The sequence below is a fragment of the Littorina saxatilis genome, linkage group LG3, assembly GCF_037325665.1.
Source record: "Littorina saxatilis isolate snail1 linkage group LG3, US_GU_Lsax_2.0, whole genome shotgun sequence".
NCBI lineage: Eukaryota > Metazoa > Mollusca > Gastropoda > Littorinimorpha > Littorinidae > Littorina > Littorina saxatilis.
The window spans coordinates 8,870,654-8,942,742 of NC_090247.1; the positions used below are offsets into that span (position 1 = coordinate 8,870,654).

The 72,089-nt window shown below is 42.8% G+C and overlaps 3 protein-coding genes across 3 annotated transcripts in view; 2 read left to right on the forward strand and 1 right to left on the reverse strand.

Annotated features, from left to right (window-relative positions):
- The window catches only part of LOC138961088 (uncharacterized), a 94,923-nt gene extending 85,422 nt beyond the window's left edge, over positions 1–9,501 (reverse strand). Inside the window, exons 1-5 of the mRNA XM_070332684.1 lie at positions 9,441–9,501; positions 8,588–9,114; positions 8,060–8,201; positions 6,722–6,846; positions 1,393–1,564 (exon numbers count right to left, since the gene is read on the reverse strand). Coding sequence (XP_070188785.1) covers positions 1,393–1,564; positions 6,722–6,846; positions 8,060–8,201; positions 8,588–9,114; positions 9,441–9,501 — 1,027 coding nt within the window. The remainder of the gene's footprint in view (positions 1–1,392; positions 1,565–6,721; positions 6,847–8,059; positions 8,202–8,587; positions 9,115–9,440) is intronic.
- A 3,207-nt stretch (positions 9,502–12,708) lies between these two features.
- On the forward strand, positions 12,709–38,822 carry LOC138961547 (myosin heavy chain, clone 203-like). The gene is made up of 4 exons (XM_070333206.1): positions 12,709–12,922; positions 13,503–13,622; positions 14,524–15,850; positions 36,873–38,822. Exons 1-4 carry the CDS (start codon positions 12,758–12,760, stop codon positions 37,277–37,279), a joined length of 2,019 nt encoding a protein of 672 aa, XP_070189307.1. The 5' UTR covers positions 12,709–12,757; the 3' UTR covers positions 37,280–38,822.
- Positions 38,823–39,689: 867 nt separating this feature from the next.
- Positions 39,690–48,788, forward strand: LOC138961548 (uncharacterized). The gene is made up of 4 exons (XM_070333207.1): positions 39,690–39,866; positions 40,502–40,621; positions 41,783–43,103; positions 47,727–48,788. Exons 1-4 carry the CDS (start codon positions 39,702–39,704, stop codon positions 48,137–48,139), a joined length of 2,019 nt encoding a protein of 672 aa, XP_070189308.1. The 5' UTR covers positions 39,690–39,701; the 3' UTR covers positions 48,140–48,788.
- Positions 48,789–72,089: the final 23,301 nt, after the last annotated feature.

The following is a 72,089-nucleotide window of genomic DNA, read 5'->3' on the forward strand; positions in this document are numbered from 1 at the left end:
GTCCCATCCAATTGGCTGGAAACAAGCGGCTGTTTAAATCAAACTAACACAGATGATCTGTTTTCTTCACTCTCTGCTGAATTATGTGCTTTTTCCGTTTATAAGTATGCACAACAGAGCATAGATATGAACATGTGACATGTGGACACGCCGCTCACTAGAGTTTGGCTTACAAGATATCATGTTGGTTTATTTGCCTCAGTATTTTCAACTCTTCCACAACCAATGAAAACCAGACAGAACTATTTCCAGAACTTGTCTATTCCCACTGAACCATATAATTAGCTTGCATCATCACAAAAATATACGACTCTTTCTTGGGAAAAATAAACCCCAAAATAGTTATTTTCAAAATTCGTCTATTTTTGTACAAAATAGCATAAAGAAAAGGCTAGCTAGCTCAAATAATAAAGCGCTACTTTAAAAAAAAAGTTAAAACATTTACCGGCACAGCTTGGTACGTCCATTCTTGTCTTACAGTTTGGAAGGCCATTCTGAAAAACGACACCTATATTATGATGGCATGGAAAAACCAACATTCCAGAATACACGCATCCTCCAAACAGAAAAGTGCAATTGATCACCAGAATGAAGTTTAAAAAAGATCTGCACATATTCAGATGAAAAACAAGTGCACCTAAAAGTAAATTACCTGGTATGGCAAACATTTTTAAATTTCATGACAAACCTATACACGCAATAGCAATAAAACTTACAGTTTTGTTTATTTGAGACTTCTGCAAGTTTTTGCAGTATAATCATGCTTCGATTGTTCAACCTTTAATTATTGCTATTGCGTGTATAAGTTTGTCATGAAATTTACATTTTTCCTCATACCAGGTCATTTATTTTTAGGTGAACTTTTTTCATCTGAATATATGCAGAAGTCTCAAACAAACAAAACTGTAAGTTTATGGAACATGTAAGGCCAAAAAAAAAAAGTTGTATGTTTCTGGTACCCGACCCTACCTAGTTTTTTCCTGCCGACCCTAGACTTTTTTTTTTATTGCATTTGTAAAAAAAAAAAAAAGAAGAAAAACGAAAGTAACAGACGGCAGACGACACAAGGGGGATAACCCCGCATCCCTTTTGTCTCATTTGTTTTGTAATGTGCTGTCTTTCTCTTTGTATAGTAAGTCCAGTCTCTTTGCGTCACTGTATAGTTATTTTCTACCCCGACAAAAGAAAAAAAAAGAAAAAAAATCCCTACCTATACCTACCCTATTTTTTAGTAGCCATGTTACCAGAAACATACAATTTTTTTGGGGCCTAATTACAGACAAAGCGAAGGAGTCTATAATCAAACGTTCCATAAACTTACCTCCCTTGTTTTGTGATTCTTGATTTTGAAACGTCATGTCAGCAATTAATGTGGTTTGGATTTTCATGAAAGTCTTGTTTTCTTCACACAAATTATAGTGCCCATACTGACCATACACTGGCAGACAGTACAAATGTCAGGTGACCACATCATTCCTTCGCCAAACGTCGTTCCGTTGAAGGAACAGCTGGGACGACATTCACATGTCTCCAGGAAAGCCACTCTTGATGTCAGCTCCAAGTTCTGAAACAGCACCAAGAGATTTGTTTACATTTCTTTCTTTCAGTATAAGTAATATGGTATCTGCAATCAAAGGACAACCCTGTGACCAGTCAAAAGTGTCCTTATAATTATGGCAGGTGGCCTTTTTTGACAGGTATGTTTTGGTAAAGTACTAAAGATGATAGACGACCAAGAGACAACAGAAAGTGTCCTTTATTCAATCAATCAATCAATCAATATGAAGCTTATATAGCGCGTATTCCGTGGGTACAGTTCTAAGCGCTTGTCGAAGAGTTGTCAACACAGGACTAACAAAGAAACTAACATCTACAGACGGACACGAACCCTATCACACACTAGCAAACCCTGATAAACATACAACAAACAACGGTTTAACAACAATGTACACATCAATAGCTAGGTCCAAACAAAATAATATTAAGCACAAAGAAAACACCTCTCACAGAGCACAGCACAAGAATGTCTTTTGGGGCACAACACATCACGTCGAGCATGAAAGTCGCAGCCAGCTACGGGAAGAACTGAGTCTTCAACCTACTCTTGAACTCTTGAGGGGCTCTGGCGAAGCTCAAGCGGCAGGGAGTTCCAGACGGAGGGGCCCGCGGAGGGAAATGCACGCTGACCAGCAGATGCGAGTTTCGAGCGAGGGATGTGGAGGCGGAGAGGGTCAGCAGCAGAACGAAGGGGACGGTCGGAGGGCTGGGTGTACAGGTCCAGGGAGGATTGAAGGTACTCGGGAGCAGAGTCGTTGAGACACTTGTAGACCAGAGTGGACAGTTTGTAGGAGATTCGGGTGTTGACAGGGAGCCAGTGCAAGGAGCGAAGTAGGGGGGTGATGTGGTCTCGCTTCGTCTTCCTCAAACGTCAGCCTGGCAGCAGCGTTCTGGACTCGTTGTAGGCCATGAATAGATGAGGCGGGGAGGCCAGCCAGAAGGGATATGCAGTAGTCCAGACGACTGAAGATGAGGGAGACAACCAGCTTGACACAGGCGTCGTGGGTGAGGTAGCGACGGATGGAGGCGATGCGTCGCAGGTGGAAAAAGCAGGTCTTGATGATGAAGGAGATGTGTGTCTGCATGGAGAGAGTGGAGTCGAGAAAGACGCCAAGGCTCTTGACAGCAGGGGAGAATGGAACAGTCGCGTCATCCAGCTGGAGGTCGGTCACAGTGAGGGAAGCAATCTTCTGTCGTGTTCCAACGAGAAGGGCCTCCGTCTTCTCACTGTTCAGCTTCAGCTTGTTCTCAGTCATCCAGTTCTTGATGTCAGTGAAACAACTGGAGATGGATCCAAGGAGATCGTCAACGTCCTCCGGCTTGGCGCTGTTCTGGAGCTGCGTGTCATCGGCAAAGGAGTTGTAGTTCAGGCCGTGGCGTTCGATGACCAGGGAGAGGGGTTGGGTGTACAGGGTGAAAAGGACAGGGCCGAGGACAGATCCTTGTGGGACGCCGAAGCGGACAGGGACAGGCTGAGAAGAGAACGAATCAGTGGTGACAGTCTGAGAGCGGTTCTGGAGGTAGTTCCTAAACCAAGAGAGGGCGGTGTCGTGAATGCCGAACGTGGAACTGAGGCGATCGACGAGTAGCTGGTGGTCGATCGTGTCGAAGGCCGCGGAAAGGTCCAGCAGCACAAGGGCAGAGACGAGACCGCTATCTGTTGCGTTCAGGAGGTCCGTGGTGATTCGCAGGAGCGCCGTCTCGGTGCTGTGGTGAGGGCGGTACGCTGACTGGTACACTGGCATCAGCGAGTTCCGAGACAGGTGGGCGCTCAACTGCTCCAGGATGATACGCTCCAGAAGCTTGGAGAGGAAGGGCAGGTTGGACACAGGACGGTAGTTCTTCAACTCGTTGACGTCAAGGCCGGGCTTCTTGATGAGTGGGCGGACAATGGCAGACTTGAAGCAGTCGGGAACGACGCCTGTGGCCAGGGATATGTTGATGATATCTGTGATAGACGGCAGGAGCTTGTCCAGACACTTGGTGAAGAGGAAGCCTGGCAGGGGATCTAGCTCGCAGGTCTTGATGGCCGTCTTGGTGATGAGTCGCTTGACGTGGTTTTGAGTGACAGGCTGAAAGCACGTGAGGGGGGAGCCGGAGAAGGAAGGGGAGGGTGGGGATGGGACGAAGGGCTGCTGATCGAGTGTTTTCCGAAGCTTGTCAATCTTGTCCTTGAAGAACTCCGAGAATAACTCCGGGATATCCTGTTGTGGGTGAGCAGTGGGTAAGGGGGCAGCGGGGGAGGAGCCCAGGAGAGAGGACATGATGGAGGTGGCCTGACCTCAGAGAGGCCTCACATCACATGCATTACTCTATTACAAAAGAAAAGAGTTTATGACCATCTTCATAAATTTGACTCAACTGTCAGTACTACACATGTCAACTGTTACAGACACTTGGCAAGAAGATGCAATTTAGACAGTTGTGTCAACAAAACTGAGAAGATAAGAAAATGGACAAGACGCCTGATTTTTGGCTCACGAAGTGTAGCCTATGCGATCGTAACTTTGTCTGTCTGTGCGTGCGTATGTGCGTGCGTGTGTATGTCTGTGGTAGAAACTTTAACATTTCGTCATTTGAAGACGTCACATTATGGCGTAAGAGGGTTAGACGTCACGCGAAGGAATGTCTCGGTCATTGTTATTTTGAGCGGGCCGAGACTAGTGGGCAGTCGTGTCTGTAAGTAGGCTACATGCAGACAGACAGATCTAGATCTAGTGTCTCGCTTTCTTGCACAGTGTCACCTATGCTTACTGTGTGTGTGTGTGTGTGTGTGTGTGTGTGTGTGTGTGTGTGTGTGTGTGTGTGTGTGTGTGTGTGTGTGTGTGTGTGTGTGTGTGTGTGTGTGTGTGTGTGTGTACCGTAAAAGTCGACCTATAAGCCGCGACTTTTTTTCCCTAAATGGACCCCTGCGGCTTATAAGGCGGTGCGGCTTATGAATGACTTTTTCTGAATCAGTGGCGTGTATCCGACTTCGCTCAGTGACCTAGTTTCCGGAAGTTGGATCGCCGCTGTGTAATGGCCTTGAATCAGCTGTGTTTACCTCAATTCACTCACTCACCTTCTTTTCGGAAGTTTGAAGCATGACAATAACTCACACAGTAATGGGTTGGCATACACCGGTTTTGATCGATCACTTCGCATTGCTACTACAGAGAACAGCAACACGCACATCTCCTAAAACAAAGCAACGTACAACTGACCACGATGCCGAAAACACGGAGGCAGGCCTATGATGCAGCCTACAAACTTGCAGCCATAGACTTGGCTGTTGAAAAAGGCAATCGCGCTGCTGCTCAACAAATCGGCGTCAATGAAAGCATGATTAGGCGTTGGCGAAAGCAACGAGGCGAACTTGTGAAATGCAAGAAATCCACAAAAGCATTCCGTGGTTGCAAGGCACGCTGGCCACAATTAGAAAACGAAATGGAGGACTGGGTCAACACACAACGTGCGGATGGTCGCGGTGTTTCAACTGTTCAGCTTCGTCTGAAAGCACGCACCATTGCAACACGTCTGAAGATAGACGACTTCAAAGGCGGTCAATCTTGGTGTTGCCGATTTTTGAGGCGCAAAGGTCTGTCACTGCGTGCACGTACAACTTTGTGCCAACAGCTGCCGCCAGACTTCCAGGAGAAAATGATGTCATTTCGAAACTACGCACAAGAGCAGGTAGCTGAGAATCTGATTGGCCCACAGAACATCATAAATATGGATGAGGTTCCGTTGACCTTTGACCTTCCATTGACACGCACAGTAAACAAAAAGGGCGAGTCTTCTGTGGCACTGAAAACAACGGGACATGAAAAAACACACTTCACCTGTGTTTTGTCGTGCACGGCTTCGGGTGAAAAGCTTCCGCCGATGGTGATTTTCAAGCGAATCACAATGCCGAAAGAAAAGTTTCCGAGGGGGATCGTCGTGCAGGTTAACAAGAAGGGGTGGATGGATGAGAAGATGATGGACACCTGGCTGACAGAATGCTATGGGAAAAGGCCAGGGGGTTTCTTCCGTCGCACTAAAGCTCTGTTAGTCATGGACAGCATGCGTGCACACATCACTGAGAAGGTCAAAAAGTCAGTCACTGCCACCAACTCCATCATCGCTATCATCCCGGGTGGCACAACAAAGTACCTGCAACCCCTCGATATCAGTGTGAACCGGCCCTTCAAAGTGGTGATGAGGGATGAGTGGGAGAGGTGGATGGTGGATGGCGAGAAATCATTCACAAAGACTGGCCGCATGCGTAGAGCAACCTTTGCAGATGTGTGCCAGTGGGTCCTGAAAGCTTGGGATGCTGTCAAAAAGTCAACGATCATCAACGGCTTCAGAAAGGCTGAGATCATCACTGGAGCAGACGACGCGACAGACAACACGACAGCCACTGACAGTGAGGCCGAGAGTGACACTTCCGGTGACTCTGTGCCAGAAGCCATTCTGAACTTGTTCATCTCCGACACTGAGGAGTCCGACTTCAGCGGATTTTCAGCATCAGATGTTGAGTGATTTACAGAACTAACTACAGGTGCTGTGTGCAGGACGAGAGGACAGTTTGATAGTCCAGAGTTCTGTGAATCACTCAACATCTGATGCTGAAAGTAAAGTGCAAAACTGACAAGTTAGCCGGTTCGTTTTTGTGTGTGTGTGGTTTTTTTTCGTTGACTTTCGATGTTTCTTGACTTGAACTTTGCTTCTAGGCGCGGCTTGTATGCCGGAGCGGCTTGTGTATGGATTTTTCTGAATTTTTTTTAAAAATCGGGGGGTGCGGCTTATACCCAGGTGCGTCTTATAGGTCGACTTTTACGGTATGTGTGACGGAGTGATTGAGTTTGTGTTACTGTTTGTCGATTTCTTACGTGAGCCTTGAAGGCTTCGCCTCTTGTCTTACATAGTTTGCTGTTAGGCTTACACAGTTAAGAATATTCTTCACTGGCACTGTAGCTGTAAGTACTAGAGAAAGACCAAGCTATGAAACGACACCCTTGGCACCAGCCAAAAATGTCCCTACATGGTAGGTGGCCTCGCCCAACGGGTATATTTTGCTCAAGATAATAGACACAGGGACAGCAGAACATGTCCTTTATTGGGGTGTGTGCTCTCATCAGAGGGGCCTCACATGGTAGGTACTACTGTGTATAGGTGTATACATTTTCATGGTACACACCTCAACTTTGATCATATCCACCATAGTGACAAGCTCGGCCAGTTGTTGTTCCAGAAAGGCAACTCTGTCGTCAATGGAAACGTCCTTGGCAAGGTCTGCCCCTCCAAGAACCGGCTGATCAGCAGCTGTATAATAACATACATCATTAACAAATACAGTGAAAGCCCTTTTTAAGGGGGTGACCCTGATTTGGCCTATTATGGTCCGCTGGACCCGAAAAGCAACAGCTAAACTAACTAACCCTTTTCAAGACACCCCAACACACACACACACACTTAAGACTGCATACCCCTCTTTAGACTTTGCTTTATCAGCTTTGTGTTTATAGCCTCCGTTCAGTACCTCCATTTTAAGACTCTCTTCCTCCTAAGACTCCATTTTCCAGGGGGGTTTTACTGTGACTTCCCTGTTAGGCCAAAAAGAAAAATATGTCTGTTTCCGTTAAAGGCATACTAACGCGCTCCCGTGTTTACAAAGTGTAGTTTGCCCACAATCGATGTCAAACGCACCATAAGACCATATAATGACGATACGTCACCATGCGCGGACCATAATACATGCATTACAGCTTGTTCTAGCCTCTGAAAAAGTGAGGATGTCAACAAAGCCGCGGTGTTCTCTCCCTTGCATCAACGTTACATGTGTTGCCAAATCTATAAATAGGACGATCCAGATCAAAATGAAAATTCAAATATCTCAACATTTAAGGGGTCCTTAATAGACCACAATATTTTGCAGGGAACTTAATTTAGTCTGTCTGGTAAAGCAATTAGCGTGTATAGTCATCGAGTACATATGGCTTTAACATCGCCGAAAAAAATAGGGTCGGTCGGTGTTTTTAAATTTAAATTTTTTTTTTTTTTTAACCTTTTTCTTACGTTTTGTTAACGTCTTTTTACGGTTTTTTTTATTATTTTTTTTAAACGCTTCCTTAGTTTACTTACAATTATTTAGCACATGTTTTTGACCTAGATATATTGAAACTAAATAAAGTATACTTGACTTCATATTTTGTTGTTGTTGTTGTTGTGTGTTTGGTGCGAAAAGCGATTTTTTTTTTAGGGTCGGCGCTTAAAAATAGGGTCGGTCGGGTTACCGGAAACAGACATATTTTTCTTTTTGGCCTTACATAAAGAATTCAGTTCGTGTTGTTGTTGTTGTTATTTGATATTATTGTTTGGAGGGGGAGGAGGGAAAGGAATGTAGGGCATGAACTCTATTAAATATCATTATACTGTAGCAACAAACAAAATGAAAATGAAATAAAGGATTGACATTCTTAACTATTCAAGTTTAGGCACCTATAGCAGGTAGCAAAAAGAACCAAAAGAAACTCACGCAACTGCTCCGTCTCTGATGCTGGACAGCCTGCCATTGCTGATCCACTTTCAGCATGGACACTCAGAATGGCTTTTAACACAAAGCCCTGCAAAAGAGTTGTGCAAGTCCTAATTACAAGCATGAATGAGTTAATGATACATCATAAACTTTTCTTAACTGTTACCAAAAGGCTTCAATTAACTGCTACATTTGCCGGCAGAACACACACAACTGAAAGCCAGGGAGTACGTGGTCCTCACGCATCTATAACTTTATGGACAGATTCTTCTTGTTGCTGCATGCTTCAGCACAGCATACAAGGAACACAAGCCCTTCCCACTAATTTTATTCATTATTTCTTTCCAGTTTTAAGCGTAACATGTTTCAATGCACGCACAAACAGAGCACACACACAAACACACATGTGTGTACAATTTCACAATCACATACTACAGTCTACTACACTGGCCACAACGCACCTTACACAAGTTACAATTCAGCATACAAAGGTAAAACAAAAGGCAATAAATCTTGTCAAACACTTGCCTCTAAACCTGGCTGCTTCCTTTTTGTCATTAAGCCTGACACCTTGTTTCTGCTGTTTCCAAAGAACACTCGTGACTCTGGCGGAATCCCTGCCAGTGCTTGCCGCAAGCTGATCCTTGCCCTCTCCTTGCAGTCCACATGCACCAGTAACGTTCTCCCGAGCAGGTTCACCTGCACCCGTGACCACGGTGACCTGGGAAACACGCCAGGGACTTCCACTCGCTGAAACGACCTTGACCCCAAATACCTGAACGTCAAAATGTTTTGCACCAGATTGAACTGAAGGTCCAAGGCAGGCAGTCGGTGACGAGGCTGTCTCACCGTTAAAACAGAACCTTCGGAGGATTCTAAAAAGTGGCCTTTTAAACTGAGGGAGAAGTCTCCGTAGAACTTGTTGAGGAGATGTTCTGACTTGGACCTGGGTATCCTGAAGCCTGTGAAGTTGTTGTGAAGCTGCCATCCTCGTGGCTGGAGTCTGGACACACCTCTGATCTTGTGTAGCGACTTCTTGCTCAGCAGGTCCAGACCTGACAACAACACAAAAACAAAAAAAACAAATTATATACAGTTGAGCAAGATTTTTCATCTAAGCATTTAAACTGAACATCAGACTATAGTACATCAGTTGAAGCAGGGATCTTATACATGTACCTCATATATAGTTGAAGAAAGACACACACTTGACCGACAGTGAAACTGTTGATATATCATTCACAAGTTGTAGCAGCCCAGGTATCCTGTATGATATGCATTTCATACAAAGAAAAACAACAACTATTGCCTTCTACCCTTGACAGCAAAAAAGAGGAGGCCGGGACACCAGCACACCACTATAAAACTCAGTGTAAAATACCTCCTGTTTGAAGCAGATCTGAAAATTCCAAGCCATGCTGAAGTCGACATTCCGGGTACATTGTAAAAGTACATTGTACAATCAAAATGCCTTAGACATCAACTGGAAGAAAGAAACTCTAGGGTTACTAATGCTGATGGGGTCTATGTCGACCAAAAGAGTGGGATTCCCTGTAGGTGGAGTTCCTGGAGGGGGATTCCCTGTATACAGGGAATACCACAGGATTTAGTTCCTGTAGCTTGTCGCTGATATCGCTGAAAGTCACGTGATGCTTGGCGACATCGGTAAAATGTGATGTTTTTCAATCTTTTTTTTATATTTCTTAGAAATTCGAGTATGGTTTGCAAGTTTTATTGAAAAACTCCACCCTGTGGGATTCCCTGTATACAGGGAATCCCCCTCCAGGAACTCCACCTACAGGGAATCCCACTCTTTTAATAATAATAATAAATAATAAAGTGTATTTATATTGCGCCTATCCCTTACAAAAAACAAAAATATTTGGCTCTAAGCGCATTAGCCATTACAACATGTGAAGGACTTGGTACAATCAAGTCTGACAAATACAATAACACAATATACAGTCGGTCTCTTAGGTAAAAGCAGCTTCGACATTTAAACACTGCTACTAAAAGATCCTCTAACAATGCATACTGCTTTCCAATATATGCATTTATGTATAAACATAGTTAAAGAACATCGAGTTAATAGGAATTAAAAAAGGTTCTTATAATAAAACTATCTAGCGAACGACGAAGAAGAAGAAGAATAAAGCTATCAATGTCAATGTATAACAAGTCATTCAACGTAAATGGCCAAAGAACAACAATAACACAATGGTGATAAAACAGTTATACTCAATGGCTAATAACGAGGCAGAGTTAAATAGTATCGACACAAGATTAAAACAAAACATATTCCCGGAGACCCATTAACAATAATAAAGCAGTGGTGATAAAACAGTTTTACTCAATGGCTAATAACGAGGCAGAATTAAATAGTATCAACACAAGATTAAAACAAAACATATTCCTGGAGACGCATTTATACATGTATCAAATAATCAATGTACGAAATACAGCCCTCGCAAGCAACCCGCCCCCAGCCGGCCCACAGCGCGCTACGATGGCAAGTGACCCCTCTCCTCAATGTGGCAAATACTGAACAGTGCACACAACCAATTACTCGCATATACTCGTGTCGCTCACTCGCACACACACACAAACACACGGACAACATCGAATCACTCGCACAGGCTAGGGGTTGAAGTATTGCCGGAAGAGGTGTGTTTTTAGAGAGGACTTGAAGGAAGGGAGAGAGGTAGAAAGGCGGACAGACATGGGCAGAGAGTTCCAAATAGAGGGAGCTGTGTAGGTAAAGGCGCGCTTGCCGAAAGCGTTCTGTTTGACGCGTGGGACAACAAGGTGCCCTGCGTCAGCGGATCTGAGGTTGCGTGTGGGGACGTGTGGCTTTAAGAGCGAAGACAGGTAAGAAGGGGCAGAGTCTTGAAGGCTACGGTAACACAGGGTAGCTATTTTATATGTTATGCGTGCTTTGATTGGTAGCCAGTGAAGGGTCATGAGGAGAGGGGTGACATGGTCGCGCTTGCGCTTTTGGTTGACATAGACCCTATCAGCGTTACTAATATTCTATTCTCTTCCATATTTGATAGGAATTAATGTAACGAATTCTTAGTGTGGCAGTCAGCACGGTAATTCAGCCGAGTCTGTAATTCTTCAGATAGTCAACCGAAACGGTAAATCGTCATATGACGTTGCTCTGTAAATACTGTGTGCGATGACGTAATTCTTGTGAGCCAGACAGACTCTTGTCTGGGAAACAAGATGATTTTGTAAAGGAACTGTATTATAGTAAACATTTGATTCTCGCTTTCAAAACATAGTCAAAGGTGGTTCTCTTGCGTGATCTGAAGCAAGTCAAAACACTACACTTCTGTGGGTGGAATTCCATACCCCAAGTCCTTTCCCACTGTGACAAGGTGTTTAAGTCACTTTGAAGGAGTCTACAATCCTGTATGTCTCTAATTTCCCTGTAGACAATGCAATCATCTGCGAACAACCTGGTTTTAGAAATGAGTTTATCTGGGAGGTCGTTGATGAAGAGGAGAAACAAAAGGGGCCCCATTACTGTTCCTTGTGGCACTCCGCTCACTACTGGGACTTGGTCTGATGTTTCACCATCTACAACTACCTGTTGGGTTCTGCCTGATAAGAATGCTTCAATCCATCTGTGGGTGGTCCCCCTAATGCCGTAATGGTCTAATTTTGCCAGGAGTCGACGGTGTGGGACACGGTCGAACGCTTTAGAAAAGTCTAATATTACCATGTCTGTCTGTTTACCTAAATCTAAGCTAGCGGCCAGTTCATGTGTGAGAGTCAGAAGTTGAGTTTCGCAGCTGCGGCGTGCTCTGAACCCGTGTTGTGCGTCTGTCGTGTATTCTTGAAAGAGAGAGAACAGTGTCAGCAAGAACAGAGATTATGTGCAACTCTTTTAGCTTCTTTGTAAAACCGTCACAAGGAATGAGACTTATTTCACCTTCTTGGAGTTGGACCAGTAAATGATTTAACGCAATACGTATAGGTAATCAGTACACCCCTCCCCACCCCCCCTCCCCCCGCCCCTGATCCTCCCCACCTCCCTCTTCTATTTCTACCCCCCACTAGCTATCACTGAACCCCCGGGCAGTTCTGATAACACCAGCTGCAAATCATCTTCGCAACTCTCTCCAAGTCCAAGTCTGCAGAATCTTCACTTTGATGAAGGCGGCAGTCTGAAGAAAGAAGAAGAGAAGAATCTTGAACTTTAGCGTGTTAAATTTAGCATGAATATCGACTGAATTTACAATGCTGAAGTTCAAAATTACCCAGTAAATACTTTACATTTTAAAAGTAGTTTCTTGTCTGAAAACCACAACCCATAATTATTTCCAACCAAAACAAATTTGCCGCCATCTTGAACTAAAGCCCAACCGCAGACAAAACCGTTCCAGATGAGAACAGAAACTGAATTAGAATACATTATCAGGTTTTCTTTTCATACATATATGTCTGCATTATTATAGCTTACTAAAACTAGTTACATCGCCAAAACTCTGAAACATTCTAGTAAGATACAATTCACAACATCTTTTGGCAGAAATCGGATGTTGAATCTGAGTTCCAAGAAACGAATGCGTACATGTACATTGTATGCTAAACCGAAAGTAGAACCAAAAGTAGGAAGCCCACTGTTCGACCAACCACAGCGTGAGGAGGTGGTCATATGATTTGTACATTCCTTTCTAGTGCGGTGCCACAATGGCGACTGGTGGGGTGGACCCCGACTTAGATCATCGCAAAACATGCAGTATTTGTCTAGAATCTTTCCGAGGACGGCATCCTAAGCTGTTACCTTGCTTTCATACCTTTTGCCTGCCGTGTCTACGCCAGCTTACCTGTGATGGCACACAACAGTTATCACTGGTGTGTATTTAAAAATTAAAATCGACAAACTTCAAACTTGTTGAACTTGACACTTGTTCAACATTACTAGCCAGACATCTGGATGACTTGTTTTACAAGTGCAGCGTAACAGACAGATACAGATACAGATACAGATACTAGCATTGTAATTTGTGTATTGTAGTGTGCAGACGTGTGTGTGTGTGTCATTTTCTTTCCTTCCAAATCATGCACTGATGCAGATCCAGCCAGTGGGGTAGGGTATCAGATGTGTCATTGCATACATGTATTGAGCTGTTGGTGGAACTGGCAGCAAATTTCCCAAAAGAGTTGAGGAGCCGAAGACAGAGAGACCAAAAATTAACAAGAATTTGTTTTAATTGAAGAACTATTCTGACATATTGATTCGATCATTTTGTCATGACGAATTCATGTCAGTGTCCAGATTTAGCCCTGTGTATGCTTCATTGTCGCACTGACTGTATCTCACAATTCACTCTTCTTTCAGGCTTTTAGGTCAATTCCACAGGACTGTATCTAGAGTATGCCAAATTCATAGTGTGCACTTGTGTTTATATTATGTATTTATTTATATATTTAGGAGGGCCCACAGAATGAAGGAGAGAGGACTGAGGGTGAAACCACAAAAAGACGCACACTGATTTGTCCTACCTGTAGAGCAGTGACACCTGTTCCACCTGGGGGAGTTGGTTACATGCAGGTGAGATTGTTAGATTGAAATATATACACATTGTCTTGGGCACTTGGGGCTGAGCTAAAGTATATCGGGCGCCTGCTCTTCCGCCTCAGCAGTTTTTAGAACTACTCTTGACTTGACTTTCTTGACTTATTCCTGTAGACTCCCTGTGGAGCATAGGGCCGCAACAACTCCTCGCCAACGCACCCGGTTCTGGGCAGCTCCTTTTTAGAACTACTCTTGTAACTTTAATCATAACTTCCACCCTTTCAAAAAGAAATATCTTTCGATAGAAGGCATTTTTTATAGCTCAAGTTGTGAAGCATTAGTTTCTATCTTACAGCGCCGAAGAATAGTTCACACCCAAAATGTATCTTTTTCATCTGAGAAAACCACTATTGGCCCAAACAGTTTTGAATTGGGAGAAGCCCTCAGAGCGCACGCGACCCATCAGTTAATGTTTGTTTGCATGGCTATGAGCCTGGAAGTGTACATTTTTAACATTATATTTATATATATGTTCTGATTAATGTCTCTTGAACTAGATATAATAAACTTGTGCTTGAGTATGATGCCATTATTTTTTGTTAGATACCAAGATATTTTAACAAAATAAAGGTTGCTGGACACTTTCAGAAGAAGAAAAAAACCATATTATACATAGAGAGAAGTTTCAGCCTCTCTCGCAGATTGGTCCAGGTAACCTATGACTGTGTAATGATTGGGTTTTTTTATCTTTTTTTAATTTTTTTATAGATCTCATCTGCATAAAAAACATATTTTGTCAAAACCAGCAGAAAATTTAGAAGAAGGAAATATATATATATATATACAATACACACAAAGGGATAGAATTGGAAACATTTTGTTCGTTATTCAAACGCTGCAGCCAGTCTTCTTGATGTTTAAACACTGTTATTTTCAGAACAACTTTTACCTTGAAGAGGAAAGTCTGTCAGCCCCAGCCTGTGACCTGTGTGACGGAGAGCAGACGGCAAAATACAGCTGCACAAAATGCCCCAACAAAGTGTGCTCCCAGTGCCGACGTTACCATGATAAATGCTGCCAGGCAACAGGCCTCATAGAGATCAACCAAAAGCAAACCAGAGATAGCAGCTCGGTGAAGAAAGACCAGCAGATCCAGCTAGTTGAGAAGGTTGTGAAGACCCTCAGAGGCAAGAAGGACAAGCTTACTCTGGAGAGCGAGAGAGAGAAGCAAAAAATTGATGGTGATTATGCAAAATTGTTGCAGCATGCAGGCACAGTTCACAGTGCAAGCCAAAAGAGCCTGGAGAATGCAACGGAATGTATGGCAGAGAGGATTCAAAGAAAGATGGATGAGGCAGATAGCAAGCTGAGAAAACTGCAGAGACAATGCTCCGGGCAGTCTGCAAGTTCCCAAGATGTTCAGCTGGATGTCCTCAGTGAAGCTGATGTCCAGCGTTATTTTGATGTCCTAAAAGAGGCTGATGAAGAAACCATGCTAGAGTACAAGCTTGATGACACGACCATGAGTCCTCTGATGAACTCCCTGAGTGACTTTGTGAATACAGTTGCACAGACATCACATGGCCCTGGCATGACTTCAGCTACTGAGTCTCCTGAAGCTGCAAGCTCACACCTCTCTGGCAATCAGAAGACACCAGTGGAAGCAAGTGAGCAGGGTAACACAGCTGGTCAGGTCTTGGTTGGCTTTTTGGACATTGCTACAAAGGTGGATCAGCTGAGCAAAGATTTTGCTGAATGTAAGAAGCTTGTCGCAGAGCTACAGACTGACAATGCTGCTCTGCACAAAGAGATGGCAACTGTAACCGCCAAGAACACAAGCCTTTGTACAACTATTGCAACACTGGAGAAAGATGCTTTGGCACAGAAAGAATCCAATAAAGATCTTGCAGAGTGTGGAAAGCTTGTCAAAGAACTGCAGACTGACACTCAGGCTCTGCACAGAGGGATGACGAGTACAGCTGATAAAAACATGACACTGGAGAAAGAGATGGTGGCACTGAAAGAAACAAGCACCACCACACAAGGAGACCTTTCATCACTGAAAACAAACGTGACAGCATTGCAGAAAGATGTTGGAAGTCTATCACAAGATGTAACTTCTGAGAAGACAGACCTTGGGCAACTTCAGAAAGACAAGACATCAATAAACAGGAATATTTCCTCTCTGCAGACTGGTTTGTCAAAGCTGAAGAGCACAGTTGCATCCAATCAAACCACAGTGTCATCACTGGAGACCAATCTTGGTGAGTACTTTTCTCATGAATATACTATATAGCCCAGCTAATGCAGATAAAGTTATCAAGTAGTTGCAGTTCGCCAGTTGTTTTTCAAATAATTATGTTAATTGCAGGCCAAAATAGCTCAATGAAACTGAAAGACAAATATTGTTCGATCACAAACTAAAACATTATTTTTGAAAAGTTATGATTATTGTCTTCCAGCTCCTGAAATTCAGGAACTGGTGTGTGTGTGTGTGTGTGGATGTGTGCGTGTGCATGTGTGTGTATATATGTGTGTGTGTGGGTGTCCTCAACGATCTTCACAAAAAAGTTCCCCCTGAGAAGTAGTAATCATTTTCTAGTGGCATTTTCTGGGATGCCAGCTCTAAGTTTCTCCCAACAATGCTCATGACCCAGAGAGGTTACTTTATTTATATATTTACACCCCCGGTATAGGGGTGTGTATAGGTTTCACTGGATGTGTTTGTACTTCTGACTTCTGACTTTTGACTTTTGACTTCTGACTTTTGACTTCTGACTTTTGACTTTCTCTCTTCTGACTTCTGACTTCTGACTTTCTCTCTTCTGACTTCTGACTTCTGACTTCTGGTAAGGACGGGGGTGTTTTTCCTACCTCGGAGGAATTTCTTGTTTTTTAAATTTTTATTTGAATGGCTTATTTTTTTAAGCTTCAGAAAATGTCCTGAACTTAATTACCTTCAGATTTAATGTTAATGAAGAGGGGTAGGGGAGGGGCAGCACATCACAGGTATACATGTGCCTTAATAATTCATTCTGCAGATTTCTCTTCACTGTTCAATAATGTCAGAGGCCATTGTAAAAATCGGTGTGCCTTTAGGCCAAAAAAAAAAAGGTGTGGTTACGGTAACATAGCCCAAAAAAATAGGGTAGGTAGGTAGGCAATCACTTTTTATTTTTTTTTAACTTTTTTTTCTAATGTGTACAAATTAAACCTACTTGACAGGGAAATAAGTGTGCGACTCGGGCGCTTTCGCTTTCATTGCGTTTTTTGCACTCGGTTTTTTTTTTTGTTTGACAAATGTAATAAAAAGTTATAGGACCGGCCCCTAAAAATAGGGTAGGTCGGTGTCTTGTTCCTTTGTATGTAGAGAAAGGGGGAATGTACGTTCTGGCTCACCGATTCCGACAGACCCTAAATATTAACGCAAAATAGGCTTCTGGACTAAACTTTTACTAAAATGAAACATGCGACAAAATCAGAAAAATACTGCATAAATCCATACAAAAAAAAATACAGTAAAGTAAGGTTGTTTTGAACCAATGCCGGGTCTGTCGGAATCAGTAACCCAGAACGTACATTCCCCCTTTCTCTTATACAACATTCTTAAGCTCAATACGCTCTCTCATTTACAAACTTTACTTCATATGTTCTTTCACTTTTAGAATTATATCTGATACATGCAATGTGACTGTCTAAACGAATAGTTAACTCTTTACAAGTGATTCTATTTTTACTTTTTCTTCCCGTCCTATTTGAATCCCCTTTTTTAAAAACTGCTTTTTCAGATCTTCTATATCGATTGGCTTGTTATATTCAGCTCGTGTTTTTGTTTGAATACTTGCTTTCTTACTTTTGTAGTCATCAAAGTCTGTTTGTATCTGTTTGAATTCTTCGTCAGAAACTTTTGAATCTTCAAGTGCTTTACTGATAGACAGTTTTAGGCTAGACAATTTTGATGATGCAAGAGTGGAAATGGATTCGTGTTTTTCAAGCTTTTTCACAATTTTTTTCATTATAGCTGATGCTATAAATGATAAACCACCAACTGCTGCTGCGACACCACCTAGGATTAGAGAAACTGGAGTCCCTACTCCGGTAGCTAACAGAATTGTTCCCGTTACACCTGCAGCTGATGCAAGGATAGTAGAACCAGTGCTGGCATTAGAAAGGCTGTTGTAAGTTGTTGAGTACTTACGTCTAGCGCGAGAATATTTTTCTAATTCATCTTCTAGTTGTTTTTGTATATTACTAATGTGTGCCAGTCTGAATTGTTGACTTTCTGCTGCACTTTCATCAATATTAGGATAAAGCTTCACACTGCTAGTCATCTTTTTAATGCAAAATATAAAATATTTATCTTAATTCTCACTGGCCAGTGTTTCTGCTAAGCTTTGAAGCTGTTCATTGCTTAACACCTTATCTGTATAGTAGAAAGCAATCAAATCAAGATAAGTAAGATTAATACTTCTTATTTCTGTTAAATTATTTATATCTGCGTTAACAACAACATTTTGGTTTGACGTCTGTTTTTTTATTGTGTTAGAATCCTTTTGAACAGCAATAAATACTCTGACTTCTTCAACATTTAATGGTCTCCAGTTGAGATTTATTCCTCTCATTAGAACAGTGTTTGTGGTTTCTTCCCTTTTCCTGACAACTATATCAAATATCATAGTTGCATTCTGCCCTATTGGAAGCTTGGGTATAAAATCGACAATGGTGTCAGCGTCCTTTTCAACACTTTGTTTTCTGTGAATGAGATAGTTGTTCTTATGGAAAGGTTTAACTGCAACTTCTCCCCTGCTGTTAATCGCAGGAACAAGGCTAACAATTAGTGGTTTAGCATTGATTGACTTACGGAATGTGTCGTCTTTTCCAACAAGAGTGTATGGACTCACAAATTCAAACTTCATTTCCCAGTCAATCTTTTTTATAACAGGACTAAGTACCCATTTTTTATTCTGATGTTTCCACATGTAGTATATGTCATCGACAATTGGATCAGGTACATTAACATCACGGATTTGGCCTAGTTTGAGAAATCTTGGTTTCTTTTCATCGTCGATTTCCTTTCTCTTGTAATGACCAGTGTCTGTAAACTCGAATGCATACACTGCACCAACTTCAGCATTGCTCTCAAAGTCGATAGCGTCTGCTAAATCTTTCAACTCTATAGTTGAACATGCAACAGGATAAACTATTGTAGGTCCACTCGACATTTTAATACTCAATATTTTATGGAACTATTTCCAATGTAATGTTAAACAAACAATCAACTGGTTGTCCACTTTGATTTTTCAGATCAATGTGTAGGAATTCATGACACCCTTCCTCCAAGTCCTTGAACTGAAGTGTCTTAAATGTTGGCACGTGCATTTTACAAAAAGAGGCATCACTCGGTGGAAGAATCCTAAGCAGATCAGAACGCTGATCATTAAACAGATTATAGGATGTGTTAAGCTCTCTCATGTGAACAAACAGTACACTGTTAACATCCATGTCAATGGGACGTGTTCCCTTGTATAAATTTGTAATTCCAAGCATATCAAGGAGTTTGGTTGGAAACTCAACGTTTACTTCTCTAGTTTTGGGCATAGTAAGAGTAGCAATGAGACTTGCATGATTTAAACTCGCTGTAATACCTACTGGAGCAAACAATTCTTTCTCTAAAGTGCAGAAGTCATAGTAACCATCTTCTACAGAATGTGTTTTACCATTAATTCTAACCCAGTTGTTAGCCTTTTTTTTACTGATATTATACCAAGTAACCTTGTACATAATTTCATGCAGTGCAACTTTCATTCCTCCATTTTGATTGTTGATAGGGTTTGCAAGTTTAACTGGCACACTAGTCTTCACATTTGTTAGTGTGATAAACATTTTTTATTCAACAACAAAAATGAGTCAGTATAAATTCAACAAAGACGTTAAATACAAAACTGGACCATATTACAATCCAAAGACTATTTCTTTCCATGAGTTGGACTTTGCTGTAACAGAAACAGAATCCATTCGCGTTAAAGTGCCTGACCCATTCCATTCTTACCTAAATCCCCCAATCAAAAATGATAGTGTTCCAAAGATGTGGAACTCTCACCCAATTCAGTTCTATCAGAATCAGTTAAACTTTGCAATATTCTGTGCAACCACAGGATGTGGAGTGTCCTATGCAGACCACATGAATAATTCAAACTTACTGACAAAGTGTGTGTACACATTTCACGTTTACTATCAGTGCAGGAGAATCTTGTCTGAACTTCAGGCACCAATGCCGCATGAAAAGAGCTGGAACCCATTCAACAATAGGATAAACATGAAAGTGTATGAGCGTCTCTGCAATGAATTCAATATAGATTTTAAGACCGACTTTAGGCAAAAGCAAGACAAAAATCATGGCATGGGAACACTATATTTATGGGGTGTCCACAGGAGGTATAATTTTGATTACTGGCCAGGTCATACATCTTTTTCTTCAAATGTGCAGGTACAGTTAGGATCAATAGAACAACAGCACCACAATGCATGGACTACTTTTATATTAGACACCGGCAAAGGTTTCACTGGATCAGGTGTTGAAAGGATCAATGAATCTATCCGAACATATGCGTGGTGCTTGCTAGGCTCGCAGGCACAGACACGATCAAACATACTGAGAACAAGCACAGGGTTTGGTGCACAGAAACAGTTGTTATCAAATTTAGAAGATGTCATAAACTCTGCAGTTGATCTGCCTTCCAGCATCAAAAGGTATCAAGACTCTCTCCGTTATGCAAGATCAAAAGTTGACTTTGCTGTTGGTAACGGCCTTTACATGTTACCTTCTGATCTCCAGCTGCAGATTGGAACAATAACAAATTATAACAATGAAATCATTATTGCTAGTGACACCCAGCCGCTTGGAAAGGGTGAAGAACTGAATTCAGAAATCAGAACGATGCTACAGCCATATCACAATGAACAGAAACAAAGCGTGACAAGTGAAGATCACGCTGCAGGTGAAGATCATTCTGTCACTAGTGATGATCAAGCTGTTAGTATTAGTGATGATCATGAATCGCAGAAGACTGCTCTAGTAATTGGTGGAGTGGGTGTAGGCTTACTTTTGCTTTATTCTCGTTAGCAGAACACCTGCAATTAAAACTATTAGAGTCCAGAGATGTTCAGCCATGAAACCAACAACTTTACCTGCAAAAGATAACAGCCAGCTAACAATTGAACCAATGATTCCTGGAAGTGCATCCAAAGCTTTTGCTGCTAGTTTCTTTAATAGTTCTGCAATGTGTTTGAGTTGTTTCTTTACCCATCCCGGATCAGATGGAGATGAAGGTGAAGGTGGAGGTGGAAGTGTGACAGTGCCACCTGTGAGTGTTAACACTAATGTGCTTATTGCAAATCCTAACGCAGTTAGTATACTAGCTATTGTGATTCCCTGCTCTCTGAAAAGCGTTCTAATTCTTTCAGCAAGAGTTGTGTCTTCGTAAAGGATTCTTTGAATTGTATTTTTTATTCTGCTGACCTGTGTTCTCAGTTGTTCTCTATTGTTACTTAGAACTTCTAACCTTATGGCTTTCTCCTCCTGCAAATCTTTTAAACGCTTAGAAATTCTGTTTTTTACTTCTTGTTCTAGGTTCAAATCATCAGCATCAGCAAGTTTTTGTTTCTCTTTGTTTATATCTTCATCCAGCTGACCTAGTTTTGACAGATTATTTGCTATTTCACCTCTGATGGTTTGTAGTGATTGATTAAGGGCTTCTATTTCTCTCATAGGTAATAGTTCATGTGGAGTCTTCAGTGAAGTTTCCTCAGAAAAAGAAGTCTCTATCTCTTGTATAAGTTGATCAGCCTCATCTGCAAGTTTATTAAGATCTTGCAATGGAACAGATTCTATTTGAGTAGCAGTTGGTAGTCCTAGTTCTGCTTGTTGAAGTAAGGAAACAACATGGGAAGGTGATGACCGTGTGCTAGGCACAATATCTAATTGCCTAAGTCGATTAGCAGTAAGTTTTTGTTTTAGTGAAACTTTTGATAGAAACTTAGCAGGATTAGATTTATATGTAAGTTGGACTTTTTCTCCTTTATCGCTAGTTGTATATAAATGATTTGCTTCCATTTTGAACTGGTTTGGATCTAAAACATCAGGTTCTTCTCCTAAACTTTTGTAGAAATCTCTAACTTTACCTTCCAGAAGTTCATGTCGTGCCACCTCATAATGCAGTGAATGATGGTAGGGAACCAAAGGGATTGCTTCGCTCATGTCGTCCGCTGGCTCAAATAAATCTTCAAATCCACCTTCTGCCATTTGTAACTTATTTTTTATTTTGAAAATAAAAAAAGATGGCACAATCGTTCGGTTCTGTTCTTGATCCTTACAGAAGGCTGAAAGAACCTCTCGGGGTAAAAGGAATAAGGCAAACAGTTATAGTTACAAATAATCCTTCTACTATTGATCAGAATGAAATACTTACTGTTAGGTTTCCTAATCTAGGTAAGAACGATGTTATTGTACCGGGCACTGTAAGACTATCATTCAAATTAGAATTAGAATCTGGCTCAGATGAAAATAGGACTTTGGCTTATAATGTAGGAAGAGCAATTGTGAGGAAGATTACTGTCAAACTGGAAGGGCGGGAAGTGATGTCATTGAATAATGCAGATGTATTTTTAGTTTACGCAGATAATTGGTTGACCGACAATGAAAAGAAAAACAGAGTGTTTCAAGGGATTCAGTCAGACAATGGGATAAAAGTTAGAATAGGAGCAGGAGATAAAGCTGACAATAACAAAAAAGATAACGCTGTCAATGTTGCTTTTGGAAACAAATTTTGTATTCCACTTGACTTTGAACTCATAAATTCACATCCTCCCTTCTATCAAGGAGCATTGCGTGACAGGCTGTCATACGACCTGACTTTCAATAGTTATGATCGTGTTATGCTTTCACAAGACCCGGAAGCAAAGTATAAGGTGTCTGGAATTTCTTTAGAGTTTGATGTTGTAAACCATCCTGAACTGGCTAGACTTATAGAAAATCAGTACAGTTCTAAGCTGCCTATCTATTATGAAAGAGTGTTGAATCACAGTACACTTTCAAAAAGCCAGGCTGATCCAATCTGGAACATTAACTTGAATACACCAGCTAGGTCAATGAAGGGAATACTTATGTTGTTTGAGGAACCAAAAGATTCATATGAAAGGCAAATAGAAAAGTTTTACAATCCACTAATCAATAGAGTATATTGCACAATTGAAGGGCAGCCAAACCAAATATTTGCATCTGGCATGCTGCCATACCAACACTATGATGAAGCAAGAAAGTACTTTACTGGAGGAAGATTGAAAGACCCAACATCTGATCTTGTGGCTAAAGATCTACATTTACACGGTGTTGGCGTAGAAGATTTCTTGACAAATAAATATGCGTTATGGCTGGATCTCAGAACAACTGACGACAACAAACTGCATGGAAGTGGAAGGCGAATTGAAAACGGATCAGAAGGAATCACAATACAAATTGAAAAGGAAGTAGGGAGTAGTAGTAAATCAGTTAAGATCTACGTGTTTGTTGTGTCAGATGCGCAGTTAAACATCTCTGAAAGCAGATTACAGGATATTGTTTATTGAACGTGTTAAAATGAAGTATCTAGATTTTCTTCCAAAAGATCCACACTGTTCTTTGATTTGTGGGGCAACAGGTTGCGGCAAAACAAGATATGTTTTGGATTTATTACAGACTGTTTACATAAATCACTTTGAACACATAGTCATATTCTGTCCAACCATAAAGCATAACAGAACATACAAGGAGAGAAAATTCATATGGTCTGATCAAAATATATTTATTGTAAATCCTTCTGATCGTCTAAATGTTTGCTTGGAGCATTATTTCGATCTTTTTCAGAACACACCAACACTGTTTATTATTGATGACTGTGCAGCAGAACGTGACATTGTTAGAAAGAAAAGTGCACTAGCAAAGCTTGCATTCAGTGGACGGCATGCATTAATATCAGTTTGGATATTAACACAAAAATACAATGCAGTTCTGAAAGACTTTAGAGAGCAACTCAAAACAATAACATTGTTCTATTCAAAGGACCGTGACAGTTTTGAAGAGTGCCTTCGAGAAAATGATGTCATTGAAAACAAACAGGAGAGAGAAAGAATAAAGAATAATCTGAAATCTTCTAAGCACTCGAAACTGGTTTTAAAAACTGATCAACCAGTTCAGTATGTATGTTTGTAGAAATCCTTGCTAAGTTCTTGTCAAGTTCTTACTCAAGTTCTTGTCAAGTTCTTACTCAAGTTCTTGTCAAGTTCTTGTCAAGTTTTTACTAAGTTCTTACCAAGTTCTTACACAAGTTCTTACACAAGTTCTTACACAAGTTCTTGTCAAGTTCTTACTAAGATCTTACTAAGTTCTTACCCAAGTTCCTACCCAAGTTCCTACCTAAGTTCTTACTCAAGTTCCTACCTAAGTTCTTGTTAAGTTCCTACCTAAGTTCTTGTTAAGTTTAATTACTAGATTTTAATTTTATTCTGCATCAAAATAAAATGAACTGTGATGAATTGCTGATGCAGACTGCTACAGATATTGAAATCTGTGACAGTAGGACTATACCTGATAAAAAAGAAAGATTGTATTCACTTGCTGTTTGTGGAAAAACAAAACACTACCTTGGGCAGCAGTTAACTGTGGAAGAAGTACAACATCTTTCCTCGGAAGATATAGAAAAGTATCATGGACGGTATGAATCAGTGCTTGGTTCTAAGATGGTTAGAAGTATTGGACAGACTGTTATAGGTTTGTACACAAAGATTTTTGGACATTTTACACCTCTCGACTCGGAGGAAGACTTAACACATGATCTAACTCATGACCCTGTTGTTTCCAAGTCCCTCGAATCTCTTGCCTGTGGCCTGTATTATCGATTTGGTTCTTTATTAGTACCATTTGTTGCTGGATTAATTACTTTCAAACACATTAATTTTCAGAATAAAAAAGATGACAGATCAGTTGAAGCAGACAGTGGAGCAGACGAAAATACCAGAAGTGAACACAGTGACAAAGAAACCTGGTAGAGTAGAAGCAGGAAAAAAACTAGCCGAATGGAACAGACAAAAAAAGTTAAATCAAAAGGCAAAGCAGAACATTATGTCTGAAGTTGAGCAGACACCAAACATTCCTGAAGTGACTAAGGTCACACAAACTGATCAAGAATTAAAATCTTCATTTCTATCATACAGAAAAGTAGCTGTAGCAGCTGTTGTTGGAGGAGGTGGATACTTGCTTTACAAACTTTGGCAAGGCAAATATAAAGTGTCAGAAAAACCAAAATCAGAAACACCAAAATCAGAAACACCAAAACCAACAAACAAAGCAGTACAAACAATAAAAAAGCCCACAGTAGTACCTGCAGTGGATTCATTTCATATGGAATAATTTTAATATTTTAATTTTGATAACATAAAAATGAGTTCTGAAAAGACAATAGTTAATCTAGTTTATCACGCTGCAGTGATTGGAGGCTTGAGTGTAGGTTACACAATGCTGGGTAAAAGTCTCATCAGAATGAAACCAGCCGACTTGGGAAAGTTAGACTTCGAAGACGGTGCTAAACTAATTGGTGTTGTGACAGCTTCCTTTGCAACAAAAGACTTTTTGGTGAAGCAAGGAATTATTCCAGAAAATATAAACATGTAAGACAATAAAATGGCTAGCTTGGTTATGATGGTGGGAGGTGCGATTGTAAATGCGCTTGCATTTTCTGGCAGCAACTATTTGTTTTCTAAACTGCAAAATGGTGAAGAGAGGGAAAGGCACAACAAAGCCATGGAACAACTGGCGAAAGCACAGGATGAATACGAGAAGAAACGAATTGCGCAGTTAGACTTTATGAATGATAAACTCAGGCAGCAAGGACATGCAAACAAAACCTTTGCCAATGTTGATGCAGCCATTCAAGAATACTATCTTGTAACTGGAAAGAAAATGAAGACAAGTGCTCCTCCAAAACTGGGTGACTTTTATCAGCCTTCAGAAGAGCAGAAGGTGGGCGAGATTGTTTTCATTGTTATTGGTATGGCTGTTGTTTACTTTATTGCGCGTGCTGTCAAATCTTAATATTCTGTCATTTAAAAAACCATGAGTGATGCTTTGTTATCTAAAATATATTATTCCCCAAAAGGATACTGGAAAGGAAGAACTGCTATTGACAAGCTCAGTGACGCAGCAGGTGTTTCTCAAGATATAGCAAAGAAATGGTTGTCAAAGCAGGCAGTTTGGCAGATCTATTTACCTGCACCAAGAAAAATTACACGACCACACTTTGTTAACATTAAACCGAATGACACTCATCAAATAGACCTGCTGTATTTACCGCATGACACAGTCAGAAGGAAGAAATATAAGTATGCACTGACTGTAGTTGATGTTGCAACAAGATACAAAGATGCTGAACCGTTGACAGAGAAAAGTGCTATAGCTACAGCTGTTGCCCTGCAAGAAATTTACAGACGTGGACCACTAAAGTATCCCAGAATGATTCAGTGCGATGATGGTAAGGAGTTTAAAGGAGCTGTCAACCAGCTTCTGTTAAAACATCATGTTACAGTGAAGAGAGGTATTCCAGGAAACCACAGGTCACAGGCTATTGTTGAGAGCTTTAACAAACAGTTGGCAGAAAAACTGTTTTCATATCAGTACCATCAGGAATTTTTGGACACAGAAAGTAAATTGCGTAACACTGAATGGGTCAAAAGATTACCATCAGTACTTAGAGCAATGAATCTGGAGGTATTTAAAGCTACAGGGTTAAGACCAGTTGATGCAATCAAACAAAAAACAATACCTGTTGCTCCAAAGTCAACAACACCAGTGGCATTACTACCTTTCAATCAGAAAGTCAGATATTTATATGCACCCGGTGAAGCTGAGGGTGACAGCAGGAAGCGTGCAACGGATCCAATCTGGAGTATTGACATTCATGAAATCAAGAGAGTAGTAGAGACAAATCCACCTATATATTACTTGAGAGAACCAGCACCGCAAAGAGCCTTTGTAAAAGAGGAATTACAATTAGTTCCACGTGGTACAAATGTTAAATGATTTTTTATTTCAGATTTTATAGTGTTAACAAAAATGGAAGCTCTGAGAAAGAATTCTAAGCAACTTCATTTTTTTAATTTATATTTTTATTTTGAGTTATAAAATCAAACTCACAGCGATGGAAGACTCTGTATTAGAATCTTTATCGACAGTATTTGACACCGTTGAATTACAAGTAACGGATCCTCAAAATGTGCAGTCCAGTGTGCAAGACGCCATTGAACAAATTCCAAACAATTTGTTGATTGAACCTCCAGTAAAAGTGCAGATAGTCAGTTTAATAAAATACAAAACAGTCAGTGATGAGGTGCTAGAAGTTCATGTTTCAACCAGACAACTAGCACTTAATTCTATGGCAGAATTGAATGGAAACTGGGCAGATGAAATGATGAAACGGTTTGAGCAAGCTGCAGAGGATGCAAAGATGAAAGGATCCGGATGGTCAGAAGGTGAAATTCTAAAAATAGAATTGAAGCTAAGTAAATTTGCCCCCATCAGAGGTAGAAGTTACATACCTTTACCTCCTGCTCTTGTCAAAAAACGTGCTGTGCTGAACATAAAGAATGATGATGACAAATGTTTTATGTGGTGTGTTCTGGCAAGACTGTACAGTGTAAAGAAAAATGCAGAAAGAGTGTCTAACTATCATGCATACAGAAATAAACTAAACTTTACTGGTATTGAATTTCCTGTCAGCATTACAAGCATTGACAAATTTGAACAGCAAAACAAACCCATCACCGTAAATGTTTACACGTGGGATGAGGAAGATGAACTGAAACCAGTCAGAATATCAAAGAACTCACCAACGATTGGTGATTGTGATACTAACCATGTTGACATGTTACTAATGACTGATGGTGTAAAATATCATTACACTTTGATTCGTACAATGAGTAGACTGATGGCGAGCACAAGCAATCACAATAGTAAACAAGACTTTTGTAGGCGATGTCTCTTGCGTATTCCATCAATTCATGCAGCACTTATACACAAGCAACATTGTAAGAGCGTTGATGATGCGGTTGTGAAGTTAACAACACCACCGCCAGACAGCAAAGTGTATTTTAAGAATGTATGCAAACTACAGAAAAGTCCTTATGTTGTTTATGCTGACTTTGAATCTATCATTGTGCCATATGAAGGACCTTTACCAAAAGACCTACCTAAAACAGTAACTCTAAGTAATCATCAAGTCTGTTCATATGCATTTATTGTTGTTAGTTCAGATGGTAAACATTCTAAACCGCAATTGTACAGAGGACCTAATGCAGCAAAGAACTTCTTACAGCAAATGAACCAAGTGCGAAATGACTGCTCCAAACAACTGAATCTTTCAGACATTGTTATGAAACCTGAAGACCAAGAACAGTTTAACTCTACCACACAGTGTTGGATATGCAAACAAAGTCTAACACCAAACACAGACAATCCAATAGTAAGAGATCATGATCATGTAAGTGGGCAGTTCCGAGGAGCAGCACACAGCAAATGTAATCTACAATTAAAGTTTGATCCTAAGACTTGGAAGCTTCCAATCTTCTTCCATAACTTGCGCGGTTATGATTCACATCTGATCATGCAGGCAGTAACTGATGAATACAAAGCAAGATGCATTGCGCAGTCTTCTGAAAAGTACATGGCCTTTACTCTGAATAGTTTACACTTCTACGATTCTGCTCAACATCTGATGGGAACACTTGAGTCTTTATCTTCATCACTAACTGCTTTCCCAATCACATGTAAGTACTTTGACAGTGACTTAGTTAGAAAGGGAGTCTATCCATATGAATACATGGATTCGTGGGAGAGGTTTGATGAAGATGAGTTACCACCAAAGGATGCTTACTTCTCACGGCTGAAGGGTAAAGGTATAAGTGACGAAGACTATGAACACGCTAAGACTGCATGGAATAAATTAGGATGTAATACAATGGGTGATTATCATGATCAATATTTGTTGGCTGATGTTTGTTTACTTGCAGATATATTTGAGAATTACAGAAGAACATGTATGAAGCACTACAATCTAGATCCTTCACATTACATATCTGCACCAGGCATGAGCTGGGATGCATTTCTTAGATTTACAGGAGTAAAGATTGACTTGCTATCAGATCTACCTACACTTCAGATGATTGAAAATGGACTACGTGGAGGAATCAGTATGGCTTCACACAATTACTGCAAAGCCAACAACAAATACTTGGACGACTTTGATCCTATGAAACCTTCTAATTACATCATGTATCTAGATGCAAACAATTTGTATGGTTGGGCAATGTGTCAGACGCTTCCACTTCGGAACTTTAAGATCTATTCAGGACCATTTTCACAATGTGTTGTGCTGACAATATTAAAAGCAGGCCCAGACAGTCGAAAGGGATGGATACTAGAAGTTGACTTAGACTATCCACTATCACTTCATGATCTACATAATGATTATCCTTTAGCGGCTGAGAGGTTAAAAGTAAACCCAAGAGAACCTCCAAAGCTGGTGCCCAATCTGTTTCACAAAAAGAAGTATGTGTGTCACTACAGACTGTTACAGTTTTACATTAGACATGGATTAATTTTGAAGGCTGTTCATCGTATAATTTTATTTGATCAAGAACAGTTTATGAAACCTTACATCATGAAAAACACAGAACTGAGAACCAAAGCCGCTGATGCATCAGAGAAAGACTTTTTTAAACTGATGAACAACAGTTGCTTTGGTAAGACAATGGAAAACCCACACAAGAGAAAGGATGTTAGACTTGTTACAAGAGAAAATGAGGCCATCAAGCTGACATCCAAACCACAGTATCAAGACTTTAAATACTTTCATGAACAGCTGTATGGTATCTTAATGAAAAAACTTGTAGTCAAGCTTGACAAACCAGTATTCATAGGCTTTACTGTGCTAGAGTTGTCAAAACTGTTGATGCTTGAGTTTTTGTATGATTATTTGAAACCAAGATATCCCAAATCGAGAGTACTTTACACAGACACAGATTCATTCTTACTTGACATTCCAGCGGATGACATTTACAAAGATCTAGAAGCTGAAAGTCCTGCAGTAAAAGGAAAAGATTCTTTTTATGACACTTGCGACTACCCTAAAGAATCACCATTGCACTCAAATGTTAACAAGAAGGTTATTGGAAAGATGAAAGATGAAATGAATGGGAAGATAATTAAGGAGTATGTTGGATTGCGTGCAAAGATGTACAGTGTTGCAAGTGAGAAAGGGGTGGTTAAAAAAGCAAAGGGTGTAAGCAAACAGGTTGTAAAGTCGAGCATATCGCATGATAACTACAAGGAAGCACTGTTTCAGAAGCGAGTGTTTCACCATGACAACCCTAAGATCAGTTCCGCGCTTCATCAGATCAACACAACTATTGTAAACAAGAAATCTTTAGATGCTAATGACACAAAGCGCGTTTATTCATCACCAGAATATTCTTATGCAATTGGCCACTGGAGAACAAACGCAAATAGTCTGAGTGTGTAATAAGAATTTTTGTCAATCGGGAAAACCCGCTATGACGGGGAAGTGTTTGTGAAAGGGGAGAAGGCTTTGTTGAGTTTCAAAGCAGCCACCAAGTACACTTTTCAAAGCTTGATTCAATAAACAAGTTTTAATATTCATGAACCACGTGATACACCAGAACCAATCGTGGTGGAACAATATTACACAAGTCATTTGCATAAAGTGCACTCGGTGGCCTCCTGAAAAGGCAGCCTAAATATTGAAGCGAAGCGTTGAAACAGAGTGACCCAAGCCGCCGGTTTACCAGCAAGACCTACCGTTCACGCGTGAACGGTACTATTTTTAGAATCCTAGAATTCTTGAGAATTTCGGAGCTGGCTTGTTTCTGGTACAGGCAAAATTGGTCATCACTGAGTTTGTGTAACACAGGAAGTTGTGAAATACGTCACGGCAAAATTGTTACCAAAAACATCATAGATCGTATTGTGCAGGGTCAACTGCAACAAACTCAAACCGAGCCATTCATACCTGCTTGTATTTGAGCGACTTATATACCAACATTTTTATGTCTTATTTTCAGCACAGGTGTAGGAAAAATCATATACCAAAGTCTTATTTATTTTCTAATTTAACATTTTTTTTACAAATATGACCATGGTCTTTTAAACAAACAGTGACATTAAACATTGTTATGTTAAAAAAAAGAAAAAAGAAAGAAAGCTTTTGCGCACAAATCAGAAATACAGGCCAAACCGTGAGTTTCTGTGGCAAAGCGCGACAGAGGAAATTGCACTGGTTTTATTTTTAGATCAGTGGGAAATTTTCAAGAACAGACGCTTGCATTTGGATGTGTCCAATAATAGTAGGTTTGGTTGTGATCAATCAGAATAATGTAGGCAGGGATGTCGTTAGGCGTCGGACATCGGACATATAACGATGAAAATCCCCAAATGTCCGATTCACATTGCCGCATGTCGGTCAGATGTCCTATCGTTTTAGCCTGAGCGTGGTCATTGTCCGATATGTACTCCATTCCTTCGGACAGCACGATATTCGTTAATTTTCATTTCAAGATACAAATCTTCTAAAAGACCGAACGCTCTCGTGTTCAGCTGACACTGAAGTTGCCAGTGCCGTATTGATCTTTTCTTTTGTTGGGAATTCCCGAACCGTCTGGTGCAGCCACAGAGATCTGCAGCGCACTGATCTAAACTGACTAGTGCATGCTACAGGAGTACGGGAGACAACTCCAACTGACTAAATTTGTCGTCTGCTTTTGTTTTCGATACGAGACGATTATTTAGCTTGAACACCTGCAACGGCTTGTAATTTCCGTGGTTGTATGAGAGAAAGGGGGAATGTACGTTCTGGGTTACTGATTCCGACAGACCCGGCATTGGTTCAAAACAACCTTACTTTACTGTATTTTTTTTTGTATGGATTTATGCAGTATTTTTCTGATTTTGTCGCATGTTTCATTTTAGTAAAAGTTTAGTCCAGAAGCCTATTTTGCGTTAATATTTAGGGTCTGTCGGAATCGGTGAGCCAGAACGTACATTCCCCCTTTCTCTTATGTCTGTCATGTCTGGATGCGGATGTGAGCGTGAACAAGCAATGGATTCGTACAACGATATTGAGACCACACCGGTTCCATGTTGGGCAGAAGTAGAAGTGTATTTATTCTTCTCTATACCACAAGAGCTCCGCAAGGGCAACAATCAAACATGGTAATGAACACAGATAAGGGGTTGTCTCCCATAGACCATTAGCTTATCGTTACATCTCCCTTTCTTTTAAAAGTTAAAAGAATCAACTTTATAAAATCATTATTCTTTTAACTCCGTTTGACGCAAGTTCAACTGTAACCAAATGTCTTCCTGACTTTTACCATAATCTAACTCAAATAATATTCAAGGCGTAGATCTTCCAGTTCAACGCATGCACATACTCTTGTCAGTGTTCAGTCTCTAGAAATTGTCATTAACAGTCAGTATAATTCTCGATTATACTTGCATACAGTTAACAATTAAACTTGAACTGAAGATCCTTGAATTCTGCTGAAGAATACCGAAATCTGGATACCATCCAACACACAGAATAACTAAACATTTTGCAATCATTGCAAAATTAGCTACACAGATTTGCTTTCACAGCAACACAAGCACATTTTTGCTTTCACAGCAACACAAACACAATTTTGCTTTCACAGCAACACAAAATCACTCCTGCAGGAATCGGGCAGGTTTCACTACTGCTCTCCCACTGCGAGTGTGGTATCCGCCTGAAGATGGCTGATGCTCTGTCGGCTCATCTGGAGGTGGAGATTCATCTGGCGCTGGTGTTGGCGTCTGCTGTGGCTCTGGTGAATGACGTAGCGCATCAGGAACGATGACTGGACCTGATGTGTTGTTGGTCTCACCGGCACTGTCGTTGGAGCTTCTGTAGCGCAGGTGTCTTCTGTTGCGTCGAAGAGGTCCCTTGTCTGTCTGTACCAGGTAGGATCTCGGCGCGACCATCTTCGTCACCTCGCCAGGCAGCTTCCATCCTTTCTCACCATCGTGTTTGATGAGAACTGGGTCACCGGGTTGAAGTTCCGGCAACTGCTGTGCACCGCGATGTCTATCGTGGTGAAACTTCTGTTTCGCTTTGAAGGCCTCGTCCTTCACTCGTAGCTGGTCATGGTTGACTGTACGCGGAGTGAAGTTTGTAGGAAGCGACGGTAACGTTGTCCGTAGCCGCCTCCCGAACGCAAGCTCAGCTGGGCTCGCGCCTAGCTCTGGAATTGGCGTTGCTCTGTACGTCAGAAGAGCAAGAAAGATGTCATCTTGCCTGAGGATAGCTTTGGCGGTATCCACTGCTCTTTCCGCTCCCCCATTGGCCTGCGGGAATCGTGGACTACTCGTCTGCTGCTGAAAGTTCCAGTCTGATGCAAATTTTCTGAACTCTTCAGATGTAAACTGTGTGCCATTGTCCGAGACTACTGATTCTGGAATCCCGTGGTGTGCAAATGAGTTCTTCATCTTGCAGATAACGGCGTAAGCTGTGGTACTCGACAGATATGCTATGTCAATGTATCTCGAGTAGTAGTCTTTCATGACAAGGTAGTGTTTTCCCTTAAACTCAAGTAAGTCTACACCGATCTTCTGAAAAGGACGATCAGGTAACTCTGTCGGCAAGAGTGGTTCACTCGGTTGCGACGGTCGTTTCTCGAGACAATGTCTACATGCCGCGACTCTGTCCTGAATGTCCTTACTGATACGTGGCCACCACACTGATTGGTTTGCACGCTCTCTGCACTTGTTTATTCCTTGATGTCCATCGTGGATTCTGTCGAGAATCTCTTTGCGCATGGAAAACGGAATAACAATACGATCACCTTTGATCAAAAGTCCATCACAAACACTGAGCTCCCCTCGGATTGCGAAGAAGTCTCTTGCTGCAAGCATCACATCTTGCTTGTACTCAGGCCATCCTGCAACAGTGTAATCGAAGGCAGTCTTGAGGTTGACGTCCTTGGCCGTCTCTTCTCGGATCTGTTTCAGCTTAGTGTCCGATACTGGCCATGAAGCATACACTACGCTTACGTGTGAACTGATGTCTTCCGTGCGACTAGTATCTGCTTCTGTTGATGCTGGACTACGTGAGAGTAGGTCTGCTACGACCATATTCTTTCCTGCAGTGTACTCAGCGATGGGCTTATATCTCATGAGCCTCATCAACATCCGTTGACAGCGTAGTGGAGTTTCTGACAAGTCTTTGTTGTTTATCAGGGTGACTAGAGGTTTGTGGTCTGTGATGAGTCTGAACGTATCTAATCCCATGAGAAATTTGTCAAATTTCTCGCAGGACCACACTGAAGCAAGGCACTCTTTTTCGATTTGTGCGTATCGTGTTTCTGTTTGTGAAAGTGTTCGTGAGCAAAACGCAACGGGTCGAAGACCTTCTTCATGCTCTTGCAACAGGACACCTCCGATGCCATAGGAACTTGCGTCAGCGCTTACGACTGTTGGTTTCGTCGGATCGAAGAACGCTAGTGTTGGCGCTGAAGTCAGTAGCTCCTTGACTCTGGTGAACGCTGAAGCTTGTGCGTGTCCCCACAACCATGCTGTTTCCTTGACCAACAGGCTGTTCAGCGGCTGTAGCACAGTGGAAAGATGTGGCACATACCTTCCCAGGTAGTTCACCATACCTAAGTAACGTCTCAGTTCTTCGACGTTCTCAGGCTCCTTCATCTTGACGATCGCTTCAACTTTGCTCTCATCTGGCCTCACTCCATTCTCGCTGATCACGTGACCAAGAAATTTCAGTTCTGTTTTCTTGTACTCACACTTGTCTTCATTCAGCTCTAGGCCTACCTCTTTCAGTCTTTGGAAGACTCGCTTCAAGAGCTTGTCATGCTCTTCATTTGTTGAGGTATGTAGCATGATGTCATCATAGTAACAGATAACACCCTCTATGTCCCCGAGTATCTCTGTCATTATTCTTTGAAAGATCTCTGGAGCTGACGAGATACCGAAAGGTACTCTTTTCATGTAGTATCTACCAAACGGCGTTATGAAGGTAGTCAGTTTGGCGCTGTCTTCATGAAGAGGAATTTGCCAGAATCCGGAACGAGCGTCTAATCTTGAGAAGACCTTGGAACCCTCCAGCCGTTGAATGGTTTCTTCCACTGTCGGAATCATGTAACGTTCTCTTTCTACGTTCTGGTTGAGTTTCTTCAAATCCACACAGATTCTCACATCTCCCGACGGCTTGACAACTGGAACCATAGGCGACACCCATTCTGTTGGTTCTTTCACCTCTTCTATCACACCGTTGTCCTTCATTCTTTTCAGTTCTTTCTCTACCTTCCCTAAAAGAGGAATAGGGACGCGTCTAGCTGTAGACACACTGTATGGAACCGCATTCTCTTTGAGCTTAATGCGCACAGGTTCACACTTCACTGAACTGAAAATCTCGCAGACTCGCTTCACAAAGTTCATCTCTGTAGCACTTTTTCTGCTGAGTAAACACTCTGTATCGTGTTTTACGACGAACACTGTCAGACACACATCACCTACTTTGGTCTCAAACTGTCCAAGAACTTGAAGTCTCCCTCCAGGACTGTTCAGCACCAGCTTTGTTTTCTTCAACTTGGGTGGTGTTTTGAGACTGTGATATGTCTTAGAACTGATAACGTTGACATCAGCACCTGTGTCGATCTTGAAAGTAAGCTGCTGACCGCACACTGTGAGGTTCTCTCTCCAGGGACTTTCATCACTATTCACTGAGTCAATGAAATATTCCTGTGGTTTGCTTGAACTTTCACTAGTTTCAGTTTCTTTCTGAGCGTTGACTCGACTAACAGTCTTGGACTTGCAACACCTTGCAAAATGTGAAAGTTTTTGACACTTGTGGCATTTCTTTCCTTTAGCCGGACACTCAGAGTCTTTGTGTACAGTACCACACTTAGTACACTTTTTCTTGTCATTCCAAGCACCTGTGTGTCTTGGGTTTGCGTGTTTCTTGAACTTCCATTTCTGGTCTCTGTTGGTGGAATCAACTGAAGCTGTAGCACCACTAGTACTCTGTCTCTGTTCTTTGAGCTGTTGAGTCACTTGTTCGTGCTGTCTTGCAATTCTCATAGCTTTTTGTAGATCAAGATCACTCTCCAGTTGTAGCTTTTGTGACAGTTCTTTGTCTACAACACCAAGCACTAACCTATCTCGAATCGTGGTTTCTTTCTCAGCAAACTCAGCGTATTCAGATAGATCGTACAATGCTCGTATGTACTGTTCGACACTCTCTTCTTCCTTCTGTTCACGTCTGTGAAATTTGGCGCGCTCATGTATGACGTTTTTCTTTGGCAGAAAGTACTCATTGAACTTTTCCAGCACTACGTCATATTTCTTGCTATCTTCTGCATTCAGGTTAAACTGCGAGAATATTTTCTCTGCCTCATTACCCATACTATAGATGAGTGAACTGACCTGAATTTCTCCATCTTCTTTCATCAACTTTGATGCTACTCGATAGCGTCCGAAGCGTTGGCGCCATTCTGCCCAACCGGCCGGTCTCACAAAGTCAAAGTTTGCAGGTGGTTTGAACGCCATCTCTACTCACTATGTACTTGACCCCATTCTAGACACCATGTCTTGTTCCTTTGTATGTCTGTCATGTCTGGATGCGGATGTGAGCGTGAACAAGCAATGGATTCGTACAACGATATTGAGACCACACCGGTTCCATGTTGGGCAGAAGTAGAAGTGTATTTATTCTTCTCTATTCCACAAGAGCTCCGCAAGGGCAACAATCAAACATGGTAATGAACAACGATAAGGAGTTGTCTCCCATAGACCATTAGCTTATCGTTACAGTCGGGTTACCGTAACCACACCTATTTTTTTTTAGGCCTTATAAATATAAATTCTGGTTCCCACATAAGGCAGTCAAACGATCATGACAACGGTGCAGCCAAACCAAGCCAAAACACCTTGACAGTTATGTCATGTATCTGTTACAGAAGTCTTTCAACACAATTTCTTTTCTGGTATTTTAGAATTAAACCTGTAAATTGCCTGAAATTCCTGACTGATGTGATTGATAGCCCTGTTCAGACTGGTTATGGAGAAATATTAACCTAGGTATTCATTAGGATTTATTACTTGTCCTCATCTTTACTTTATGCATTGCTTTTACATGACTTTATTCTTTTTTGTTCCAGCCAAGGCCACTAGCTCAGTGGCTTTTCATGCCATACTTGCAAAACCTGTCACCACGAAAGAGAAGACGACCATAGTCTGTGATCATACTGTGACCAGTGTTGGCGGTGGTTACGACAACAAAACAGGGGTCTTCACTGCACCAGTGACAGGGACGTACTGTTTCATGGTCACAACCAGCCCCAACAAAGTTGATAGAGCTGTAAAAGGAAGACTTGATGTGATACACAAATCAACAAGGATTGGATATGTCTTTTGTGTAGGAGATAACTGGAGCACAGGCCATACTTGTGCAAAGGTCAATGCTGGTGAACAAGTTTATTTGCAGACGTATGATGGGCCAGAATACACTTTTGGTGGAGGATGGTGGACAACTTTCAGTGGGATGCTTCTTCAGGCAGAACTGTGACATATTATTGTTTGATTACTGCTGTAGAAAGGAGTGGACAGTTGTGACTTCCTACAGCATGGTGATGGGACCATGTACATTTATAAGGTGATTTTTGTATTTTGACTATGCACTGCAGCAGACTGCAGGTCTCTGCCATTTAACCACACACATCACACACTGATACTGACTATGCTTTTGTGAAAATACATGTGTAAGAATACAACTTATGTCATCAGGCTGCAGGATTTCTTCTTTACTGTCCTGGTGTCATGAGTTTTGAGGGACTGGTAAAACTTGGCTGTATCTAACAAAGTAAATATCACAGTTTTTATTAACACGTAACTGCATGTGTGTACTTCAAAGATATTTGTTCTGACCATCCCTGTCGTGCCCCCAACCCCAACACCTGCAAATTAAGTATGGTAGATGGTGTTAAAGTTGACTGCTTTTACCCAGAGTGGATGATTTGGCCATGTAGACCTTGTCATGCTTCTGTGCTGTTGTTGATGGCAAAATGGTTATTTGTGAACTTTATAATAGCTGGACAAATTGGTGTGCTGCAAATCATTTACAATGCCGCGTATCGGAACAAGGAAAAAAACTTACGCTACGACTGACATTGCAAAAATAGTGCGTGCCAATTGTCACATTATTGACAAAGTGCACTGGCATGCAAGATTGAACCAGCTGTGACATCTCCCTGTATGTGTGAGAAATGTTTTTGCATCATTCACTGTGCAGAGACCCACAGCGAGGGAAACCTATTATGGGTAGAAACCCTATCAGCTAAAGTGTGTTTACCAGATTATATGAATTAAATAGGATCAGTCAGTCAGAAGAAATTAAGTTGTTTCTTTGTTTCTTGGTATAATGTAGTCATATTTATATCTACTTTTTCTGTGCATTGATTTTCTATTTCCTTTCTATTTTTAGGTAAAATTGTTGTCTTGTGTGTTTTGTTTTTGGCTCACCAAGGCCGAGGTACACAAAGTGAAACTGGGTCCCAACCAATCGGCAACTGGGTGAGAACCAGCCAAAGCTAGGGTCTATTTTGGTTGAAATTACAGTTGGGTGGGAACCCTATTTTGCTTTATGTACCTCTACCCAAATTCAAGTAAACTGACATTTCATTCAACTGACATTTCATTCAAGTCTAATTTGAACTATCGCACATGCAATATCATATTTATCTTGAGAGCAGCTGCACAGGATGCATTTTTGATTTATTGTCTCATGAGCTGTTTTCTTTACTTGATTTTGTTCTTTTAAAAACAAATTATTTTACTTACTTTATTGCCAGTGCCTTTCTGTGGTATATTATTTACTGTTTAGTGACATCAGGTTATACTTTGATCAGAGGTGGAAGGTATCAGTCTTCTTACAACCTGTTCAGAGAATTCACTATTGTTTGCTAATCAGCAACATATTACCAAAGTGTTTTTTTGTGTGTTCTTTTTTTTTTGTTTTTTGTTTTTTTGTTGTATACATGCAAAAAAGTTGTGAGATAAATTTAGGCAATGAGTAAGTGAGTGCAAAAAATAAAACGAAGAGACTCACCCCCCCCCCCCCCCCCCCCCAAAAACAAACCCAAACATAACAAGAAACTAAAAAACTTCATTTGACTTTAAATTTTGTTCTGCAGTGTGTATTTTTTAAAGTTTGTTTTTCTGTGAATGTGTATGAGTGCCAATTTATTTTCCACAATAAATAAACAAAAGCATTTTCTGTGATTGTTTGACAGCAAGTTTAACTATGCCTTCTGGGCATAAGAGAGCGAGTGAGAGAGAGAGATTTGGTGCTGGGTTGGGGTTGATAATAATAATGGTAGGGTTTGTGGTAGGGGTTGGGCTTGACTGTGATTGGGAGTACAGGTGGGTTGGGTTTGGATGAATAAACTCCTTTTGTCTGACTCGCAGGCTGAACAAGTTGGAGGTGACATGATAATGATGATGACATCGAAACTTGAACAACTATGCTTCAGATACTGTTGACAACTGAGAAAGCCATCACCCGACCACTCAACAAACACACACACACACACAACCCTGTCATGCACATACGCGCACAAATACACACACCACACCGACATCAGCGCGCACTGGAACTAAAGCCAGCCCTCTAATGTAAACAAAACGTTCCACTTGAGAACATGAACCGAATTAGAATACATGACCACAATATTAATTGTCTTTCAATACACACGTAGCAGTATAATTAAACAATTGTATTGAACATAAGGAATTTGATCAGTTGTCTAAAATCTCACACCTAACCTGAGAAACACATCCATTTTCGGTGGGAATCGGATGCATCTGTTCGAAACTAAGGAGTTCAACACTGCACCGAAAGGAAAACTGAAAGTAGAAGGCAGAAATCTCGAAGTGAGGACGAGGTCACATGCCATGTGTACATCCGTTAACACGCCATTTACGGTGTTAAAATGGCGACAGGTGGGGTGGAACCCGACTTAGATAATCGCAGAACATGCAGTATTTGCCTGGAATCTCTCCGAGGACGGCATCCTAAGCTGTTACCTTGCTTTCATACCTTTTGCCTGACGTGTCTACGCCAGCTTACATGTGAAGGCACACAACAGTTGTCACAGGTGTGCATTTTTGTGACATACACTGATGCATTATTATAAAGCTAGAACGACAGCCGGCTTTGTTCATGACTTTATCTCCCTCAACTCTATACTGACAATTCTCCTTCTCCTTCCCCTCTAAAGTGCTGCTGGTCAAACTTTGGACCCCGCCGTATTCCGCTCATCTAAGTTGTGATGAAAAATGGTATTTTGTCGGTCTTTGATTTTAAAATTTGCTTCAACGTAAAATCTTTCTTTTTTCATTCAATTTCAAGGCCAATTAGGGACGTAAAAACTCAATGCGCATTCGGGTAATCTTCAATGTTAGCATTTTAAATTGAACTGAGGTTCAAAGTTCAACCAATGCCATCTAAATGTATATTTGTGTGATTTTATTTAACTTTGATCCTTGCCAAATTCTTGACATTGAGTATACTGACACTGATGACTGATTTTGTCATGAAGAATTAATTGCTTTCATGGCTATGTATTGAGATTAAGCCCTGTGTGAGCTTTGTGTCACACTGAATTAATTTTAGAATGTTCACTTTTCTTTCAGTATGTGACTATACTTCCACAGGGATATATTGGGAGAATGCCATGTTGACAACGTGTGCTGGTATTACTATTTTTGATATCTGTCATGGTTGATCCAGGAGGGCCCAGACAATAAAGGAGAGAGAACTGAGGGCGAAATCAAACCAAGACGCACACTGATTTGTCCTACCTGCAGAGCTGTGACACCTGTTCCATCAGGGGGAGTTGCTTACATGCAGGTGAGACTGTCAGATTGAAATACACATTGTCTTGGGCTCTTACAGACTGTGCATGTGCTTCCGACACAGCAAATTAGGAAACTGCTCTGTCAACAGTAAAACATAGCTTCCACCATTTCTCAAATATTAGTTACTAGATGATTACCCGCTTCGCCGGGTACCGGCTTCGCCGGGAAGAAGTAGAGCCGAATACCAGGCTGCGCCTGGGAACGCCGGCGAAGGAAAGGAGATAAACGTGCAAAACACTGGAGACCTTCTAAAAATAGTAACGTGCAGTGACCTTCTAAAAATAGTAACGTAGTAACGGGAATATGGATTGACGCCACACGGAGGAAGGGAGATAATCGCGGCTGAAAACACTGGAGAAGATAAGGAAGAGTTACTGGTAGTGGATCCCGACAAAAAAAAACAAAATCGGTTCAGCGCGCACAGCGCTGCGCGCTGAGAGCACGTGTTGAAATATCTCATCGATGAGGTTGTGTCCGGGGTGTAGCTGAATACGGTGTCCAAATTTGAAAAAGATCCACCGAGAACTTTGGCCGTGCATTGCGAACAGACAGACAGACAGACAGACAGACAGACACTAGTCGTATATATAGATATATTTTAACAGAAGACCTTATTGCGCAAGTTGAAGGGCATGAATTTGGTCCCACAGTTCTGAGCAATAGTTCAAGTACATATGCACCTAAAATGTTTCTTTAACATCTGCGTACACCCCTATTGACCTAAGAAAAATTGTTTTAAAAGAACTCAAGATGATCTCACTGCCCATTCAACAGAACAGTTATCATCTGTTTCTAAAGCTTTCAGCCTAGAAGTGGACATTTCAGACACAAGAAAGAGTAAGACAAAAAGAGTGTGTTTCAGTCCAGCGTCATTTTTGTGTACATGAATATTGTAACAATCAAAGTTGCTGGCCACTTTCAGAAAGAACCTAGAAAGTAGTTTCAGCCTCCCTGGCAGAGCGGTCAAGGTAGCCTGTGACTGTATTATTATCATCCTTTTTTTGCTCCCATCTTCATCATTTTTGTTTTCAAAACCAGTTGATTGAAAAAGTATGACATGATTCATGAATTCATACACAAAATGGGAAAGAAAAGAAAACATTTTAATTCAAATGCAGTCAGTTTTCCTGATGTTAAAACCTTTTGTTTTCAGGACAACTTTTACCTTAAAGAGGAAATCCTGTCAGCCCCAGCCTGTGACCTGTGTGACGGAGAGCAGACGGCAAAATACAGCTGCACAAAATGCCCCAACAAAGTGTGCTCCCAGTGCCGACATTGCCATGATAAATGCTGCCAGGCAACAGGCCTCGTAGAAATTGAACAATGGAAAAGAAAAGATGGCAATGCAAAAAAGAAAGAGCAGCAGATCCAGCTGGTTGAGAACGTACTGAAGATGCTTAGCAGCAAGAAAGACACATTTGCTCAGGAGAGTGAGATATTTGAACACAAGATTCATGGAGACCACAGTACAGTTCAGCGCCTTTTGGATGAAGCTCGTGATGCAAGCTTGAAGAATGTGAAAACCCGTACAGAACAGACGGCGGAGAGGCTTGGAAGAGAGGTGGATGAAGCTAATGGCAAACTCAGAAAGCTGCAAAGAAGAGGCTCTGGCCAATCAGCAAGTTCTGAAGATGCTGAGATGAATCTTCTCAGTGAAGTAGACATCCAACGATATCAGGATGTGCTGAAACATGTTGACGAAGAAACGCTGCTGGCGAAACAGCTTGAGGACACGAGCATGGGTCCTCTGATGAACTCCTTGAGTGACTTTGTGAGTACAGTAGCCCTGGCATCATGTCGCCGCATGCTGTCTTCAACCACTGAGCGTTCTGAAACACCCAGCACAGATCTCACAAGCATTCAGCAGCAACCAGCCCTGCAAGCAACTAACCAGGCCTTGGCAACATTTGATGCTGCTTCCAAGTTTGACCAGCTTAGCAAAGAATTTGCTGAATACAAGAAGCTTTTCGCAGTGATGCAAACAGACAATGCTGCTCTGTGCAAAGAGATGGCAACGGTCACTGCAAAGAACACCAGTCTTTGTACATCTATTGCAACACTGGAGAAAGATGCTTTGGCACAGAAAGAAGCAAAGAAAGATCTTGCAGAATGTGGTAAACTTGTCAAAGAACTGCAGACTGATACTCAGGCTCTGCACAGAGGGATGACGAGAACAGCAGATAATAATGTGACACTTGAGAAAGAGATGGTGGCACTGAAAGAAACAAGCACCACCACACAGGGTGATCTTGCAACACTGAAAACAAGTCTGGCAACTGAAGCTTCGTCACGACAGAAAGATTTGGGAAGCCTTTCACGAGATGTGACCTCAATGAAGACAGATGTTGGGCTACTTTTGGCAGACAAGACTTCACTGAATTCCCACATGTCCTCACTTCAGTCTAATGTGACCATGTTACGAAGCTCGGTGACATCTCATCAAACTGCAGTGGCTTCCTTGCAGACCAAAATTGGTAAGACTTAAAGGCACAGTAAGCCTCCTGTAAACCATCACAGATACTGTCAGGCTTTTACACTCAGTACAAACACCCTTCCATTTGAATGCTCACCGAACGGGAACATCCTGGCTGCTTTCCGTCGAGAGTGAGAATTTTTCAAAGAATTTATTTTTGTGGACCGTCTGATCTACAATCAGGCTTTGCGCTAGAACTAACTTTTAAAATCTAAATGATAAATTGACTCATAAAAGATTTCTTTTTTCATCAAGACAAGATCAGTACAACTCAAAGTTTTGAAAGTTTTATAAAAGGGAGCCCGGTGCAGGTCACGCAAGGTCGTGTTTCTCAAGCAGACGAACTTTCTGCATGTCACTGCTTTCTTTGAACGGGCAACCGCCACTGCTCTAGTTCGTGAGACTCGCAGCCGTTTGTTGCGTTTTAGATTCAGAGGTACACAATAACGTGCTATTGCAGATAAGCTTACAGCGAGTCGCATTGAAATCACAAACTGACGACTAAATTGTGGAGAGAAAAAAAAGGAAACTGGATCACACGGGTTCACGATGGCTCAGGGGTAAGATAAACCATGCAAAAATAAATTCTTTGAAAATTGCTCGCTCTTTCCGGAGGGCACCTGGGATGTTCTCAAGCGGTGAGTGTTTAAATGAAAGGGTGTTTGTACTGTGTGTAAAAGCCTAACAGTATCTGTGATGGTTTACGGGTAGCTTACTGTGCCTTTAAGCTTACTACTGTATCAATCCAGAGAAACAAACTTTGCAATTGCAAAACAAACAAGTCGCGTAAGGACCCCCCGCGGGTTAGGGGGAGTCCCATATTGGTTGGGACGAGAAAGAATTTACCCGAAGCTTGCCAGCATGTCGTAAGAGGCGACTAACGGTTCTGTTTCTCCTTTTACCCTTGTTAAGTGTTTCTTGTATAGAATATAGTCAATGTTTGTAAAGATTTTAGTCAAGCAGTATGTAAGAAATGTTAAAGGCACAGTAAGCCTCCCGTAAGCCATCACAGATACGGTCAGGCTTTTACACACAGTACAAACACCCTTTCATTTAAACACTCACCGATTGAGAACATCCTAGGTGCCCTCCGTAAAGAGCGAACAATTTTCAAAGAATTTATTTTTGCGTGGTTTATCTTACCCCTGAGCCATCGTGAACCCGTGTGATCCAGTTTTCCTTTTTCACAATGTAGTCGTCAGTTAGTTATTTGAATGCGACTATTTACAATAGCACGTTTTTATGCACGAAACAAACGGCTGTGGTTCACAAGAACTCTAGCGATGGCTTTTGACTGTTGGAACGGCGATATGCACTGATAAACCGTCGTCGTCTGCTACGACCCTTGCGTGACCCTGCTTCCGGGCTTTTCTTTTTTCAAACTTTCACAACTTCGAATTGTACTGATCTTGTCTTGACGAAAAAAGAATTCTTTTGTGATTAAAGAATGTACTTTGTGTAACAAGCTGTCAATTTATTATTTAGATTTTAAAAGTTAGGTCTAGCGCAAAAACGCACCACGGTCCAAAAACATTTTGATAATCATCGATTCACGGCTATCGCCAGTTTACATCGATAGAATGAGACCCGAAGGGAAGTAACTCATGTTTGACCTGAGTTCAGGATGGGTTCAAAAAGTGTTCGAGACAATCTGCAAAATTAATTCTTTAAAAATTGCTCGCTCTTTACGTAGGGCACCTAGGATGTTCCCGTTTGGTGAGCGTTCAAATGGAAGGGTGTTTGTACTGTGTGTAAAAGCCTGACAGTATATGTGATGGTTTAGGGGAGGCTTACTGTGAATTCCGGTATTCATAACAGCCGTTCAGCACCAAAACGAGGCGCCATTGCTGTTGAGGCCAAGTCCACGAAAATGAATTCTTTGAAAATTTCTCGCGCTCGACAGAAAGCAGCCAGGATGTTCCCGTTCGGTGAGCGTTCAAATGGAAGTATGCTTGTACTATATGTAGACGCTCGGAGAGCTCTGTGATGGTTTACGGGAGGCTTACTGTGCCTTTAAGTTCTTTATACTGGAAACTTGCATTCTCCCAGTAAGGTAATATATTGTACTACGTTGCAAGCCCCTGGAGCAATTTTTGATTAGTGCTTTTGTGAACAAGAAACAATTAACAAGTGGCTCTATCCCATCTCCCCCTTTCCCCTATCCCATCTCCCCCCTTTCCCCGTCGCGATATAACCTTGAATGGTTGAAAACGACGTTAAACACCAAATAAAGAAAGAAGGAAAGTCGCGTAAGGCGAAATTCACACATTTAGTCAATCTGTCTAACTTAGAGAAGGAAACTAAACGCACTGCATTTTTTCACCACGGCCAAGGAAATCGCTGACACTTTTCACGTGGAAAACGCTATGATATTGACAAGCCAGTATGGCTCAGCCGGCTTTTTTGTATTCTTTTTAACTTTCTGTGCTTGTTTTTTTTTATCCACATATAACATATATCAATATGTTTTTAAATCAGGAAATTATAAAAAATAAGAAGAAATCATTTTTGGATCGAGTACTAAAATTTTAATCGTAGTACATGTGTACCCAATTATTCTACTTGTGTTCTTCTTCTTCTTGGCGTTCGCAGTTCTACTTGTGTTAATTGTGATCACATTTTTAGAGTAAACATGACATATCTATATATTTTTAGATTCAGAATTTGAGGAAGATTATGATGCAATCATTTTTTTAAATCCCTTTGCAAACAAGAGGCGAATCCCGCAGTGGGGCACTGCGGTTATGAAATTAAAGGCCCCTCCTGTTTTTGGAACCGCAGGAGCTTTCTAGTTTGCTGTTAGGTAGATTTTTGGTTCCTCTTTCCTGTCATGCTCTCCTTTTCTTCGTGAATTCTTTTCTTTTTTCTGCCTTCTTGCTCATTCACCTGTATTTTTTCCAAAAATCTCTTCTCTTGCCGCTTGTCTCGCGATTCATGTATAGTTTAATCTGTTAGTGTTCTGATGTAAGTCCAGCAGTAGATAGGTTAAGCCTATTTTAACATACTGGAAACTGGTAATCTTCCAGTAGGTATTAATTTAGTTTTACTAAAGCCTGCTGGGACACAAGTAATGGGTTAGTGCATTTGTAAACAGGAATCGCTTGACAAGTGGCCCCCTTCATCCCCCCCTTCCTCGTCCTGATATGGCTCTGCGTAGTCGGCTGGACGTTAAGCAACAAATAAACAAACAAACAAGAGGCGAAGCCTTCAAGGCTCACGTAAGTGATAGACAAACAGTAACACAAACTCACTACACGAAGCTTCGCAAAGTCTTAATACCAAAAACCCACAGCTACGGCGTGGTACTTTGACCCCAACATCGCTTCTCAAGTTTTGACATGCGAAGCTTCGCCGTAGCTCGCAACGAAGTTGGGGTTTTTTGTAAGAAGAGTGCTTTTCGATTCAAGATGGACGACGAAATCAGACTCAATACCATAGTGAAGAATGCATTTATCGACTTTGGTTGACCCAAAGTACAAGAACTAACCTCCTACCTGTATTATTTCATACTGCGATGCATTGACATGTCGAATGAAACTCGAAATCCCAGCGCTCACGCCAACTGGTCCCGGCCGTGCTCAGTCAACGAAATAGAACACATACAATTAACTTACGTCATCATCAAGTGACAAGTACGTAAAGTACAATTTGCGACGTAAAGTACTCAGAAAGAAGCACACCACGCGCTGGTCGAGACTACGTGCATGCGCTTTCTGACTAATAAGATTTGAGATGCCAAGACATGAAAAGAAAAAGATAACTCTTGCCTTCCAACTAGTCTCGGCCCGCTCAAAACCGAGACTTTCAGTAATTCCTTCGCGTGACGTCTAACCCTCTTACGCCATAATGTGACGTCTTCAAATGACAAAATGTTAAAGTTTCTACCACAGACATACACACGCACAAACACACACACACACGCACACACACACACACACACACACGCACAAACGCACAGACAGACAAAGTTACGATCGCATAGGCTACACTTACGTGAGCCAAAAATCGATTTTAATGACACCTTTAATGAGCAAACTCATTTATTAATTTTAAGGCTTCCGAGCTGCAATGCAATCCCAAACTCATTCATTAATTTTTAATTTTCGGAGCTGCAATGCAATTCCATAGTCCGGACTTTGTCAAAGATTGCTTGACTGAAATTTCAACCAATTTGGTTGAAAAATGAGAGCGTGACAGTGCCGTCTCAACTTTCACAAAAATCTGGATATGACACCACCAAAGACATTAATATAAAACAAATGAAAAAACCTTTTGGGGATATCATACTCAGGAACTCTCATGAAAATCGGCCCAGTAGTTTTCTAGGAATCGCTCTACACACATACATGCATACATACACACACTCGCATACACCACCACCCTCATCTTGATTCCCTGTCTATGTTAAAACATTTAGTCAAAACAAGTAAAAATTTGATGTATAATTTCTGTTGGTAAAATGGGTTTTTGGGGGGCTTATAGTGAAGGACAGAGCCACAGTTTGTGTCTTTGAAAACAGGTTTGAGTTTCTTGTATTTATGTCTCAGTTCTTCTGATTTTCTGTCATTGTGTTTATAATGTTTGGCTTATATGTTAATTCATATTATGATCTCTTCTGTTACAGGTAAAGCGAGCAACTTGGTGGCTTTCCATGCAGTACTGACAAAAACATTTACATTGAGAACAAAGACGAAGGTCATAATCTGTGACGAAGTTACAACCAATTTTGGTAATGGCTATAATGAAAAGACTGGCATATTTACTGCACCAGTCAAAGGTTTATACTGTTTCTTGGTCAACGCCAGTCCTCGAAGCATAGAAGCCATACAGAAAGCTAAACTTGATGTGATTCATGAATCCAAAAGGATTGGGTATGTGTCCTGTACTGGGTGTGCAGGATGGAGTACAGGCCATGCGGTTGCAATGGTCGGTGCTGGTGAAACCGTTTTTCTGCAATCCTACAATGATGGGGTGTACACATTTGGTGGTTGGGGATGGACAACGTTTAGCGGGATGCTTCTTCAGCCGGAACTCTGACATGTTGACCAGTTGCTGTATGGACTTTGGGACAAAACGTGCCTGGGTCTACATATCACGATAGGCCTTATCTGCGTTGTGAGACAATTCGAGGTCTGTATGCTGAGCCAGTTCAGCTGGATATTGCCTGAGATTTGAATGATGTAAGCGTGTGTTTATTTGTGAATTTGGGTTCTTCTAGTTAGAGGTTTATTTTTGTGAACAGGAAAACAGAAATATCTGACCTCAGATTCTTTTTTTATGGCGGTATCGAGGGGATTTGAACTATCACACATGCAATATAATATTTATCTTGAGTGCAGCTGCACAGGATGCATTTTTGGTTTATTGTCTCGTGAGCTGTTTTCTTTACTTGATTTTGTTCTTTTAAAAACAACTTGTTTTACTTACTTTATTGTCAGTGCCTTTCTGGGGTATATTATTTACTGTTTAGTGACATCAGGTTATACTTTGATCAGAGGTGGAGGGTGTCAGTCTTCTTACAACCTGTTCAGAGAAATCACTATTGTTTGCTAATCAGAACCATAGTAGCAAAGAAGTGTTTTTTTGTGGGTAATTTTTTTTTTTTGATACAGGCATAAAAGTTGTGAGATAAATTTAGGCAATGAGTAAATAGGTGAAAAAGATAAAAACGAAGAGACTCCCCCCTTGCCCCCCCCCCCCCAAAAAAAAACACAAGAAACTAAAACAACTTCATAATTGACTCTTTTCATTTTGTTCTGCAGTGTGTATTTTTTAAAGTTTGTTTTACTGTTAATGTGTATGAGTGCCAATGTGAAATGAAAGTTTTACGCCCTCACGGCAAAGCCATTAGGGGCATGTTACACGGGAAAACCCGGCTTTGTATGAAAATAAAAAATAAAAATGCGGGGGAGGGGGGGGGGGGGGGGATGTAGACAGCTGGCTGCCGGCTGCTAGAGGAGACCTGAAATGGGCTTGGGACCTGGTTGGGTCGTCTTGGGTCAGTGCTGAAATGGTTACTTTTTTGGCTGTTGGCCGAACGGACACCCGGGCTTCATATTTTTGCATGCATGTATTCGTGTTTCCAAGGCCTGAGGCTTTCGCTGTGACCCTGGGATCTTTATCGTGCGCATGCGTGCACACGGGGGTGTTCGGACACCGAGGAGAGTCTGCACAAAGTTGACTCTGGGACACACATCCCGCGCCGAACTTGGGGGTTGAACCCACGCGGATAGTAACAACCAGTTTTAAAGCCAGCGCCTCTACCGACTGGGCAAACTCCCCTCCCCCCCCCAATTTGTTGGGGTCAAGAAGTTCCATGGAGGGCGGGGGGTATGGAGTAACACATAGTGTTTTGCTCAGAACATTCCCACCCATGCAGAGCCGCGCTATGGGTACGCATTACCGTGAAGCTGGCAGTCAGTGCTACCAAATGTCGTCTGTGTCTACCACTCGGTGGTGACTTAATGTGGGTCTATGTAAGCAGATGCCAGCGCAAGCAATCTGATGCAGAGTCAGGAGGCGGTTTGGTACAAGAGAACCTTAGAGGCCACAGCCTCGGCCGTCTAAGGGATCTGTGTGTCTGGAGGCACATTTGGTTTCTGAGGTTCAAGTGGAGCTGTTGCCTCTGCTCCCAAGTTCCCGTGTCTGGAGGCGTTTTTGGTATGGTAGCAAACCTGTAGGTTGGGGCCTCTACCTTTCAGGATGCCAGGACTACAAAATGTGTGTCTTGGGACACATTTAGCTTAGGATTCCAGAAGTGGATCTGTGCTGTGCTGGGTCTGCTGCAAGCACACTAGAACCAGCTCGCAACAGTTGAGGTGAACAAATTGGTGACCAAGACCATCATCGGTTTCTCTCCGAGTGATGGGTGTGGGCGGAGAAAGTCTCCCAGACTGAGAGCATTCTCCCTTCTGTAGCGGATGAGACTAGACATCTCTTCCTTGAGAGTGTCACAACCTTCAAACACGTGTGTGAGGTGTCCAGTCTTGCCACACTGACAGACTACCTTGTCCCAGTAGATGCGGCTGCTGACCGTGCGCAAGCGACGCAACAGGCTCATGGGTCTCGGGGGGAGTGGGAGGTGGTGCCCTTTCCTATTGTAGGGGAGGTGTATCCATCCTCTCTCTTCACATGTTTGTGACAGTGTCTGCTCTCTTTCCTCTCTTTTTAGCTTGGCTAGCAGCAGTTTGGCTTCCTGGCAGGAGAGCCGAATGTCTGTCACTGGCATGGTTGACATAGCCGCTGCTTTTGCTGCTCTGTCCGCCATTTCATTTCCCCGGATTCCTGTGTGGGATGGCAGCCACATGAGGGAAAAGTCTGTTCCTTTTGTCATAATTTGGTGGGCTAAGAAATGAATTTCAGTTTGCATCTCTCCTCTGTTCTTGGTGCCATGTGCAAGTGCTTGCAACGAGGATTTTGAGTCCGTAAGGATGACCACCCCCAGGGGTGGGGTTGGCAGATCGTTTATCAGTGTGCAGGCCATGTAGATAGCAAATAACTCTGCAGAGAAGATGCTGATCCCCTTGTTTAGCTTGTATTTTCGTGTTATATCAAGTCCAGGAATCGACAAGGCACACCCAGCCTCCCCTGACTGCAGGATCGAACCATCTGTGAAGACCTGTAGGTGGCTTTTAAATCGTTGATCGATCTTTTCTTTTGCAACTGTGGCTAGCAGCAATGGGTCTTCTGCCTTTTTGAGGCCGTCTCCATAGTCTATGATCAGATTTGGGGCTTCAAGCAGCCATGGAGGGTAAGGAAGAGTACCACCTGTGACCAGCTTTTCCTTGGACAGGCCACTCTGTTCCCATATGCCCTTCACATGGTTGTATATTGGGAGCACTGTTTGGTATGTATGAGTCTTGGACTCAAGAGCTTTGTATTGCATGTGGTCGGTATCTCCCATGTCTGGGGTAAATACTTCCACTGCCGTGTTTGGGACACAGTGTATTCTGACAGCCAGCTGTGCACATCTGAGGTGGCATTCCTCTTTCAGTGGCAGCCATCCCACTTCCTGGTAAAGTAGGGTGGAGACTGCCGATCTGGGGACCCCCAGCGCCACTTTGAGAGCGGCTCTTTCTACTCTTTCAAGCTTTACCCACTGACTGTCAGGAGCTGCAAAGAAAGCCTCTTGGCCATAGCTGAGGCGCGACCGAACAAGGGCACGGACAAGATGGATCAATGGTTTTCCGGCTGCCCACGACTCTGCTCAGAACCTTTATCAGGTTTAGAGAGCGTTGAGCTTTTCTCACAAGTGAGTCTATGTGTGGGCCCCAACTGAGAGAGCTTGTGAATGTCACTCCCAAGAACTTGGTTTTATCTGCTGGCACCAGCTGCACCCCATTTATGGTGATGGAACATGTCCTTTTGACAAGCTGCACTCCTGTGAAAGCCATGAACACGGTTTTTTCGGTAGATAGCTCAAAGCCATTCGTCTGCATGTAGTCAGCGATTTGGTCGACTTTTTCTTGGTACCGCCCCATTTTTGTTTTGATTGTTCTTTCTGACTTGCAGTTGACTGCTTCCCAGAGGGCCATGTCATCGGCAAACAGAGACAATGAGTGCCAATTTATTTTCCACAATTAATAAACAAAAGCATTTTCTGTGATTGTTTGACAGCAAGTATAAATATGCCTACTGGGCATGAGAAAGAGAGAGAGACAGAGAGAGAGACACACAGAGAGAGAGAGAGAGAGAGAGAGAGAGAGAGAGAGATATTTGGTGCTGGGTTGGGGCTGATAATAATAATGGTAGGGGTTGGGCTTGACTGTGGTTGGGAGTACAGGTGGGTTGGGTTTGGGATGAATAAAATCGTTTCGTCAGTCTCACAGGCTGAACAAGTTGGAGGTGACATGATAATGATGATGACATTGGAACTTGAACAAATACGCTTCAGATACTGTTGACAACTGAGAAAGCCATCACCCGAGCACTTAAACTCAACAAACACAGACACACGCAAACACGCATGCATGGACATACACACACCTACGCGCACAAATACACACCACACCGACATCGGCGCGCACTTGAACTAAAGCCCGAAGGTTAACAAAACGTTCCATGTGAGAACATGAACCGAATTAGAATACATTCTTATTCTTATTCTCTTTATTTATATAGCGCCTTATCTGAAGTTCAAAGCGATATGACCACGATATTAATTTTCTTTCAATATGCAGGTATAATCAAACAAATGTAGTTAACATAAGGAATTTGATTTCCAAAAATCTCACACTTGATCTAATAAATACATCAACTTTCGGTGGAAATCGATGCATCTGTACGAAACTACGCATGCCATGTGTACTTCCGTTTAGGCGCCATTTACGGTATCAAAATGGCGACTGGTGGGGTGGACCCCGACTTAGATCCTCGCAAAACATGCAGTATTTGCATCTGGCATCTGGAATCTTTCCGAGGACGGCATCCTAAGCTGTTATCTTGCTTTCATACCTTTTGCCTGCCGTGTCTACGCCAGCTTGCATGTAAAGGCACTCAGCAGTTGCAGGGGTGGGATTTCTTCCGTCCCTGACGGATTTCCGTCCCAGGAAGAATTTTGGATTTAATTTATTTTTTTACCCCCCCCCCCCCCCCAAAAAATTTTTTTTTTTACCTTAGGGCACGGGTAGCTCAGGTGATAGAGCACTGGGCTTGTGATCGAAAGGTCGCTGGTTCGAATCCGGGCCGGGACGGACACAGGTAATTTGTCTGTTTACCGTATAAAATGCACGACTTACACACGAACTGTTACCAAACCGATATGCTGTTTGGGACAAATGCAAGGTTTTTTTTCTTTCTCGTGTGATCTTGCCGCGAGGTGGTGCCAGTTACCAGCAGAAAGAAAGAGGGGGCATAACCTCTCCAGGACCGATTAAATTACATATTCTTACTCCGAGTCACATATTTAGCATTGACGCAGTCGAGATGCTAGGTAGACTGAAAAAACGCTATCCCGTCTATAGTATAAGGGAAGCAACCCAAGCAAAAAAGTAGCAAGCTTGCTACCCTGGGTTGCCTCCCGTAGCGTGCATCATGCCACAGCTCTCGTACCCAATACGAGACACCCTCATTCGACATCTTTCAGCCAGAGAGACAGGTCGTGCTTGATTTCGCTCCTAGGCTGTTGTTTGCTGTCTGCTTGACACCCACCAGCCTCGGCTCCCCGTCTGCTCATAGCTGTTTCTAGCGGTGAGATTGTTCCATTTTGTTGTTGTTTGCTTTGCCATTCTGCTGAGAATTTTCTCGTCCGCGGACTTGTGAATTTTGCTCGGTAGTTTGTTGCTGTGGCCGCCATTTTGGTCGCCATTTTTCGCTTACACGTGGTGTATTTTGCTGGTTAGTTTGGGTCCGTGCTCGGACTTTTAGCGTCGACCAGTAGCACTTTTACCTGCTTGTAACTTGTACTTTGTGCTAGTTTATTCTGCTGAAGTTTTAACGTCCTAGAGACTTGTGTATTTTCAGTAGTTTGTTTTCTCGCGTGACAGCATGTCTGATAGTGAGAAAAAAGCGAGCAGCTAAGGCCGAGAGTAAGGGCAAAGGCCCTGGCAAACCTAAGCCCTCGGCTTCTACTTCTTCGGCTAGGAACCCCACGGTTCACGTTTCTGACCCGAAGACTAACTTCGTTTTTTCGGTGCCCATTTCGGCGCCGGAGGAAACTTCGTCTGGCTCGCGGGCGGCGGGCATTACCGCTACCACGTCCGTTTCGAACCCGGCGCCTGTGCCGGAGGCTGGCACTCTTGTGGCTAGCCTTTTGTCCTCTTTGCTTCCAGAAAATTGAGATGGCGCGGACGGACCCTGTTTCCAGCTCTGCCTCCCTCCCGGGGGTGTGCGACCCTCGGTCGTTGGCTTCCTGTGTTCCTGTTGTTTCCGGATCGCCTGTCCAGCCTGCTGGCTTCGGCGTTGGTGCTGGAGGCGGTGAACAGGGAGGCGTTTCTCTTCTCGGCCGGCGCTCGGTGGCTACCGCTTGCGGGAGTGCACCTGAGCAGGTCCCTTTTGGGATACGGTCGTCACAAGGTATGTGCTCGCAGCAGCCGTCCGCGGCAGCTGCACTTCCGGCTCCGGCCGGAAGTAGTGGTTCACTGGACAGCGGACAGACCATGGTCCCTGCCGGTTTGAGCTACGAATTACGTAAGCAGCCGTCCGCGGCAGCTTCCCTTCCGGCTCCGGCCGGAAGTAGTGGTTCACTGGACAGCGGACAGACCATGGTCCCTGCCGGTTTGAGCTACGAATTACGTAAGCAGCCGTCCGCGGCAGCTTCCCTTCCGGCTCCGGCCGGAAGTAGTGGTTCACTGGACAGCGGACAGACCATGGTCCCTGCCGGTTTGAGCTACGAATTACGTAAGCAGCCGTCCGCGGCAGCTTCGCTTCCGGCTCCGGCCGGAAGTGTTGGTTCACTGGTTCGCGGACAGCCCATGGTCCCTTCCGGTTCGAGCCTTGCCCTGCTACAGCAGCCGTTTCCGGCAGCTGCTCTTCCTGCCTGGGCAGGAAATGTAGGTCAAACGGGTCGTGCACAGTCATCTGTCACTTCCGGTTCCGGCCTAGGGCTTCCGGGTTGTGGCTTGCAGACTCCTCAGCACCAGCTATGGCATAGTTCTGCTGTTGCGTCTGCACTCCCTGCTCCTCCCGGCTTTTCCAGTTCGGTTCCCGCTGCTTCCGTTGTGTCGCCGGTGAATTTCGAATACGGTGGTTCTCCTGGGCATACAGGCTTTTTGCCTCTGTTGGGACAGCAGCAGCCACCCACTTCGGTGGTGGCCGCTAGCTCCTCTCTTCAGCTGCCTTCGGTCGTTGGTGACTCTCATCTTCCTCTTAGTCAGGGGTGAGAGTTTCATCGATGGCCAACAGGATGGGCGTTCGGCTTACGGCCTTCCCTCGCAGCGTCATTTGTCGGGTTCTTTTGGCTATGAGCCGTCCCCTTCAGGTGGCGTTTCGGACTTCGGGTCCGTGTACGAGGAGCAGCTGCCTTCGGCGGCTCCGGCCAGCTTCCGAATTTACGTCAGCAGTCGTTCGCGGCAGCCGCTTCCAGCTCCGGCCGGAAGTAGAGGTTCACTTGCTAGTGCACAGACTACTGTCACGTCTGGTTCGAGCCTTGTCCTATGACAGCGGTCGCCCGCGACAGCTGTTCTTCCGGTTCCGACCGGAAGTGTAGGGTCACTGGCTAGTGCACAGGCTACTGTCACGTCCGGTTTGAGCCTTGCCTTACGTCGGCAGTCGTACGCGACAGCGGCACTCCCGGTTCACGGAAGTAGTGCCTCGTTGGAACGTGGACAAATAATGATCCCATCCGGCTTGAGCTGCGCTATACGTAAGCAGTCGTCCGCGACAGCTTCTCTTCCGGCTCCGGCTTGAAATGTTAGTTCATCGGTGTGTGGGCAGCCCATGGCCCTTTCCGGTTTGAGCTTTGCCCTTTGCACGGCAGCCATTTCCGGCAGCTTCGCTTCCGGCCTTGGCAGGAGGGTAGGTCAAGCGGGTAGTGCACAGGTTACTGTCACTTCCGGTTCTGGCCTACGGCCTACCTTTGGGTTCCGAGCTTCAGCTCGTAGGTGGCTCAGCACCAGCTCTGGCATAGCGCTGCTGTTGCTGCCGCACTTCCGGCTCCTCCCGGATTTTCCGGTTCAGTTCCCGCTGCTTCCGTTTGGTCGCCGGTGAATTTCGAACAAGGCTTGCCCTATGGGCATACAGGCTTCTTGCCTCTGTTGGGACAGCAGCATCCACACACTCAGGTGGTGGCCGCTAGCTCCTCTCTCCCACTTTCCTTGGTTTTTGGTCCCTCTCATCCTCCTCTCAGTTAGGGAATGAGCACAATCGATTGCCAACAGGAAGGACTTCGGTTGGCAAAGAGGAAGCAGCTACTTCTGGTTTGAAGAATCGCCCTTAGTAGCTTTTCGCCTTTTTGCCTTTTCGCCGAGCCCCCCTCTTCGACAGGGGGTGGCCTCCGGCGTCGGTTTCGTTGCTGGTTCCTCAGGGTTCTGCTTCGGAGCTGGCATCGGAATGCCTTGCCGCTCCTGCGCAGGCTTCCTCCTTCGTGCCCTTAGCGGACCAGAGGAAGTTGCCTTGGCCAAGGTCGTCTCGTCGCCGCCTGTTGGCCTTTCCCCGTCCGCGTGCACCGTTTCCGGTCACGCCGGAACTTCTTTCGCTTCTTACGAAGCCGTTGAGGAAGGATTCGGTTCTGCCGTTCTACGGGCAGAATCTCCTATTCTCTGAGGAAGGGGGCTGACAACTTTCGGAACTCAGTTCCATTTCCGAGGCTCTCCTGCGGGCGCTTCCTTGCGCTCTGGCAGATTCCTTGGCGCCCTTTCCCTTTAGTAAAGGGCAGGACGCGGAGGAAGTGTCTCACTCCTCTCCACACTTACAAGGGTGAACGAGGCACAGATGAGGCTGTCCTCTCTGCACTATTCCCATGCGGTCTCGTGTGGAAGGGACTTGTTTCTTGCTCACTCCCGGTTTTCTGAGGAGTCGACAAGGAACATTCTCAGTTCGTCATCCTTGGTGGACGGTCTCTCTCCGGCAGCCTGGCCTCTCATGCCAGAAGCAGGGGATTGAGACCAACAGAGAACAGCGGTTCCCTTCTTTTGAGCTTCAATTTGAAAGCAGCAAAAGCAGGCCGCTCCTAAGCAGGCTATACCTAAGCGGACTCAGCCTAAGCGGCCTACGTCCTCGGCTCAGGTGAGATTGTTTCTTTCACAGCCGTCATAGGTACGCTGGGTTTTTGAAACAACAGCCGGCCTTAGGGCTTCGGGGTGTTAGCCTCGGCGGGAGCAACAGCCATTTCATCCGTTGGAGGTGGTGGTTGTTGCTTTCCTTGTGCTTGTGGCTTCGGGCTTCGACATTCTTTCTCTTTCCCAGCGTATGGGTGCTGAGAGGTCGATTTCCGTTTAAAAGGGGGTTTCTGCCTTTGGGCTTCCCCGTTTTCTCTTGCCACGAGCTTCTGGACTCGGTCCAGGTTTGTCTTTCGCCGAGTCTGACTTTGTCTTTCTCTAGCGATCAGACGCGTTCTGGTGTTTCGTCCAAACTTAAGGTTCACTTGAGTTGGCCTCGGAAGTAACATTCAGATTTTCCTGAGGGTGCATTGTCTGGGCATTGCATGTTTGAGAAGTCATTCTTGGCTTGTCACTTTTTCTCAGGTTTTTTGGCTACTCCTCCCCTTTTTGGGCAGAGGTCTAGCTAATGTTCCAGTTTTCTCGGTGCTGGCCTCTAGGCCAGCATCTTTTTCGGCGGCCGAGACTTTTGGTTTCTTTCTGTGCCTGTGTACTTTGAGTACTTTGGTGCAATGGCCGGCCTACGGGCAGCAAGGCTCTCGGCCTTAGCCTGTGTTATAGTCTCCTGCCTGTCGTGTTGCGACTTTGGCAATTGGTTCCTGTGACTGCGGATTTCGTCTCTTCCTCTTCTCCATCATGCTTGCATGATGTGAGTTGGGACGATTTCTGCTGGGTTGGGCTTCCGGCCTGGTCACCCCTTTTTCACTTGCAACTATGACTATTACTGAGAACTCTGGAGGCTGACGGCTGGTTCGCTCTGCGGGTCCGTATTTGCGGTGCTTATGCACTACCTTAGGTCGCTTCGTCCCCTTTTTTACCCCTCTCTCTGCTTTCGCAGGGATGGGCAGGGGACGACCGGTGACCGTCTCCCTTGAGTTTTGCTCATTGAGTTGGACCCTGGTACTTGATACTCAGGCGTCTCTCTCTTTCCGGTTTGGAGTTTGGTCACTCTTCCGGAGCTGACTGTTCTCTCAACGGCCTTTTGGGCCTCACTCCATCCCAAAGTTTTCTTACTTTGGCATGGTTGCCTTATGGTCTCCGTGAGGGTCGGTCCTTTTCAGGGCTTAGCCGGCAACCTTACGCACGGATCTTTTCCAGGCCATTAGCATTTCCTTCCATTTAAGGGGGGGGGGGGGGCAGCTTGTCCTTCCCTCTACTTGGTCGGGTTTATCCAAGACTGGGGTCCTTTTCCGGACTGTTTTACGGTTCAGAAGATTGGAAGAAGTGCTGGGCACAGCTTACTGGCTCTCTGAGGTCGTCTTTCGCATTTCTTGCCTGAGAGACATCTCGGCTGTCAATCAGGGTGGTTCTCGGTCCGTTTCTGTCCTTTGGCAGTGGGCCAGTTCCTGGCAAGGGTTTAGAGTGAGTCAGTGGTTGCTTTCTCACGGGATCCTTTCCTGACTTTTGGCAGTGGGCCAGTTTCTTGGCAAGGGATTTTCTTGCCCTCCGCCTTGTCATAGCTTATGCTATCTTTCCCTCGGCTCGGCCCGAGCCCATTTCCAGGGCCTGGGCCTCCTCCTTGGCCTTTTTGGCCTATGGGGTTTGGATGATGTCCTGCGCACAGCTTCTGGCGCTAGGATTTTGTCTTATCAGGTTCTGCAGACATTGCTGCCCTCTGTCAGGATGGGTCTCGGCCTATTCCTTCCTTGGCGGCAGCTGGCTTTTGTCTCTCCAGAACTTTAGAGTGAGTTTGAACTTTTTGATCTTACCCACCACCTTGTTGGAGTTATCTGCTAAATATGTGACTCGGAGTAAGAATATGTAATTTAATCGAAAATTTTTAATTAAATTTTCATTTGATTAATATACTTACCCGAGTCACATAGGTAATTCCCTCCCACCTTCCCCGCTTTTAGTTTCTTTGTATTCTAGAAGTCGAATGAGGGTGTCTCGTATTGGGTACGAGAGCTGTGGCGTGATGCACGCTACGGGAGGCAACCCAGGGTAGCAAGCTTGCTACTTTTTTGCTTGGGTTGCTTCCCTTATACTATAGACGGGATAGCGTTTTTTCAGTCTACCTAGCATCTCGACTGCGTCAATGCTAAATATGTGACTCGGGTAAGTATATTAATCAAATGAAAATTTAATTAAAAATTTTCGATTCAAAAACATCCAAGGGAAGTAATCCTGACATTCCATTTCCAAGAACAAGCAGTTTCTTCCCTTACAGTAGATAGTAAATCAGTTCGGATAAATCAGTAAGCAGTTCAGTGACATCCTGCTTGCTACCGCGCGGGCAGAGAAAATGTTCCCTCTTTATCTTCACCGCGCTGGCAGCAAAACCCCTCATGCAGAGGTGTTTTCAGACACAGGTTGTCCCGGATGTGTAAGCCAAAAAGTAAAATGGGAAAGAATGAATTACTTTCACAGGTTTACACATGTTTTAATGGCAAAAAAAGATTTAGAGAGATATAGGCCTGATGGTAAAGGTCTAGGTAATAAATCGCCCTCAAGTTTCAAGTTTGATCCTGTAACCTCTTTTAATTAATAATGCATGATGAAAACAACAGTAATAACATGTTCAAATGTGTTTCATAACCACACACACCGGTGGTAAACAGAGTTTGGAGGGACACATTTTCAAGTTTTTGTATGTGTTCCTGACTGCGTTTCTGATTGTTTGTTCCAGTATATTTGTGTGTTTCAGTCTAATTCTATTCTCATATTCTTTTAACAATACGTTTTAAACAGCATTATTGTGTGACTGATGTTACATGTTCCGTAATAAACCAATGAGGATAAGAGCACAACAAAATCATATTACAATGTGTGTGTGGGCGTGCATGAGTGCCTGTGTATGTTAGAGAGAGAGAGAGTGTGTGTGTCACACAGTGTGTGTGGTAGGGGCGCGGCTGCAGCTCAAAACACACTTATTGACTTTGTACATGTACGACAAAATAGAGAATATTACAGGGTATGCTGTGTGATACCAGTTTTATACTATTGAAAACAATGATATGTAAGAAGATGTCGGATAATATCGAGTTTATCATATATTTACAAGCACTATATAAAAGAAAAACACCGTCTAAACAGCAGATGGGCAGTTTCTGAGTTTTACACTGTTGAAAACAATGACGTGTAAGAAAATGTCGGATAATATCGAGTTTATCTGATACACGTGCACGGCGGCTTTAAAGAAAAACACCGGTCTAAAACAGCAAACACACGAACCAAAGTAAAGGCATACTCGACCCACTGCACTACGGTTCTGAGAGTGCGTTCGTGCACACAAAACTGCAAAAGCCTTTACAAAGCACTGGCAAGGAATGCAATCAGTCTCTCAGCAGAAAGCGGTGATAAGAAAACACGCAAACGAGCTGTCGGCACCTGTCAACGTTATTGTTTCCCACGCTCAGGTAAATGGTGTGATGAATACCTGAGGAGCATGTAGGTGAGAGTTAGACGGAACAGTGATACCTGTGATGTGAGGCTTCTCAGATGAGCGGACACCTATGAAATAACGCCTTCTGAAGTCCTTTGGTCTATTATCTTGACCAAAATATACTGACCGGCTGATATGACAGGCCACCTATTCTGTCATACAGAGACTGTCCATTGGGTGTCTTGTAACGCAGGTATCACCGTATGGAAAAGATGCAGGAAAGAGAAAACGAGTGAAAACTGAGGAGAAAAGGAACTTTGTGAGACGAACAAGGGGCTGAGTACAAGTCAGTGAAAGCTATGTTTTTTTTCTTCTTCTTTTCCATGGAGGAAACAAAGAGAAAATTTGACAGTAAAACAAATACAAACTTAGGAAGTGCAGAGGGGATGGGGTGGACTAAAAACATCAACGTGTGCAATGGCCTGGTCGATAAGACGCCGCCCGACCTCCCATGCGGAAGGCCGGTTGACCGTCGGTGTTCGAATCACGGCGGCGCCTGTTGGAGATTTTTCCGACCTCCCAGGTCAACTTATGTGCAGACCTGCTAGTGCCTTATCCTCCTTTGTGTCTGCACGCAAGCACAAGACCATTTGCGCACGGAAAAGATTATGTAATCCCAGCAGGCCAGAGTTCAGTAGGTCAGTAAAAAAATTTAAAAAATACAAGGCATGCATCCCCCGAAATCGGCGCATGGCTGCCTAAATTGTGGGGTAACTGAAAGTGGTTATACACGTGACGTAAAAACTCACTAGTGGATTGGAGTTTAAGCCCATGAACGCAGAAGAAAAAGAAGCCTGAAAACGGCTGAACTTTTGGCAGAGAATTAAGGAATACAGAGAAAAGGGCTGAAAACAAGCGAGAAGTTTATAGAGGAAGCAATAAATCAAAGAGAGAGGCAAAAGTAAACAATACACAAATAAGAAACGGCAAAGGGGTAGGGGTGGACTGGAAACGAAGGAGGAGGAAAAGCTGAGAGCACAGATGAAATTCCAGAGTGAGGGAATTTGAGAAGAAAAATACCGACAGCACCGTAAAACCGCGTTAAAAAGGATTCAAAATAGGTGAAAACTAAGAGAGAAAAAAACAGAGGAGTAAGAACAGGTGAATACTCTAAGATGGAAAATGCAAAAAGGGAGGGGTATGTAAACATGTTAAAGCTATGAAGAAAACAGAAACAGAGGAACTGAATACAGATGAAAAATGTAAGAAAGAAAATAGACTGACTGAGACGGAGTGAGATCAGGTGGATATCCCAGATGAACAATGCAAGAAAGGGAGGGGTGTACACAGGTTAAAGAGAGTAAGGAGAGAGAAAAAATAGGTGTCATTTAAATCTTTAAAGAGACAAGAAGAGAGAGAGAGATTATAGCCGCCATTTATATGTATTTTTCCAGAAAACTGTAAACACCACTATAAGCATTATGCTTGTTGTTGTTTACTCTATATGCGTTTTTTGACTCACATGCGAAGCAAAAGTGAGTCTATGTACTCACCCGAGTCGTCCGTCCGTCCGTCCGTCCGGAACACTTTAACGTTGGATATTTCTTGGACACTATTCAGTCTATCAGTACCAAATTTGGCAAGATGGTGTATGATGACAAGGCCCCAAAAAACATACATAGCATCTTGACCTTGCTTCAGGACACTTCTGGAACATTACCGCGATATTTTATATTTCACGTGTGGAGAGAATGGCATGGCAGTACGTAGGCTACTAGGTACGACAAAGGTAAGCTGATAGCAATGTTAAAGGCTGACATATAGTCCTATTTAATTAGTTTAATTACTTCCAGGGCTTTTCCCGTCGTTGCGGGGATGTATAAATCAAGCTTCCTGCAAAGTTTTAGGTTTGAAGTCCTTACCAATTACGAGAAATAATTAATTCTTTATTGCATTGTTTAGCAACAGTTCTCCAGGACTTGGGCTATTTTTAGACCTCGTAAACCAAAGATGGCGTCGGAGACAGTCAAAGCGCGGTTGCGTACAATGGCAAAAAAAAAATAGAAGTAAACCCGTCTAAAGCTGTCAAGGCCACTAAATCTGCCGAGAAGAGAAAGTGGGCTCCTTGCTTCATCACCACGAAGCACCAGCGCTGGGTCGCGCTAAAGCGCTTTGAACTTCGGATAAGGCGCTATATAAATAAAGAGAATAATAAAGAAAGATTGTTTTCGTCAGAGGCCCATCGCTTCAAATTGAGAACCAAGTACAAAGGGGATACTGAACTTGCCAAAGTTTTGCTGGACACGTGAGTACATGTATAGGCCTATTAGAAAATTAGATGTACATGTACTTGTAGCTTGTCAGCTGAAGCCTGTGCCTGTGGCCTTATTCTTGCGAATAATTATGTGCTGTGAGAGATCGTATATTTCCGCCTGCGCAATTTCCGGAAAACATCCACTTTCACTTTGCGTTTGAGACTGTTCTGTTTACATTCGACACTATCAACACCACTTTGCAATACTGAAATAATTTTTTCTGTGTTCGAAAGCTACAGCCAATCGTTATTATATCCCCTTAGGTACAGTTTTATAACATTATTGGCACATGTAAACAATATGAATTAATTAATGAACGCTACGAATATGGCAGCCTTTCATCATAGGTTGAATGGGAATGCCGGCTGTTGTGTCTGCATGCGGAGGACTATGTGTGTGTGTGTGTGTGAGTGAGTGTGTGTGTGTGGGTGTGGGTGCGCGCGTGAGTGCGCGCGTGTGTGTGTGTGTATGGGTGTGTGTGTGTGTGTGCGCGTGCGTGCGTGCGAGCGTGCTTCTCTCTCTCTCAGTCTCTCTCTCTCTTTCTCTCTCTCTCTCTCTCTCTCTCTCTCTCTCTCTCTCTCTCTCTCTCTCTCTCTCTCTCTCTCTCTCATTGCCTCAAATTTCAAACTGAATAATTCAATAAAACTAAACAAATTAATAACCCCAACCCCTAGAATTGACCTTTACAAATCAAGTCTTTCTTATTCTGGCGCCTTATTGTGGAACTCCATTCCTGATTTAATTAAAATGCAATTCAGTAAAACTTCCTTCAAAGAAATGTACATGCTGTTTCTCTTGATAATTATGTGATAATATTACATCATTGCTTCATATTCATATTAATGCATTTTGAAATGTCTTTTTAATTTTTTGACATGTTAACTATATAAATTGTATTGCAATTAACTTAACTTCTATTTTTTCTTGTTATTAATCGAGTTACCCTCAATGGGCGAGGGCCGGACGAAAAAAAGCATGTATACTTTGCTTATTCTGTTACCCTCGATAAATAAATAAAGTTCAAAGTTCAAAAGTTTTCTCTCTCTGTCTCTCTCTCTCTCTCTCTCTCTCTCTCTCTCTCTCTCTCTCTCTCTCTCTCTCTCTCTCTCTCTCTCTCTCTCTCTCTCTCTCTCTCTCTCTCTCTCTCGCTCGCCACCACCTACCACTAACAACTTATTTCCAGCGCCAGTACCTTTTAATGTCTAAAGCCGCGGAAACCGGCTCGCTCTGGTTCTAATTAAGTGATAATTCTATCAGCAATCTCTGTTCATCGGGCAGTTAATCCAATGAGCGTGCTTGACATATACTAATGGGCCAATGAGCTACGCCGATGAAATAGTGTAAAGAGAAACACATGTGCTGAAGAGACGAGCAGGTCTAGTGTATACAGTCAGTCAGCAATTGTCCGCCATTTCCGCCGATTTTTTTTGTTCCGCCGAAAAAGCAAAAGTGTCCGCCGAAACAATAAAGGGGGGAGGCACACAAAAAAGCACCGGTTACTTTTGCCTTTGCGCAAAAGCCCGCGAACACTTTCCGTACTTTGTTCACGCACTGCTACCGCCCGCCTCAGTTACTTGAACTTTTATATTTGAAAGTAAACCAGATTGCACAGATTGTGTTACAAGTTACATTTTCGTGTTTGTCTCAACAGATCAATTTTTTTAACAAATTTAAACCATATAATACATGTATTTTTTTTTTCAAAAAAGCAAAAATTGGTACTAAAAACTGACTCTAAAAACAGAATTTAATGGCCAACTTGGAGCTCAGATGACACCAGATTGCACCATCTGGGTTCTTTGGAAAAAATTTTTTCCGGGGGAGCATGCCCCCGGACCCCCCTAGAAGACTAGGCGCTTCGCGCCGTCGACTTGACGCTTCACGTCTTCAGTTAAATATTTTCAGCCTTTTTTACAATTTTCAATTCCCATGCCTGATACTGTGGAACCCCCCCCCCCCCCCCAATTTAAGACTTTAAGACTTCTCCCTATTTAAGACCTCCACTTTTTAGATCTTCTGTTCATAACGTTTGTAAATTCACCCCCATTTTAAGACTCCCTTCTTTTTTAAGACCCGATTTACTCAGATTTTGGGAGGTCTTAAAAGGGGGGTTCAAGTGTACCAACGTGTAGTTAGCGTCTTGGAGATGGTTCTAGCAGATGATGGTTATCAGTTTCTGCTGGAGTACAGGTGGGGCGGGGATGGGATGGATAGATATGACTAAGTGCCAAAAGGTGCGCACGAAAAGCGGACAAAGGGGCTAAAAAATAAAAGTTGACAAACACGACTGATAGTGTGATTTGTGTTAAGACAACAGATGCTGGAACCCAATTACGAAAAGAAAAGATAAATTTACCCAAATGATTTTACAAATAACGATAATTTTGTTCGTTATATCATTCAAAACGGCACTGAGTCATAGCATTAAGGTTATCTCGCACGTTTTTAAAGCTAGAGCTTTGAAACTTGGCACACAACCAAAGTATAATGACCTCCAGGTATGGTGCACATCACATTAAACAACATTGAATTTCAAGGTCACAGCGAGGTTAAATTTCCTTTGCAAACTGGAAAATTGTTGTTTTCACGTCTTACATGTTTTAATACTAGATCAGTTAGACTTTACATACTTCACATACTTTCAGCATTTTTATAAAACCTCATTAAAAGTGACCTGCTGGTTAATCTTTGTCAAAGTTCAAGGTCACAGCGGGGTCACATCTGGTCCAAATGTGGAATATTTTCAATTTATTCAGCGCGTTTATAGCACGAGCTTTGAAAATACACACAGTTCTAGTGTATAATGTTCACACACGATTAAAGTCTGGTTGAAAAAGTCAAGGTCACAGCAGGGTCGCTTTGAGGTCAAACATATACATTTTTCAATGAGGTTTTCTCATATGTTTTTGAAGCTAGGGCCTTGAAACTTGGCACACTACGCAAGTTAAATTAAACCTCATCAAATTCCAAGGTCACAGTAAGGTTAAAGATCCTTTAAGGATATTTTCTAAAAAAGGTGACCGCCTGGTTAATGTTTGTCAAATTTCAAGGTCACAGCAGTGCCATCTGGCTTAAACTTTGAAAAATTGTCAATTTCTTCAACTAGTTTTATAGTGTTTGAAGTCATTCACACATGATGAAAGTCTGGTTGATAAAATCAAACGTCAAGGTCGCAGCGGGGTCGCATTGAAGTCAGACACATACAATTGTCATTTTCACGAACGCCTTTTAAGCAACACCTTTGAAACTTCACACATTCCAAAGTTTTGATGTTGTTTGGTTATAATCAAAGTGTGGTCAATTTCCATGATTGAGAGCATTCAGAGGGGTCAAGTTGAGGTCACACAAAAAGTGATAATCTTTATAAGACTCACGTTTGCTGCTATTGCTCACTTGACATTGGTGAAAGTGCTTATTTTATAATTGCTGATCTTGATGTTTTGACTAATTAATATTACCAGGATCAACCATACCAGATTTCAAAGTCCAGAAGTTGTCAAACCTCAAACCTGTTGGAAGTTTCAAAGATTTAAGCATCAACAAATTTCTATTTGATTTGACCTTAAATAACAGATTTGACCTTAAATCTTAAAACAGATCAACCAGACTTTGGTTTTATATAAATTGAAGTTCAATACAATTTCCTTTTTTTTTTTACCCACGCGAGACCCTGCTATGACCTTCACATTTCTCAAGGATCAACCTTGAATTCTCCATGTTGAACAATCATTAAGCAAAAGCGTTGTTTGAAGTTTGAAGGTTCTAGCTTCAAAAATCTCTGAAAAAATATGTTTCATCCGTTTTCTGAACCACATGTGACCCAGCCGTGACCTTGAAATCTGACAAGGGTCAACAAGACTTTTACCATGCATGGGGGCGATTAAACCCCAAATGTGTGTGAAGTTTCAAGGTTTCAACTTAAAAAACGTCTGAGAAAAATATACATTTTCCTTTTTGGACAATGTGTTGCACGCAAGACAACACGACAAACGCTCGTGTTATCATTCTTTTACTTTAAGGTCGACTTGCGTGCCCGCTCTTTCGCTAATCTCAATTAAAATTCATCTTGGAAGTTCGGTTTTATTACGCTTTTAATTAAGAAGATTAAACTAAGACAACAAATAGTTAGTTTTACCCATTAAACTCGATAAGGTAGTGACATTTTATGTTGAATGCAAGATGGTGTCGCACGCAAGATCTGAAAAGATGTTGACGACATAATTTCAACACTTGATAGCGCATTCGTGGTTCGTGATTTCTTCACAAATTTTGAACACAGAATGTGTCACGTGGTTCCGTAGATGAAGTAGATCTTTGTACATGTAAATTTTGTTTTTAAAAGAAAATAACCGTTAATTACCGAACATTTTGTCGCACGCAAGATATGACGAAATTTTCAAATCGTTTTCAAAAATGCTGTTCAAAAGTTCTGCAGTCTTTGCTGGATTACTTGAAAGACAGCAGTTTGATACACCGTTATCGCTTGACGTGTCGACATCAATTCCAGAGTTTTTGAAAAAGAAATTTAGTAAATATCTGCGATTGAAAAATGTATGCCGTGATGACGACACATCTTGCGTGCGACACCTTAAAATTCGGTTATCGAAAAAAAAAAATTCTCTCGAGATTTAGATTTGACGTTTGGTCTCGTCTGTAAAGCGATGTTTCAGGCATTCAATCAAACTAAATGCAATTCATTTGTGCTTCTTGTTATTTTTCTGTGGCATATTCAAAACACGAGGTATCACGATGTCCTTTTTCAGATGGCCGGTTTTGGCGTTATTTTTGACTTTAAACAAAGATAACTTCAAAACCGTTCAAGTCAGGCACACGAAATTATGTCCACTATCTCTTCGCACATTCATCCACACACACACCAATTTTCAGCAGACACACGTTTTTAGAAACATTTTTATTGTAAAACAAAGTCGTCTTCTGTTCTGTGAGCACCTTTTGGCACTTCGTCATATATATATGCGTTTGTGACGGTTGGATTGACTTGATGATGATGATGATGATGATGATGATGATGATGATGATGATGATGATGATGATGACGGTTGATTGGTTGATTGATTGATTGATTGTTTGTTTTATTGATGATGATGACGACGACGATGATGATGATGACGACGACGATGATGATGATGATGACGACGATGATGATGATGATGATGATGATGATGATGATGATGATGATGATGATGACGACGACGATGATGATGTCGTCGATGACGACGATTTCGACAACAACAATTTGCACGCACTCTCTTATGTACAACCACCCATCATCCCCCCAACCAGCCACCCCCACCTCCCTTACCCCGTCCACCACCCCCAACCCTCCACGAACACACAAGGTCAGAGTACCTCGAGTTATTAGCTGCAATGCAAAAGAAGGTTTTGACACTGATTTCAATAATTAACCTGCGCATCAAATGAATAGATTACGTGCTCTAGTTATAACGTCGAATAACGATCTGGAGTTGAAAGGAAATTCGAAAGAGATGCGAAAGAACGCAACCAAGGACAGGAGTAGGCACGTTTATTTACAAAGTTCAGCCTGATTTCTTATCTTCCGAGTAGCTTTCATTTCTTGCAGTGGAGCGAGTAGGCTAATTACCTTGATATACCGAAAAAATTGTCGGCAGCTGCTTCTCTCTGTCTCTGTCTCTCTGTCTGTCTCTCTCTCTCTCTCTGTCTCTGTCTCTCTCTCTGTCTCTCTCTCTCTCTCTCTCTCTCTCTCTCTCTCTCTCTCTCTCTCTCTCTCTCTCTCTCTCTGTTTATTTGTTCTCTTGTTGCTTCTGTATGTCTGTTATTGTTGCAGCACTTTTAACTGGCAAAACAGCGGAAGTTCATGCACTTGCATCTGGAGTCAATTTGTTTGTTAATATAGATCTGCATCCTTGAGTGTTGTTATAACTTATAGTTTTCGTCTATCTCATATAGTGCTTTTCCACCTTCCTTTCTTTCTTTCTCACGATCCTATTTCGGGTTAAAATGGAACGACTCCTCACACACACACACACACACACACAAACACACACATACACGCCATACACCCCCCCACACACACACACACACACACACACACACACAAGAGCAAGATCATCTGGACACTGACTCTGGACACTAAGCTAATAATTGGTTTGGAGGCGAGCGCCAATATGGCAGAACCGATTCGTTTAGTGCAACGAGTTTTGCAGAAAATACCTTTTTTCACTCAGTCCTGCGAAAAACCTTTCAGAATAAGCCGCATACCCGAGCTACTGTTTTGAAAGATGATAAATCGTTACTAAGATAAAAAATAGGGTTAGAGAATAAGCACTTTCGGGTTTTATTCTTGGCGTATGCAGCCTTTGCCTTTAGTAGGAATAACTTTTTATAACAATTCATAACTGTCAGATTTGTTTGTTAGTTTTAAAGATAACCAACAAAATGAATGTGAATACATAGAATGTGTAAATGCAATAATGGATTACCATGCACAGATTTTAGTCTCGATATTAGAAGTCGAGAGTAATTTTTTTTATTAAAGCATTCATAAATAGTTTTAAAAGTGGGTTAATTAATTGATTCTTGGAAAAGTGAATGTTCGCAAGTTCCCTCAACATAGTAGGCAAAGAATGTTATAGTAAACTTTTGGGGGGAATCCAACAACATGTCTGCAACAAATATGCGTAAAAAAAAAAAAAGAGAGAGAGAGAGAGAGAGAGAGAGAGAGAGAGCGCGAGAGAAAGGGAGAGAGAGAAAGAGAGAGAGAAAGGGAGAGAGAGAGAGAGAGAGAACGTATACACGATATAACCCCAAGTTCAGAACTCATAATTGGGCGGGGATGTAGCTCAGTCGGTAGCGCGCTGGATTTGTATCCAGTTGGCCGCTGTCAGCGTGAGTTCGTCCCCACGTTCGGCGAGAGATTTATTTCTCAGAGTCAACTTTGTGTGCAGACTCTCCTCGGTGTCCGAACACCCCCGTGTGTACACGCAAGCACAAGACCAAGTGCGCACGAAAAAAATCCTGTAATCCATGTCAGAGTTCGGTGGGTTATAGAAACACGAAAATACCCAGCATGCTTCCTCCGAAAACGGCGTATGGCTGCCTAAATGGCGGGGTAAAAAACGGTCATGCACGTAAAGTTCCACTCGTGCAAAAAACACGAGTGTACGTGGGAGTTTCGGCCCACGAACGCAGAAGAAGAAGAAGAAGAAGAAGAACTCATAATTAATTCAGTATAGAACTTCACTCACCGGCTGCAAAAATAAACAACAACTAAAGGAAGATAAAACAAAAGTGAAGAAAAAAGGGAGAGAAAAAAAAGAAACGAAAGATGAAAGTGCCGGTTAGAGCAAATTGCAGAAAGCTGCTTAAAATCAGATAGCACGTCTGACTTCTTTCATGACCCAAAGTCTGGAACCTTGAGCTTGCAACAAACTGATTCCGACATCTCTCTGAGAGCGGAAGTCGAACCAGAAAAACTGCTGTCAGCAGTTATTTCACAATTTAAAAAGGAAAGAAAGGAATGAAAGAAGGAACGACAAAGAAAGAAAGCAGACCAGAGAAAGAAAGCAGACCAGAGAAAGAAAGCAGACCAGAGAAAGAAAGCAGACCAGAGAAAGAAAGCTTTTAAGCAGACCAAACAAACAAAAGAGGACAGAGAGAAAAAAGAAACGCAGAAAACAACGCATAAATACAGGCAGACATACCAACAGATCGACCGACAGACAGGCAGGCAGGCAGGCAGACACAGGGGAGAGGGCATGTTTGTGGAATTAATATCGTACTTGAAAAGTTCATATCAACAGAATGTCATTTTCAAGCCACAGCTTATACAGTGCTCATGGGCAGCGCTCGTATGCTTCAACTGAGGTACCTTCTTTCTTCTTCTTCGTCCATGGGCCTAATTAGACTCCCACGTTCACTCATGTTTTTCGCACGAGTGGATTTTTACGTGTAAGACCGTTTTTACCCCGCCATTCATGCAGCATACGCCGATTTCGGGAGAGGCATGTTGGGTATTTTCGTGTTTCTATAACCCACCGAACTCTGACTTGGATTACAGGATCTTTTCCGTGCGCACTTGGTCTTGTGCTTGCGTGTACACACGAAGGGGGTTAAGTCACAAGCAGGTCTGAACATAAGTTGACCTGGGAGATCAGAAAAATCTCCACTCTTAACCCACCAGGCGGCAGCGACCGGGATTCGAACTCACGACCTCCCGATTAGGAGGCCGACGTCTTACCACCACGCCACTGCGCCCGTCAACTGAGGTACCAATTCCTTTCCTGCGTTGACCATCTTATAACTCACGATGATAGATCCGTCTCAGTGGGGTTTTACCTGGTATAAGCACGGGCACCCTTATTCCACTGAAACACATGACAAACATCTACAGAATGGCTACCTCCTGTGCATTATAGTGCCGGGTACATTTTTGTTGAATCAGTTACGCAGATTGACATTGGTGGCAGTTACAAAAGTCATTTATCCAAAAATATCATTCTAAAAGAAGCAGCCAGGCCGTTGATTTTTGTAGTATGTGTGGGAGGATGCTCTTAATCTTATCCCACTCCAAAAGCCTGACAAGACTTATCTATACAGTGGTGTCTATGGTCACATTCGCCATGATTCACACAGAAAGACAACCCCTTTACAATCGCCCATATATGTGTACGGACAATTCAATTGCACAGGAAGGAAGATATCTTTCAACTACTGCAGCAAAAGACAAAGGCGAGGACGACAGACACGAAGGAAGAACGATTATCAGGAAGAATGTCCACATGACCACAAAGACTCCGTTTTTCCCCTCAGTGGTGCCTCGCCAAACTTCCGATTCTCATACACTTCCAGGAATGGAGAACAGCTGTCAGATTGAGACCTGCAGCCCGCTGCCCGCTACCCTCTCCGACCTTCGCCCCCTCCCTCCCGTTTGGTTTCCGTAGCGGATAACTACCCCCTAATTTACAGGTTTGTTCGTTTCAGACGTAGACCTCAACACGACGCGAACGCGCTTGGAGAAATAAGGCAAAGTTTGCTCAGTGTTATTTCTGGGCGGGTCCGTGGCTCAGTCGGCAGTGGGCTGGCTTTGAAACCAGTTCGCCGCAATCGGCGTGGGTTCGAACCAGGGTTTATCCAGGTATTTCAGTATTTTCCAGAGTATAATGTGACTTTTGCGTTTTGACTTTCCTAGCCCGGTGTCTTAACACACCCGTGTGCACGCATGCGCACGATGAAGATCCCAGGTCCACAGCAAAAGTCTCACGGCTTGGAAAACACGAACACATGCATGCAACCGAGTAATGTGTGGCAGGCTAGGCGCTGGCAACAAAGCCAGCAACCAGCCAACCAACCACACAAAGCAAATCAGGGACAATAGCTGATGCCAGACATCAAATTTTGTATCAGTGGAGTCAAATTTGACGCTAAGATTTAAAATACATTGACCTTTACTTGCGTGCACTGACTTACTCCGGTCGTCAACTTACTTATACCCCCCCCCCCCCAACCCCACAGTTACCCCTCCCCCACCCCCTCGCTCCCTCCATCACCCAAGCCCTAACGAATCACGTAAGGAGTCAAACTTGATGGTACGA

Coding starts and splice junctions, on each gene's coding strand:
- LOC138961547 (XM_070333206.1), top strand. CDS start 12,758: ATGGCGACTGGTGGGGTGGACCCCGACTTAGATCATCGCAAAACATGC. Junction 12,923..13,502: donor GCACACAACAGTTATCACTG/GTGTGTATTTAA, acceptor TTATATATTTAG/GAGGGCCCACAGAATGAAGG. Junction 13,623..14,523: donor GGGGAGTTGGTTACATGCAG/GTGAGATTGTTA, acceptor TGTTATTTTCAG/AACAACTTTTACCTTGAAGA.
- LOC138961548 (XM_070333207.1), top strand. CDS start 39,702: ATGGCGACAGGTGGGGTGGAACCCGACTTAGATAATCGCAGAACATGC. Junction 39,867..40,501: donor GCACACAACAGTTGTCACAG/GTGTGCATTTTT, acceptor TGGTTGATCCAG/GAGGGCCCAGACAATAAAGG. Junction 40,622..41,782: donor GGGGAGTTGCTTACATGCAG/GTGAGACTGTCA, acceptor TTTTGTTTTCAG/GACAACTTTTACCTTAAAGA.